At 34.7% G+C, this 72089-nt stretch overlaps 4 protein-coding genes and 1 pseudogene across 4 annotated transcripts in view; 2 read left to right on the forward strand and 3 right to left on the reverse strand.

The window, feature by feature from the left end:
* Positions 1-11416, forward strand: part of LOC115979906 (nicastrin) — a 19959-nt gene extending 8543 nt beyond the window's left edge. The window contains exons 10-15 of the mRNA XM_031101997.1: positions 2842-2961; positions 5303-5374; positions 6944-7084; positions 8099-8183; positions 8303-8741; positions 10860-11416. Of these exons, the coding sequence (XP_030957857.1) occupies positions 2842-2961; positions 5303-5374; positions 6944-7084; positions 8099-8183; positions 8303-8741; positions 10860-11124 (1122 nt within the window). The 3' untranslated portion in view covers positions 11125-11416. The remainder of the gene's footprint in view (positions 1-2841; positions 2962-5302; positions 5375-6943; positions 7085-8098; positions 8184-8302; positions 8742-10859) is intronic.
* A 6092-nt stretch (positions 11417-17508) lies between these two features.
* Positions 17509-21483, forward strand: LOC115982991 (CDT1-like protein b). The gene is made up of 7 exons (XM_031105762.1): positions 17509-17951; positions 18042-18161; positions 18664-18898; positions 19592-20485; positions 20830-21031; positions 21109-21199; positions 21355-21483. Exons 1-7 carry the CDS (start codon positions 17656-17658, stop codon positions 21410-21412), a joined length of 1896 nt encoding a protein of 631 aa, XP_030961622.1. The 5' UTR covers positions 17509-17655; the 3' UTR covers positions 21413-21483.
* A 2619-nt stretch (positions 21484-24102) lies between these two features.
* Positions 24103-25118, reverse strand: LOC115980524 (annotated as a pseudogene).
* An 8610-nt stretch (positions 25119-33728) lies between these two features.
* LOC115981938 lies at positions 33729-36955 on the reverse strand. The gene is made up of 3 exons (XM_031104376.1): positions 36592-36955; positions 35045-35177; positions 33729-33991 (listed from the first exon to the last, which is right to left on the reverse strand). Exons 1-3 carry the CDS (start codon positions 36772-36774, stop codon positions 33744-33746), a joined length of 564 nt encoding a protein of 187 aa, XP_030960236.1. The 5' UTR covers positions 36775-36955; the 3' UTR covers positions 33729-33743.
* Positions 36956-39786: 2831 nt separating this feature from the next.
* Positions 39787-44833, reverse strand: LOC115980525 (probable polygalacturonase At1g80170). Its single transcript, XM_031102758.1, has 9 exons — positions 44720-44833; positions 43341-43472; positions 42222-42398; positions 42085-42108; positions 41615-41822; positions 41127-41208; positions 40685-40793; positions 40181-40297; positions 39787-40023 (listed from the first exon to the last, which is right to left on the reverse strand). The coding sequence occupies exons 1-9, from the start codon at positions 44831-44833 to the stop codon at positions 39787-39789; spliced, it is 1200 nt and encodes a 399-aa protein (XP_030958618.1).
* Positions 44834-72089: the final 27256 nt, after the last annotated feature.

The raw sequence follows: 72089 nt of genomic DNA on the forward strand, positions 1-72089 counted from the left end.
TTTCCCCTTCATATGGAAAATCCTGGATCTGCCTCTGAACATTGGAGCAGCTGATCCATTCCTGCTAAAGTTTTCTTCTTATTCATTTTTAAAATTTTTTTGTGTTTGGTTCCTTATATGTAAAGTTATTTATCCTTTTTCGTTTCGGGGGAGACCTTTATTCTGCTTGTAGATTTTTCTGTTTTTATTCCTATATAGATTATTGTTTGTAATTTAGAATACAATGATTGTCTTCTAATTTGCATATTCCTTATTTTTTGTCTGAAACTTTGGTTTGGGATTTTATTATTGTTATTGGTAAATTTCTTGTAGTATATTTAAGTGATTTATTGACTGGGGCTAAAAATAGAAAATCCAGCTCCTAGATCATCCCTTTTTTTCCTCTCAACTCACCAGCAACATTACCCAATACTGGTCACACCTAAGTGGGGTCTTGGAAGAGGTGGCTTGGATATGGTCCTACCCTTCTGCAGTTTTTGTGTGAATTGGATGTTTTCAAGATTCAAACCTGTGTACTTGGCACTTGGCTGCCTGAGAACGAGTAAGAGCAATATACATAATAATAAGGAGAATGAGATTGTACATATAAATTGAGGCTAGCCATACAGGGCCAAGCACAGGGTTGTGTAGAACCAGCCAAGTTCAGTTTTAGTCAAGCTCCAGTAAAGAAGTGATATTAGGATGTACTCTATATTAGAAGCTGACATTTTTAGAAATTATATCAGCCTTTGAAGAGAACAAAACATGTTCTTGCTTAATTTACCTTTCTAGAAGTTGGTATTATGTTCATCTTTTGCTTGGTTTCATATCGTTTTACATGGCCTTGTGCTGCCCACAATGTGCTCTAGCTCCAATGGTGCCACTTTCCGTTGTAAGAGCAAGGTGATAGGTTCCATGCCCATTGGGTGCATGCGGGACTTATAAAAAAAAAGAGGGAAATAGGTAAGTCTTACTCTATTGGATAGAATTATTCAAAATTTTTATTTTATTTTTTATTTTAAAATTTTGCCAACCACAATTTCAATCTTTCATGCAACTTTTTATTTATTTTTTATTTTTAATTAATTATTTATTTATATATATGCTGAAATTTTTTAATTAATATGCTGAAATTTTTATTGAAGAAAAATGGGAGGATCCCTCCTCATCAGCCCTCTCACAGCATAACACAGAACTGGGAATAAGGGGCATAGGATTAGATCCCTCTAGATCAAAGTTAAAAAACCACTGATCAAGGGAGTGGGCTAGTACATTTAGTACATTGCCTCTCTAAGAACGTGAAGGTGCTCCAAAAAAGAGAGGATAGAAGATCTAAAATTTCCATAGCCATAGTTTCATTGGACCAATGGAGTTGGCGAGTTGGACTTAATATTGATTGTATTGCATTGCAAGCATCACCCTCCAAGAGAAATCTGTCAAAACCAGCTTTGAGTGCTTTAGCTAATGCCTTGAACACATCAGAATCTTCTGGAACTAGTGGATCAACCTCAATTTGTTTTTCAGACCAAATAAAGTGAACTTCAGGCTGATGATTCCTCTAGACAGCTGCTAAACATATTTTACCTTCCTTAATTGTTGCATCAAAAATAATTTTCTCCAGCAGAGGCATGGGGGGGGACAACACTTCTGTCCATAATGACGGAGAGGAAGAGGAATAAAAAGGCCGGGGAGAGGAAGTGAGTGGATGGGTGGTGTATAGGGACGTAGAGCCCAAGAAAGGGGGTGGATTGGAAGGGGAAGTGAGAGGGTGCCTGAGGATGAGGTGAATAGTGTGAGCGGGGATGGGTAGACCCTAAAAACAGGGGTGATTGGCTCTAATGAGATGGGGAAAAAGAGATGCTACAGAGAGTAGATTTGTGGATTTGGGAGATTAGAAGCATATGGGAGGTCACCTTGAAGTTGCAAACTATACAATCTAAAGTTCAAAAGATATATAGATACTTATAAAAAAAAAGTTCAAAAGATATAAAGATAAAATGGTTTATGTAAAGCAGTCTTTTGGTCAAACAAAGATCCTAGGGACACAAGTTTAGGCTTTATCCTGAGCTAGCTCAGCAGCATCAAAAGTCCCAGTCCTTTCCCTCCAAATATCTCTCACCTTGGAGAACTGTCTTAGACATTACCTTTTATGCAGCTGATATTAGCTCTCGGTCTCATAGCGCCAATGATTGTGTCAATGTGGACATGTTTTTGTTCAAATTGGAAACATGTTGTCTTGAATCCATCCATTTACATTAGTTTGAATCTCCTGAAAATGCCTCAAAGGGTCCCTCTGGTGAACCCACTCTGCTTCTGCCCCCCCCCCCCCCCCCCCCTCCCCTCCATCTAATCAATAAAAAAGGAATCTTGTATGCCTAACTGAAGAGTTCTTTGCCTATCAGAGCAGCAATATCATAGTCAGTTGTGGCCTTTTTTGATTATCCATTGCTGGCCTACTCTCTTAGCCCAATGGACCCATAAAATTTTTTATATAGTCCCATTTTAAAAGCAAATGGTGGATTTTTTTTTGGAAATACTTAAAAAGTAAATTTCCTTATGTCAAGTCTGTTGTATAAATAAAGTGACCAACGGTCAAACTCTACTATTTGAGAGGCCGCATTTAATAACTCAAATATAAGAAGATTCAACTAGAAATTGTTTGTTGGAATGCTTGGCTCATGGAACACATTGTGAATGGTGTGGTAACTATAATTTGATTGATTATGTTAAGCATAGGTATATTATAATTTTTGTGGTGATGGTTTATCTTCAGAATGCTTTTCTGTGACTTTCTTTACTGCTGGCGTGCCTAAAAACTAAAAAGCTGCTTCATTTTCTGATAATTGCTTAATGTGGTTGCAGCTTGTTTTTATAGTTTTTACCGGAGAGGCCTGGGGTTACCTTGGTAGCCGGAGATTTTTACATGAGCTTGATCTGCAGTCAGATGCTGTTAGTGGTCTGAATAATTCATTAATTGAGATGGTATTCTTCTTCTCTTAGTAAATTTGGCTTCTTAAAATGTAATCTGGGAATTTTGTTATCTATCACATAGTATTTTTACTTCTTCTCATAGTATTCTAGTCTGCAAAAGTGTTCCCCAAATGATCCTTATGACACTTCTATTCATAGACCCTGCCTTTGTTTTCTAAAGCCTAAAGGTAGATAATATCTGCTTACCAACTCTGTAAAAAATTATGAATTTCAAAACCTTTTTCTTCATTATTCAGTCCACAAACATTCACAAGATAATTTTGTAGCTGCATGATGGTGACAGCAGCTACCGTGCCCTACTATATTCCCTACTATTTACTGTGGCACTCTCCTCCTTTGTCGTAGTTAACTATAAATACAAGATTTTGCAATTCTCTGACTCCCTTAGGTCCACTTCATGGTTTTTTGCTGCTTACATTTGAGTGTGTTCTTGTGTGTTTCCTAATTTGGGAGAACAAACTGATGGTATCTTCACAAAATCATCCATAGTGACTCCATAAACTGGCTGATCCACCTTGTTCTCTGCAAAACCTACTCCAACACTTCCTAGGTTGTCTCCCCTCTCAACCTCATGTCACCCAAATTTGAGGTGGCTTATGGACTAAACTCCTAAGGGTCTTCATAGGGCACGATGACCCATTTATTTACCAGTGGGCTCAATAGATCCTCACCAACCAGCTGGTTGCACCCCATTGGAACAGCCTCAATGGCCCCATGGTCCACCCAGTCTTTGTCACCCTTCCCGCTACAAATTGTAAGAGACTCATTGCTTTTGTCCCAGTGCTGTTCCCCAGATTATGCTTGCTGCCTTGGATGTGGAACCAGGTGGAACCCCACCCCATACTGAGGTCCTTTTGTAATGAACAATAAATAAATAATAAAAAATTATGTTTCATTTGCTTTCATTTACACAAGAAGATTGGAATCGGAAATGCTACAACTCTTATTATTATATTCAGCTTTAAACAAAAAATAAATTTTTATTTTACTATTATATGTTTCCCTCTTTCTTTTAGAAGAAATATTCTCTTATAATCACATTCATCATCAGATCATCTATAAATATAATCATTAATTGATAAAATGAAGACATAAATTGAAATGTTTACATTTTAAAGTGTCATGCTCAAGAAACCCCTCTCCCTAAAGAGAATAAAAAAAGAATAGAAAAAAAGTACAAGACAAAAAAGAACGAGTCTTTTGGCTGAATATTGTAGAAAACCAAGTTTATTTGTGATATGGATATTGTTTAAACTTATTTGGGAAATTGAGGAGAGAAGCGAATTTCGGCAACACCATTGCTGAAATTCTGAGAAAAAAGTAAGAGAGAGGAAAGGGAAATGATGTGATGGAAGTGGGAGAGAGAAAAAAGAAATTCCGGCAATGGTATTGCCGAAATATGTGCCCAAAAAAACCCTTGGGGACTGACCTGACCGAAATTAAAAAAAAAAAAAAAAAAGAATTGTGGCAATTGAATTGTCGATTGTGACAAGAGTAATGCTACCGTCACAAATTATTTTATAATATTTTTACAAATTGTTGTTAGGCCAACTTCTTACTAGTTCTCATCAAGACCCACCAATAACATTATTTTTTTATTTATCAATAATCACTCACTACATCAGCAGTTTGTGAAAGTTTTTGTAAAAAAAAAAAAAAATTATCTCTATCATTTTGCATGATTACAAAAAAAAAAAAAAAAAAAATTGGTAATCATCTACTTTAAGCAAAATGATAGAGATACAATTTTTTTTTACAAAAACTTTTACAAACTGCTGATGTGATGAGTGATTATTGATAAATAAAAAAGTAATGTTATTGGTGGACCCTGATAAGAACTAGTAAGAAGTTGGCCATAACAACAGTTTGTAAAAATATTATAAAATAGTTTGTGGCGGTAGCATTACTCTTGCCACAATCGCAATTCAATTGCCACAATTTTTTTTTTTTTAATTTCACTCAGGTCAGTCCCCAATTTCAAGTAGGTCAGCTAGGTTTTTTTGAGCACATATTTCGGCAATACCATTGCCGAAATTTCTTTTTTCTCTCTCCCACTTCCATCACATCATTTCTCTCTCCTCTCTCTTACTTTCTCTCAGAATTTTGGCAATGGTGTTGTCGAAATTCGTTTCTCTCCTCATTTTCCCAAATAAGTTTAAACAGGACCTATATCACAAATAAACTTGGTTTTCTACAGTATTCAGCCAAAAGACTCAAAAAGAACTGCTGTGTAATGTATATTTTAGTTTTGTATTAAAATAGATAATGGGATGACCAGTGATTCATCTGGATTAGAGGCTGACTTTTGGATCATTGGATTATGTTATCACAGGTCATGGAAATTGGATCTATTGGGAAGGGCTTCAATCAAGGTGTTAACAAGTTTTATGCTCATAAAACAGGGGTAAGAAACTTGAACTCATTTATTTCGTGAGTTTAGAGCCAATTTGGCATCAACTTCAGCTTTTAGCTTTTAGTTTTTAGTTTTTATGTACAGCTTTTTAAAACCTCTATTTTTTCCTCTTTTTCTCACTTTTTCAAATTTTTTCAAGGTACAAGTATACTTTAGCACACTTTAAGCAAAAAGTTTTCAACAAAAAGCTAGATAAGCTGTTCCCAAACGGATACTTAATATAACAAGTTTTATGTGACTTCCCTTATGCATAGTTCATTTGGATACTAGAAGTTCTTATTATGTACATTCACAAATATCAATGCCAACATATCATGCACAGTTGGTCATTTTTATATGGAAGTATGTTGAATAGGTGTAGTTTACGGTAGAGGTAATGGGGGTTGTGGCAGTGGTGGGTATAGTGTTGACTTTTAATTATTCGTCCCAAGGTTAGGTTAGCAGTCGGTTTGCCAGGCATTTTTATGGGGAAGTGGTGATGTTGTGGCAGTGGTGCAGTTGCAGTTCAGTTGGGATGTCAGGACTAAGGTGAAGGTTGTGCACAATAATGTTTTCTAGTTATTTGAGATTACTAATCAGGTCTGTTGATGTCCGCCAATAATGTATCTGTCAATTTACTAATATTGCAGAAGGATGGGAAAATTGTTAATTTTGGTAAAATTGGTAAGAGTACTCTTTGTTAATACATGCTCTAGCCCCAATGCTTTTTTATGGTACAAATGGTAGCATGTGTGTGGGGTTTTTGATATCCATTATGGTAGAATGACATTGGCAAAAACCTTGAAACTAGTCATTGGAGTAACAATTAAGGTTAGGTTTGAAGGTGAATATCAGGTTTGAGATGAATTTGAAACACCACTATTTGGGATGCTAGTCTGCTTTACTAAAAAAAAAAAGTGATGCATATGGCGTGAGAGGAACACCCATATGTTTGTAAAGGTGGAGCTTCCTTCATAGTTGAACTTCTTGTTTCTGTGGTCTTGCTTTGGTTGGATATTGTCTTTGAAATGCTTTTTTTTGGGGGGGGGGGTTCTTGGATGTTGAGAGGAACTCCCACGTGATTGTAAAAGTGGAGCTTCCTTCATGGTTGAACTTCTTGTTTCTGTGGTCATGCTTTGGTTGGATATTGTCTTTGAAATGCTTATTTTGGAGGGTTCTTAGATGTTCTAGATATATGCAAAACTTTCAATAAACAATTCTGATATTTGTAGAAAAAATAATTTCACTCGTTAAACTGGGCATTGGTTTGGAAGCCCACATCTGGGACCATCTTATTGTTTTGCACTTTCATTTTGATGCTCCTAATTTTTCTTGAGAATTTTCATGAATATTTCTATATTTAGGATAACTGAGTCCAAATTACTTGATGGCTCCCTTTGAAATATGGGGGAATAAGGATTTTTCACATTCAGGGGCCTTTAAAATACAATGAAGTTTAGCAACCAAGCAGCAACCAAGCTACAGGGATTCCTTTGCCTGCTCTCCCGCATATTGTACATATTATACATGCAAGTTACATTATTTCTTTGATTCCAAGATCAGCCTTGGTGATTCTTGTAGGCTTCATCTGCCACAAATGAGACATTGGATGCCCTAGAGCAAGCGCAAGATTCACTGAAATCTGAACACATAATCTGCTCAGTAGCAAATGCTTCAAATCCCGGAATACCTCCATCGTCATTGATGACATTCCTGCAAAAGGTTTTGGACAGTACACTTGAAATCCTTGTTTTTCTTTTTCCATCCACAGCTTTACTGTTTTTCTTTTTCTCTCTCTCTCTTTTTGGGTTGTGGGGGTGGGGATACAAGCACATATATGGTATAGAGTCTCTGTTTTGATTTTTTTGGAAACAAAGACCTCACATTATATCAACAAAGAATTTATTTTCAGCGTTGCCATCTGGTTCCTTGATTTTGTCGTTAATGGTTTGTTTAATTAATTTCTATGTTGATGATGATAAGGGTGATGGTGACATTAATAGAAGCGACAATGAAACTTGATCATAGTCACCATTATATCATATTTTATGGGGAAAAAAGGCATGTGAGTTTTGTACAATATTTTGGTTGGACTGTTCTTCCAAAATAATGCATATAATAAATGCTTCAAATACAATGCATCATTCAGTTCATGCACAACACCCCTTAGATTTTAATATGTGGATCAGGTTTTGAAATTGTCTTCATCTGCAGAGAAACTTCTTGTTTTATAAATGGAGATGTAGAATGTCACACATCTCTAAGGGAATTTTCATTTTCTTGAATACAACAAACTCTTTTAACTTAGGAGACTTCAAAAATTAAGGAATTCGATTGGTAGTTTCACCTAAATCAAATTTTCTTTATAATTTATCTTTCTTTTAATGGTTCTGTTCAGAGGTCTCTCCAAAATTTTTCTTCTTTTTGTAAATGGGAAAAAAAAAAAATTCTGGACACAAATTAGGAAGAGTGAAGAATTTATATATAGTAATGAACTAATGATGAGAAAGAGAAAGATCAGTGTATCTGAGGGTTTTTATTTATTTATTTATAAGGAAAGAAATCTTTCTACATGTCTATTGTGCACTTCCCTTGTACTAGGGCTGCGTTCTCTTTTCTTTTCTTTTTTTTAATAGAATTTTATTACTTATGAAAAAAGTTGTAACAAATAGTTAGTTTCATGTAACTCTAATGGTTTGGCTGCTTCCTCCACCCCCTTGCCCTTTTCATTAACAGAATTCTCATACTTCCGGGGTTGTTTTGGAAGATTTTAATAGTGTCTTCAGCAACAAGTTCTACCATAGCCACCTTGATGATACATGTAAGTTGGTTTTTTTTTTTTTTCTTCCCTTGAATGCTTCTGTATTCCATGATTAATTAATCTGTGTTACACTGCTATACCAGATCTCTAGTTATTTCTCGTTTGTGTTTTTGGTGCAGTGAATATAAACTCTTCAGCAGTAGTGGCTGCAGCTTCCCTTGTTGCCCGTACCCTTTACATACTAGCAAGTGACAATAATACTTTAAGCAGTTCAGCTTTAACTGCTATCAATGTAAATGTCTCACTCGTTGAAGAACTTATGGGTTGCCTATTGGGCTGTGATCCGGGTCTTTCTTGCAATCTGGTGAAGAACTATATATCACCCACTAATACCTGTCCAAGCCATTATGTTGGTGTTATCCCTGATGAGCCTTCCTCCACACCTTATCTTGGATATGTAGATGATGTCTCCAGATTCTTGTGGAATTTTTTGGCTGACAGAACATCTATTCCCAGGGAGAATTCTAGCTCTACTTGTTCAAAAGGTTGCAACAATGGTGAGGTTTGTGTGAGAGCTGAAACAGAAGGAAAGGGAGTGTGTGTTATCTCCACAACCAGGTATCTCACTTGCATGTAAATATTAATTTATAATGGATGTTGCAGAGCCTGCATAAGTATGATTGATTAAAATTTAGGTCCATTCTAATAACCTACCAAGGCTCATGACCCTATAGGGATGAGATTCACACATAAATAATGGGAGCATCGAGTGGTTAGTGTAAATACTCAAACAAAGTGACCCAAAGTCAAGACAAGGAAATGACCCTTATATGGGTAGCTGGGTAAGGTAACCCTTCTTCACCAAAATGGTGCTACTAGCATTCGGTAATGCTTGGTAGACAAGAATGTTAATTAACAAGCTTAATATTAATTAGAGATGTGAACTAGTTCGTTTAGCTCATTAACAAGGTTGATATTAAGACACATACACACACAAGATCATCGTTAATGGAATAAACTATTATGGATATTGCCTATAAATTCCTCACTTAGTTTTGGTATATAGTGGTTAGTCTATAAACAATAGAAGAAGACATCTTCTAAATTTTGTTCAAATTGGTGGCTAATATTTATTTCTTTACTTGAATTTTGAAAGGTTGATATGGTTAAGAATTGATTTACTTGTCAGAAAAAAGGTAAAAATTGAGCATCTCTCTTTCTTATAGAAAAAAAAGGTGCTCAATTCATATTTTTCACTTTGTATCTTTTGTATAATAATCCTTTATCTATTGAATATCCTGTTGTTACCAAATAACCTTATATAGTTTTTTTTATTTATAAAATAATAATAATAATAATAATAATAATAATTTACCATGAATTTTGAGAGGAGTTTGTGGTGTGCTTTTGTGTTACAAGTTAAAACCCCATCCCCTCTCCCCTATGTGTGTGTGAGTTTGTTACTTAAAAAAAAAATAAATAAATAAATGTTCTTTTTAACTTTTTTGAGTTCTCATTCTCAGTAGTAGTGTTCTACCTTCTTTTTCTGGTTTGTTTGGTCAAACTTTGGCTTTAAAGAGGCCTTCTGATTTTTCAAAGTTGACATTTAGGCATGCTATGACAGTGGTCTTTGACCTTTTCAGTTATTATGGTGATGCTTTTTTATGTTTAAGTGGTTATCATGCCTGATTTTTAAAAAAATTTGGGTTCGTCAAGTAGCTCATTAGCTCATCAAACCCTATGTTGAACCATGTTCAAGTTTTAAATCTTGAGATGAATTTGAAATGAGCTCATCTATTTTTTAACAAGCCAAGCTTGAACATGACAAATCTTGGATTGGCCCAGCTCATTGGCAGTAGCCTTATTAGAGCATTCACATCATTTCGTGCAAATATTTCTGTTTATTTTAGCATAAGAACCTACTGTTTCTTTTTTACATAACCACTTTTCAAAAACATTTACATCAAAATCATCTATTTTACACTACATTTCATTAAAATATTATTTTATTCTCTCTCTCTCTCTCTCTCTCTCTCTATATATATATATATATATATATGAGTACAGAAAGTATCAAAAAATAGATTTGATGTGAACAGTAACCGTGTATATTTACACGGTTATTGTAACAACAATCTAGATTTACAGAACTCTAGCTTAACTGATGTGGGTGATTTTTGGCGTTGGATTTGCAAAATTTACCCCTTATCCTATTATACATTGACTGATGTGAGTGCCCTTACATTCTTCTCTTTAGCTGATCTGTTTATGTTGAAACAGAAAACCTGATGGTACCTTAAATCAAGACTGTGCTGGACATAACTTTAGTGCAATATGTCAATTCATAGCTGTCTCTATGCCTCCGATTATATTTTCAATCTTATCTAGTGAATTTGGACGATCAATGATAATTGTTACTTTAATTACCTTAAGATGCAAATCATCTGTAGATTTAGCTAATTGGGTCTCCTAGATCAAACTGAAATTTTGTCATCTCTTGATGACATCATAAACACATTCTGCCGGCCTAAAATGCTCTCTGGGCTTTATTGTCCTCATAGCCAGTGTAGTGGGCAGCATGCCTTGATTGAAGCTTTCTGTTTTGTCAATGGCTCAACTTGATGATTTGATAAATGATGTACATTATAGATCCATGTTTAACACAATTATGTGTTGCTAAAGACTCTGGAAGAATTATTTTCTTCAAGTTTTAAGGCATATGGTCTATCGTTACAGGTATGTTCCAGCATATTCAACAAGGTTAAAGTTTGATTCTGAAGCTTGGATTGTCTTGCCCCCAAATTCCTCTGACCCAATGGGAATGGTGGACCCTGTTTGGACGGAGAGCAACTGGAATGCAATTGGGCTCCGGGTCTACACAGTCCAGAATGGTGCCTATGACAATCTTGTTTTGCTTGGTGGTATGGCCATCACAGTCTTGGCATACCTTGCAATAGTAATTACGCGAGCATTCATTACAAAATCCTTGAAGCGAGACTGACAAGGTTTAAATCAACATAAATTTTGAAGCGTACATGTGTGGAAATGTGATGGTAAAATACAGGATTTGATCCATTGATTAACTTGTTATAGTGTTTAGATAGTTGAGGGGATGTTGCATTATTTGAGCTTCATCCTTGTGCCATATGAACTTCACTGAAATTAGATCAAACCTTGTATTGTTATCTTACTAGTGTTAGAAATGTAAATGGGGTTGCCTAATTGGAAATGGAGCACATTTTATCCACTCGGAACAGGTGATAAACTTATGCACCTTTAAACGTAGCAAATTATCTAGACTGGTTCCTATTTCCTTCATGCCAGTTAGTCTGTATGTCTGTTTGGGATTTGTGCTTACTTGGATTAGAAAAAATCTATAGTACATAGGCGCCCTTGGCACAATTGGCTAGGGCATCCCGGATGGCAAGGTTCTTTGCAAAGGGTTTTGATTACTAAAAAAAAATGTGAGAAGTATGTTATTTTATGCTTGCTCTCCACGACACAACACCAGATGATTAAACTCATGAATGCGTGATGCTCATGGGGTCTACACTAGTCCATTGTGACACTTATGATACCATATAGGCAAATTAAGAAATTTCAAACAGCCCATCAGATTCTTCTCTCACTAAGAAACCCAAAGACACCTATATTAAAAAGCCATATTATCATAAATAAAAGATAAAATACAGTAGGTTAAAGGAAAATTCAAACTACACAAAATTAGGACATATTTTTAGTTAAATTGTAACTAAACTCATTCCACACCTTGTGTGGCACCCCAAATCCCCTTAGTTTTTAGTTTGAAAAAAGCAACTTTAACTCACTTGGTGGAACCCACTAGTTAGAGCGGCTACTATCCATTCTCGTAAAAACCCATGTAAAACAAATTGTTGTGTCTTTCTCCCCATTAAAACCAAACCCCACAAGAACCGAAGAAGGTGAGACCTAGTAAACAATCTGTTGTATGTCTTTCTCCCAGTGAAAATGGCCAAATACCAACTTTTCATAAAATTTGTAGCAAAAAAACACTGTTTCGGAACTAAATAGGGATTTACCACTTTTTCTAGTACTCGAGCTCACTAAACTCGAGTTCCCTATTTTCTATTCCACCGTGGCATGTCTGACATGGCATCTGGGTATTTAAAAATTCTACTTGGTACTCGAGTTTCATAGGCTTGAGTACTGTATGTGTGGTACCTGAGTCCACTAAACTCGGGTATCAATCTGTATTGGACCCAATTTTTGAGTGCAAAATGCCTTTTGATACTTGAGTCCATGAAACTCGAGTATTGTGATTAGCAATACCTGAGTCCATTAAACTCGGGTATCAATCTGTATTGACCCCAGGAATTATGCCCATTGATACTCGAGTCCATGAAACTTGAGTACTGTGTTAGCAGTACCCGAGTGCATTAAACTCGAGTATCAATCTGTATGTGCCCTAATTTTTGGAGTGTAAAAATCATGCACTTAAAATCTTTACGTCCATTTGCATGAAGTTGCTTATTGCTGTACTCTTAAAATCTTTATGTCCATTTGATTTTTTAGTGAACATTTTTTTTTTTTTTTTGTTTGATAAGTTGATTTTGGTGAATGAAGCCAGAACTTCATGCAAATGGGTTGAATCTGCTTGATGGACAAGAGTCACAAGACACTGCCAAAACCCATGAAACAATGCACAAGGTTTCCTCCATAACTAAAGATGGCTTATATTGAAACAATCAAAGCGTCCACCATTTTAACAATTGCATATTTGCAACAAACAATTTCAAAGTTGGTACAACTAACTTCAAATTAATACTAAAAGATATAAAAGTCATTTGTAGCAAAATTCTTTAATCCATCGATTGAACTTGGCATGATACAATTATTTGTGAACAACATTATCAATTTGCAGTCAATCCTTACAATCTAGTAGTCAACAATCTAGTAGTCAACAATGTGGAAAATAACTCATCATTGAGCATTAAAAACTAAAAGAAGTAAAGGAAACGAAGCAAATATATTTTCTTTTTCTATTACGCTAATTAAATTTTATTGATGTTTTAAATAAAAATATAATTTCATCTCAATAAATTTCGGGATTTGATCATTTCATTTACTTTTGGGAGGAACGAACAAACATAGGGAAAATGCGAAATAGAATGGGGATTCCATTCCTTCTCACAAAACTCTCAAATGAAATATTCTTTATAAATCCATTTTATTCCATTCCTCCCTACCAAACAAGTTGTAAACATTTCAGGCACGTATCAATCATGGCATTTCAAATTTTATTTATTTATTTATTATTATTTTTTTTACATAAAGGCTGATTTTACATTTTAAACACAGGCTATGCTTCATTCTCCATACAATGATAATGTCGCCAAGCGAAGCGATTGACATTAGCACAAAGAATGTGAATATCTTATGTGAATCAAAGAATGTGATTCTCATTCAAACTTGGATGTGGTGGGGTTGAGTGAAATAGGCATTGTTGTTAGTGATGGCCTTAGGACAAGGTACAACGCCGGACCTAAAAATGGTACCGCTGATAAGGGAAGAAGCCAAGAACCTTTATCAAACCTGTGATTAGCATATGAATGTTATGCTACATAAACTCTTCCAAAAGAGGATTTCAAAGCTTGAAATGAGAAAGAAGCACTAAAGAGTTTCCAAAAGCTCACCATTTCCTGGCAGTCATATCGTTGTAGACCCAAAATGGAGCAAATGCAGATAGTAGAGTGAAGGTCATCTCACTGTGTAGTGTGATGGTCATCTCGTAGCGTGATGGTCATCTCACCATGGGGCAAGTGGAATGAGTGTGTCTCCGGCCGCAATCTCTCCACCAACGCCGTGATTAATGCATGGTCAAGGTCCATATGTGGGACCCGAAGTAGCCCATCTAACCCTGCATCTGTGATATAAGCGGCAATCCGTGGATCTAACTCATCTAACCCACCTTCAACCAGACATTTCTCTCGGTGACGACAAGTTAGTACACCTGACACTTCCTGCAAATAGAGCAGCTTAGTATTAATAATAATCATAGTAGCACGTAATAATTACGCTTCAAACTTAAATGCCAAAAATCTTTCTACTACATATATTGACTACGATTTTGGACAAGTGCATACCTCGCCTTCCAAAGGAGCATCCCAAAGCAAACTTGAACGATGCACAGCCGGCCTCGCCAAGACAGTCTGTATAGAAGGTCCCGCTCAATGTGGGTCCATATCTGGCATTTGGTGACAACAGCATTAGGGGAAAATTCACTTCAAATACATAAACTTTCTTCTTCTTCTTCTTCTTCTTATTTATTTATTTTTAATTATAAACATATTTGACTGAAAATGGCAATAATATATATCTAATGCAGCGTTCACTGATTGCATAAAAAAAATGAATTAAACTTTAGAATGTTAAGTAGATTACAGCATATTCAGCTAATAGAAACAAAATACATCAGCATATAAGATAAAACATTTTCACCCAAATAAATAAATGAGAAAGCCACAAGTTTCAGATGGAAGAAATTTCTAAAATGAAAGTCTCTCTACATTATTAAAATAAACCCTCACTTTAATAGTCCAAGCATCCTACTCATTATTCAACAACATCAATCCCCAAAAAAAATTTAGGCTTGGCTATGGATCCTCTATATATTATAAGCAATCTACTCAGCCTCACAAATCAAATATGGCCTCAATGAGAACGCTAACTGTGTCCTACAATGACTGATTGCTCTAATAATACATGAAAATGTTCATTAAAAAAAAAAAAATTACACCACAAATACCCACAAATACCCAATATTCAAACAAATATTGAGATAAGGAGACATACCTTGTGATTCCAAATTGAAGATGCAAGCCGAGAGTGAGAGTAGAGAGCGTGAGCAAGAGGGAGAGTACAGAGCGAGACCGAGACTGAGAGGGAGATTGAGAATGAGAGTGAGAGCGAGACTGAGAGGGAGATTAAGAGCGTGTAGGAGAGTTAGAGTGAGATGATAGCGAGATTGAGAAAGTGAGAGTGAGTTGATAGCAAGATTGAGAGAGTGAGAGGGAGGTTGAGAAAGTGAGTGATGAGAGAGTAAGCAGAGTGGGATCTAAGTGTGGGTAATAGGGGTTCAGAGAGTTTAAGTGTGGGTAACAGGGGCCATACTCGGGTTTAATGGATGTGGGTAGTAGGCTAGAACAGTACTCGAGTCCAAGAAACTCGAGTACCAAGTGGAATTTTTAAATATCCTAGTGCCATGTCAGATGTGCCATGGTGGAACAGAAAATAGGGAACTTGAGTTTAGTGAGCTCGAGTACTAGAAAAAGTGGTAAATCTCCATTTAGTTCTAAAGCAGTGTTTTTTTGCTACAAATTTTATGAAAGGGTGGTATTTGGCCATTTTCACCTCTTTCTCCCTATAGAAACCAAAACCCCACAAGAACTGAAGAAGTTAAGACCTAGTAAAACCCACATGACGCTCACGTGAGTCTTCTACACCAAACCCACATATCAATTACCGTTTCTTTCTTCCTAGACAACGACCATTTCTCTCTCCCTACGGTGTGGATTTTCTCAAATCAGTACTCTTTCTCTCTCATTTAAGGGTTTGGTGGGTTTCTTGCTTTTGGGTTTTGTGTGTGTTGGGAGAAGATTGCATTGTTGTGGTCTTGTATTTGGAGAAAAGATTTGTGGATTTTGGGAGGATAAAATGGTTGTGGTTTCGATTAGAGTGTATGTGTTTGTAGATTTCTTTTTCTTGCATTTGGTAGTTCTATGCTTACTTAGCTGATGCACACACACCATCTGAAAACTAAGAAATGAAAGTAAGATCGACAAACTTGAGTTAAGATTAATGCGAATTTGCTGGACCAAGAAAGATGATAGACCTAAAGGCTAGGAGGAATGACAAACCGATAGAGATGAAGAATGAGGCAAGTGTGTGTGTGTGTTATTGCTTCTAGACTAGTGTGTTAGTAAATGAGTTCCTAGTGAAGGACTAAAGAGTTGTCGGATCTCATTATTGCTTTTTTGACTTGAGTGAGAGAAGTCTTCTTTGTGAGCCTATTAGTAGGGCTGTAAACGAGCCAAGTTTTGTTGAGTAGTGCATGTTCAAGCTTGGTTCGGTAGGAAAAATTAAAAGCTTGAGCTTGGCTTGAGCTTGTGACAAGCCTAAAAATAGTGTTTGAGCTTGAGCTCGTGGGAAAGCCAAAAATCTTAAGCTTGGCTTGGCTTGGCTTGATTAATTAGTCAAGCCAAACTCAAGCTTAATATCAAGCTCAAACTCGAGCTCTGGGCAAATTTTTGAGCTTGAGATCTAAAAAAATTATATTATTAAATGTTTAAATCTCTAACATTAAGAAAAAAGAAAAAGAAAATAGTATACTCATTGAGCAAGACTTAGGTACTGTACTTAGGTGCTGTTCTTTAGGTTCCCTTTTTAAGATTCTGCCATGTGAATTTTTTCTCATGAGAAGGAACTCAAGGAAGTGTATTTTTTAATTAAGTAGTCACATGACAGAATTTTTAGAGGGGACCTTAAGGAACAATACCTAAGTTACTATACCTAAGTTTTATCCATACTCATTTTTACATGTATCTAGTCTTACTTATAATTAGCCATTATTCAAATTAATAATTTACATAATTAAATTCATTCATTCATCATTCCTTGTCTACAACTTCAGCAATTTTTCAAAATACAATTTTTACATTCACGTTAGATGGTGAAGGACTAGAAAAATAGCTGTTTGTAACTATTATGAATAAGAAAATACAAACGTGTTTATAACTTTACTTTAGATGATTGATAGTGAAAAATCATATGTGGCCTACTTAATTAATTAATTAATTTTAAATGTAACTATAGTCTAAAGTGGTTCTTGATCAGTTTAAAGGGAAGGAAAAAATTAAGGTAATATAGGTAATTGTCTCATGTTGGTCATGTCATTATTAAGATATGTGTAATGAGTATATTTAGCTAGCACATATAAACTTATAAATGAGTCTATACTTGAATTGTTGTGTATCAAGCCTAATATCTCATAAGTTTGTTCGTGAACAAATTTTTTTGCTTGGGCTCGGCTTGTTTATTAAAAGAGCCTAAAACTAAGGTTCAAACTTGGTTTATTTATAATCAAACAAACATGAACAAGTTTTTTATCGAGTCGAGCCTGAGTTGTTCATGATCGGCTTGGTTCATTTTCAGCCCTACCCATTAGGTGTGTTTTATTACAATTTTGCCACTTAACTCATCAACTTAAAACCAAAGAGGTTTCCATTCATTTCCCTGGCAGCGGACAAGACTACTCAAGTTCAACTGCCTGACTCACTAGAGCTACTTCCCAAACAGACCCGAAAGAAATTGCGGGAAGCAACGGGTCATTTAGGCGGGAATCCAACCAAGCACGCCTTGCTCCAGCACAGCTTTCCCTCCAAAGAAAAACCCTACAATACATTCATCCCCCTCTCTCTCTCTCTTTGTCTCTCCTTCAATCCACACTACATTTCCTCTCTCACGAGTCTCTCTCTCTTCTCTCGCTGTGATACCAATGGAGCTTTCATCTTCATCAAAATCTAAATCCAAGAAACCCCATTCAAAACACTTCAACGCACCCGACCAGCTGAGCTCCAAAACTCCAGAAAAACAGCCCACACAGCTCCCCCGCAACCGCTTGCGCAACCGCGGCGTCGCCCTCTCCGTCAACGAAGTCAGAAAAGTCGCCGAAACCCTCCGCCCCAACTCCTCCGCCAGAAGGCAGATCCAATCCTGGCCAACTCCCCCAGAAATCCCCGAGCCCCATAAGTCCAAGAAACCGCTTCCCCAGCCCACTAAGCTACCCGAAAAGTATGAACTTTTTTAGTTTATACGGTGATTTGATTGGTTTATTTGTTTTATCTTTTAATTAATGTTTCCGGGTATTTGTTCTTTGTGCAGGTATGAGATTCTTGCTCAGTTTTTTGATAGCTTGGATAGTTCTATAAGGTTGTTGCGGTTGAAGGGTTCCTCATCCTCTTTTACCAATATTTGCCCCAAAATTGAGTGTTTAACTGATAGGTAAATTTTTAATTTTAATTTTTTTTTTTTTTTTTGGGTTTTGTTTGGTTTCTAAGAAAGTAAAATTTTGGTTGGGAAATGATTGCATTCTGTGTCTTATAGCGATGATGATTGGTATGAAGTTATGAAATTTGTTGGTTTTGGAGGTGAATTTGGAGCCTTGTTATTAATTTTGATGGATAAGATGTTTCAAATTTGTTTTCCCTCTTTTTGGTTGCTTAGAGAATAGAACCTTAAACGTCTGTTTGGATCTGGGAAAAGCGTGTTTTTAAAATGTAATTCCAGCACTTGAAAACAAAATAGAAACCCATTGCCAAAAAAGTTTTAAGAGGGAAAATGTATTCTCAAAACACAGATTTTTCAGTTTTTTTAGATCAGTTTTCAAAAATTGCTACCACACTGCATATTTGATATTTCTTAAGCAACTCACCTGATACATTGACTACACTTAGCTATATGAGATTAATGTTTTGTATGTTTAAAAAAAAAAAAATGTTTTTAGGAGGTTTACACACAGGCACTTGGCTCAATTGAAGTTTATTTTGCGCGATGCAATTGAGATAAAGAGGGTACTTGTGTTCGATGAGCGGACGAGCTGTATGAAGCCGGATCTCCATGTTTCCATCAACGTTGATGCAGTGGAAAATGATGGGAAGTTGAAATCTGAAAGCGGGAATATGCATTTGAGGAAGGTGTTACGATCGCGGCTTGCAGATTTTTCAAAATCCTGTCCTGAGGTACTCGTGTTCTGTACTTTCTGTATATTACATGGGATATATCCTTAAATTGTTGTCAGTTCTGTATTCATGATCACATCTAGAACAACATTAGTTGCCAATCATTTACATTTTTTATACGTATATATAAGTTACTTTGATTCTCTGGTTATAATGCCTTCCTGGCCAATTGAAAAGGGGAGTGTGCTTTGGAATATTCTCTCTTTTCTTAGGACATTCTTGCAGTGAGATGCCTTTGTTTCATCTGTTCCCTCCATTCCTATCTATATATAGTTGTTTTACACTTTATGTATAAACTTTAGTACAAGATTCCATCTGCCACTTGTGGCCACCTAATGAGACTGGGTTAAGATAATACCATAATCTAATATAATTTTGATTAGGGTCATATTCTATGGTTTCCATTATAGAAGTGTTCCTTTTTCATACAATTGAAAATCAACTTTATGCTCTAGCTGCTTTTGACGTCTCTTTCACTACAAATGTTAACCATAAAGGTGGCTGTCAGCGATTCACTACCGCTTAAAATTGTAACTAACAATATTGATTTGAGATGAAAAAAATTGTAATTAACAATATGGATTTGATATGAAAAATTATTGTCAGTTTACTCATATATATTCGATATGAAGATTTCTGGTAGTTTTAAGCAATGCTCTAGACTGCACCTTAAGATTTTTCTTCTGCATGCAGGTGGATGAAATTCCAGAGGAACTGTTGCCTGAACCATTCAATCGTAAAGAGCTAGACGTCCATTCGAACATGAAAACACCCACCTCATCATTTCCTATTAAGACATCAACTGTTGACCTAACAGCTCTGCAATCAGCAGTATCAGAAACCTGCATTCGGGATGATGAAATTGCAGAAGGAACAGAACAAGATCTGAATTCAAACATAAACAATTCTCCCAACATGTCATTTCCCCTCGGGACATCAATCGAAGCACATAGAAAACAGCAACCAGTGGTAGCATCACATCTCTCTCGATCTTTCCACAAGCACTTTTCACAGAAAGTCATCAGCCATGAAGTACAGAACTATCCTCTAAACTTATCAAAGACGGATCTCCAATCTTCAGTTCTTCCAGTTCCAGAGTCACCACTTAACAAAAGTTCCTCCAAAGAGAAAAGTAGTTCTGCTGCTGGTACTCCATCCCTATCAAAACTGTTGTTTGAATCAACCAGCAATGAAAAATGTCTAGCAGTTCATGCTTCCCCTGCTCATTTGCCACAATCTTGCCCACCGGCAACCCCAAGCAAAGAGATAGATGCCATGAAAAATGAGAGTGGTTCTCCTGCAGAAACTGCTAATATCCATTCAACTCCTGCAAAACATGTTCTCACTCCAGCTGGGCTGATGAATGTCACGCCAACATTGTATCCACCAAAGAGATGTTATATGAGCCCAGAGGATGATTCCACTAGCTCACCAAACAAGTTAATAAGGCGTCCACCCCGTTCAAGATCGTTAAAATTTGACACTCCCATAAAGAATGGAAACATTGGTGATGAAATGGATGACACTGGAGGTGTTTCAGTTGATAATGATGTTTTTGATATTCTTCCTGAGAATATTTTGCAATCGGTAAGCCCCATTGTGAATTCCTTATGCTTTCATCCTTACCAAGCATGTTTCTATGTTCTATGTTCTATTTAAAACAATATGCAAGCTATCATTTTTTTTTCTTCTAGTGTTATTTGACTGCAATAACCAACATATAAATTTCATTTTGCTTCAAACGGAAATTAAATCAAGGATAGGATATCAGTGTATAGTCATTATGTTTGTATTTATCCTAGCCTTATTAGTTTACGACATGAACATACCTAAATATTTGTTTGGAGGTGAACATATTGAACCTGGACAGAGACATAAAAGTTTGTTCTGATTGCATCATTAAAATTTATAACTATGTTTTCTTGCTGCAGATAATGGAGAAAGAGAGGAAGGCAGTAGAAGAGAGAAATCCGGCGATCTCACGGGAAAAACGGAGGCGACAAATGATTGCTAGCCTGCCTAAGCTCTTCAACATGATTCACTTCTTATTTCAGTCTATTAAGCGGTCTGTTATCACAAAAGAGGAGCTTATACACAAGATAATTGCAAGCCATTGTGATATTGTTGACAGAAGTAAGCATTTGTACCACACGGATATAATTCCCTTTTCTCTGGGAGCTTTTGGTGATCCTCTTCATTTGTGTTTGCAGGAGAAGTTGAAGAGCAGCTAAACCTCTTAATAGAATTAGTTCCGGAATGGATTTCAGAAAAGTTGGCATCTGGAGGGGATTTGCTCTTCTGGTGAGCCTTGTTAATATGTGATATGGTTGTGGATGGATCCATTTTAATTGTTATAGAGAACAAATGGATATTTGTCTTTAGAAGATCATAAATTATTCTTCAAGCAACAAAACTTATTCAAATTGTTTGATGTCATTATCTGTTCTTTTTTGCAGTATAAATAAAACGTCAAGTCCTGAGTCATTACGCGCACGGCTTGAAGAAGCAAAGTGAGGAGAAGCATGAAATAGATTTTTGGAAATTACTGTAAGAAGCATGTGGAGGAATGGTTTAAAATTGTCTTTGTAAATGTTAATTCTTTGTTGTTAGCTGATGATCGTAGAGTAGATTTTGGAAGTAGACTCAGGAGCTTAAGGTGAAGTCTCTGTGAAATATGTTAATTACATGGCAAGATTATTGGAAAGTGTGCTTTTTGTATGATCAACTTATTGTCTTAAAGTTAATATATAAAAGTTCCTATTTAAGCATCATCAACAAGCATTCTAAAAGTCCTTGGGAAGTTTTCCCTTGCGTCAATGTCTTAGTATTTTGTGTTTTTATTGATTGGGACCAGTGTAAGCTAGATGATTCCCTAAAACCTGAGTAAATGCTTATAAGCTGACAAATGTTGTGTATGGCTATGTGAATTGTGATGTGTCTAGGTATGTTAGGAGACTAGCATTATATATGAAAGGGGCACTATACATTGCTCTCCCACTGAAGTCCCCGCACAATTTGAGCACCAGCTTTTTTTTGGTTAAACGGTTGGATAGATAAATAAAATAAGCAGTCACAACAATTACAATCTGCCCACTGCAGCTAAAGTATTGGCAATAAGCCTATGATAATACAGCCCATTTTTATCTACTTCAATCAGTACATTCAGATCAGCAGAGGGGGAAAAATCAAAAACAACAAAATTTTCTGTCATGGAGCAGCCCCTTTTAGCCAAAAATTGATTCGCCTCTCTAAGCACATGCCCCACCTGGACCTGCACAAGCCTTGCTATGAGAGACCTGCAGTCATTCAACAAAGGAGAGTAGATTCCGTTAGGATTTTCAATACCGTTGAGCATCTCCACAATCACCTTAGCATCAAGTTCCACATCTAAATGAGTTATGCCCAATTGAATGGCCAAGATCAGCCCATCTCACAATGCCCACCACTCTGCCAACACACTAGTGGCATATCCAATTGCTCTTGAGTACCCCTTAACCCAATCTCCATGACAGTCTCTAATTACTCCTCCACCACCCGTCTTGCCAGGATTTTCAATAGAAGCACCATCAGTATTTAATTTGAGCACCAGCTTTGGAATGGCTAGTGTAGTACCATCAATTTATGTCTCAGCAAAGGTTGATTTTTTTTTTTACTCATTTGGTACACTTTTTCATAACATTAAAACTTCATTGAATGAGAATAATCAACTACAAACTCTCCCTCCATCTGATCCATCAAATTGGCAATTTCTCACAAACTCCATTTTCTTTTTCTAATTTTTATTTCATGTGGTAGTGTCTTGTAATTTGATTTGAAGTGGCATAAAAATAATTTTTATATTTGATAGTCAGCCAAATAAGCATTTTCCATTGAACATTTAATTAATGACAAATACCATTTTGATTCAATAACAAAAAGTTAGAGACTAAATTGACACATTTGAAAGGTTGAGTACCAAATCGACACAATGTAAAAGATTAAAAACCAAATATGTAATTTACTCAAGTTTCAAATCATCTCAACATTACTTTTAAAAAAGTCACTAGTGAACAAGCACAAGCAGAACTACTAATTATTTGTCTATTTTGTATCATTTCGGTAAGAAGCATTCACCTTTATGGAATTCATATATACATACGTTATAGAAAACACCCACTCAGTACTCACATTCACCTAGCATTTATTAAGAGAAAATGGAGTATCATCTCATCATTTAGCAAATAGAAGAGTTAAAATAGAGAAAGATTTATGAGGGCCTTATGGAGAGAATAATAGAAAGAGAGGTCGTGCCTCCACATGCGCACACATACATCGAGAGAGAGAGAGAGAGCTTGTTGCTCTACTCAGATCTGGTGACTGGAGCCTAGAACGATATTGTGCAACTTACCTCTAATAGGTCTCACTGCCTAAGTTGGTTATTCAGTCCTCCTCGTAGGCCGCAAGTGTCTCTACTCAATCTCTTGGTTAGTTTTTTTTTTTTTTTTGGGGGGGGGGGGGGGGGTGTGGGGATGAATGTATAATGGAATGGTTTTGGAAATCTGCTAGAAATGTGATTAGATTGTAATGAAAATAAAGATGTCTTTTTTTTTTTTTTTTTGTTAAAGAAAAAGAAGATAATTAAGCTATATATATAAAGTATGAATAGGTATATATCTTTCATTGATCGTATATGTTACATGAAAGTGCCAAACACTACAGTTTAGTGCAATCAGTCGGCTTGAAGGAGACCATCCTTGTTTCCAAGTCAAACCCAATCAACAAGTTTGCTTGAACATAGTTGCCATATAATCCTTGGTCACCCAAATCTGCCAGTGCAGTATTAGTAATTGCAAAGCAGTAAATATGTTATGACCCATGGACACGTGGAGTTGGAAGGAGTTGCTGAGTCAGACAGTGGCTAAGTTATTTGGATCAAGATATTGCCTCACGTAGTAGCTATCATTAATTTAGTTGTGTTAGGATAATGTGTATTTGAATTTGATTGATAATTGAATTAAGTTGTTAGGATGGAGTCTATCTTGTGATAGAACTCTAGCTGATAAGATTAGGAGTTATCTTGTTAATTTGAATTCCAGTTCAGTGTATTTAAGCATCAAGATGAATAAAATGAGGCAAGCAGAATTTAACCCAAATATTCTTTTCTCCCTTTATCTCTAGGAGGGTAGTCGCCTCGAATACGACTAATTCATCTAATCAACTACAGTTCACTGCAAAATATCATATGCATGAACCGGTTGATTGAAAGTTAGTATAGGCGTTAACTCCACATCTGCACCTTCAAAATGGACAGTCAATTTTGGTCCATTGTCATTAGTAATTTCAGTTCTATAGCAAAGCCGTGTCCCTGTTAGAGTTTCATTTTTAATGGGATCAATTGAAATCTGCTTCTTCACTTCCACCTCTAAGCGATTATAAAAATCCGGTGGCAAAGTCAATGGTGGTGATCCTGAATCGATACAAACGTTGCCCTTAGAAACCTTACCTGAAGAGTTAAAGGGCACATATGTGTCTCCAACACTAATTCCTTCAAGTGTCAATAATATTGATCTCCCACAGCTACAAATGGTGTTGAAACCAAACCATCACCCTCAACTTCACTGCCATTGCCAAAACTTATCTTGCCTGTAATACTAGGATCAGTATATTCAGTACCATACGGCAACAAGCAATAACAAAACCTCTTGCTACCAATTTGTGAAGGAAAGGACAAAGGCCCTAATCCTAACGCAATGAGCCCCGTTGTGTGGTCATTGTAATTGATGGTATTGTTGTGTGCACATGAAAAAGCAATATCAAAGGAAACTGCTTGCCCAGAGGTAGAAGTGATGGTGACTTTTTCTTTGGCCAAAACACCTTTGGATAAACCACTTGCATATCCACTGACGTAATTGCAACTATTTTGAGGAGAACAATGGACTTGGTCCCATACTTGACATTTTTTTGAATGACAAGAAATTTCACTGTATGTGCTGGACTTTTTAGGATCGAACTTGGGATGAATCTGATTAAAGCAGACATCACAAGGTACACATTGTGTCCACACAAGGTCACTAGCTGTATCGATAATGCCTACTGGTGGAGTGCCAATTGAGACCTTCATGAGATGTTGACCGTAGTATGGTATTAATTGTGCTTGGGGGACATTATGAGCAGTAACCAAAAGGCCTATAAGATAATATGAGAGAAGGAAGCATTGATGAAATTTGACACTGCTTGCCATTGAATTTAGAGAAATGAAATTGTACTGGTTATACTAAATACTTTTATATTATCGATTAAACTGAACTTTCCATGTTCGGCCTAACGATTACTTGATTGCACCATTATTTGACCTAACAGAATGGGAAGAAAAAAAAAAAAAAAAAAAAAAAAAAAAAAGAAAATTCTCCATCCGTGAATGGCATCGAATGTACTATTAAAAACTGGAAATTTTAGTAAGCACCAAAATTTGCTTCTTTTAACAATATTTAAAACAGAGATTGTAATGAATGCAATAATGCCAATATATCATAACAAATCTCTCATTCATGCCTGAAAATTTCAGTTGAAATTTCTCCCCAATTCTGAAAACCAAACCCTATAACTATTCTCCCCAACTCTGAAAATCAAAAACTCAAAACACATCTCTTCTCTACTTTTTTCCTTCCCCCATATCGCAAAATCTCCTCTCCCCATCCTCCCACTTTGAGACCAGACAAGCTTATATGGTTACCGAACCTCAATGGAAAATTCTCCGTTAAATCTGCCTACCATCTTGCAACCCATCTCATTGATACGCCAACCACAAATTGATGTTAGCTGGAAAAAGCTTTGGGAGCTCAAATACCCTAAAAGGATTAAGAGAATTACCTCCTTAGCTGCTTCGCTTATACCGAAGAGGTATAACTCTGTAAATTTCTACCTCTGTGCGTGAGTTAGAGTTTTGTTTGGTTTGGGTTTTTGAATTTTTTCACCATATTTGTTGAGGTTAGAACTCCGATTTGCTCTTCAATTGAAAATCTATTTGCCCAGTTATTACTTCCTATATACCGTTCTCTCTCTCCCCACTTCAATTGTTCATGGATTTTTTTTTTTTGGTTGTGGGTGATTTGCTTTGGTGTTTTGGGTTGCTGTGGCTAAATGGTTGGCCTTTGGTTTGCTTGCATTAAAAGGGTTTTTTTTTTTCTTTTAGGTTCTGGTGATTTAAGGTGGAAAATTTACTTTTCCATCTCGGTTTTGAACCAAAATTGGGGTTTGAATAGTTTCGGTTGTTGTCTTTGACTCAATTAAAGAAGTAGCTACTGTTGTATGGGAAGTTAGGTATTTAGGTTCCTTTCTACTTTGAAGGCCTTGATTTTGGGATTTTGAATTTGATCTTATTATTGATGATAAATTGATAATGTGTGGTCTGTGATAAAAATACACACACACACACACATTAGTACCTGATGAATGTCAACTTTGGTGTCAGTTTGCATCTTGGTTCTTTTACAAAAAGGCCATCAATTTTGATTTGTTTACTTTTGTTTACTTCCTACTGCTTAGAATGGTCCTCAGCCACATAGTAAGGTTGTTTTTGCTCACTTGGTAGGGACTTAAACCTATTTGCTGCTTTACGTATAGAAGGTGTTTGAGAAAAAGCCAAGCCCAAAGTAGTAGTAGAAGTAGGCGAATTGTTAGTACATCTACTGAAGTACCAATTCCTCCCTTTTATCCAGAACACTACATACAATCCTTCTCTCATGCTTCCCTTTTGTCTTCATTGAATATCAAGTATGCATATGTGATAAAAACTTTTACATCCCTACAGGCTTCCTCATTATGTGATTTAAAAAAAGAAAAAGAAAAAAATTACATAAATGTCTGCTTCAGTACTAATAACTAGTAACTTATGGAAAATGACATAACTTATGGGAGCATCCAATGCAATTATTTTTCTAACTTTTGAGCAGGTAAGATATTAGAGTTATGTTCATGCAAAAAATCAACAAACAAATTGATATGGTTAGGTCAATTGACAATAGAGGAATTTCTTTCTCAACATGACATTCTTCCTAGACTTAAAGTTATATAATTAATTGAAAACCCTTTTGTACATGGTCAAGTTAGCAAGTTTCCCAATTCAAAGAGATACAAACATGCCAAAATGCTCAAGTTTTTTAATGTCAGAGCTCAAGCTCTAGGTATGTAGTTTTACTATGTTTTCATCACCATAGAGTAGCCAAGGTGTGGCAATCCATGTCATTATGTGATGAGGGAGACACAAGAAAATTATTATTTAGTATTATTTATGTTTGCAAGTCAATTGTGTTTTTTTGTTTTAGGTTTTATTAGTTTACTAGTCACAGACCCGCGCGTTGCGCGTGATTATTTTTTATGCTGATCTCATTATTATTATTATTATTTTGTAATTTGAACTAATTTAATGAAAAGTAATGCATTTCATAATCATATTTATCACAAAATAATTTTTTTTATTATTGTAGAATTGTTTTATTTAAAATTTGAAACTTTAATTCTACCATAGTTGGTTGACTAATTTTTACATCTCTAAGTCAATTAAACACGTTTTGCATGCTACATGTAAACCTTCTTTTCCATAAGGGTTGAAATAATGTGCGTAATATTTTTTTTTTCTATGGAAGTTAAAAAGAATAAAATTCACCTTGTCTTGATGTTTTCTAAAAATTAAATTTGGAGATTCTCTTTCAATAATTGTGAAAATTCCAAGCAATAATTCAGAAGGTAATACATGTTACATGTTCATACTTTGATTGTGTAATTTTATGATTGATTTGGGTTGTAATTTATAAGTTGAATATGGTGGTGTATATCCAAAAGAGCCTAACTATGTTGTTTAGGATATTGAATATAGTGTTGTGTGTGATTTATAGAGTAGCGATGGTTGTAGTAATTAAAAATTGGTTTTTCATTATCTTTTAAGTTAATAAAAACCTTACATCTACTTTTTTTTTCAAAAAACCTTTACATATTTTTTTAACGTGAATCTTTACATATACCTTAATAAGTAAACCCAATACATTTCATTTTCTTAGATGCATAAAAAAAAGACATCTATTCCATAATAATAGTGGCTAATTAGTTTTTTCATGTTCTCATTTATAACGTTTCTTACTATTATCATATTTTACTGGCTGTTGATTTTCATAATAGAGGCATTAAATGAGAGTTAATTTGAACCTTTCATTAGATTTTTAAAGTCATGGTGTGTGAAGAATATAAGCATTTAAGGACTTTTTTATATATTTTATTATTTATAAATAATGTTAAATGAAATGTCAAAAAAAAGATTTTGAAAATTTTCATCTTTATTTCTTATATATTTCTATTATTACTAAAGAACGTTATCCTTTTAGTTTTGATAATAAATATGATTTTCTAGATTAGAGTTTGATTAGTTTCAAGTTTAAATTTTGTATGATTTTATTTAATTGTTGATTATATGATTTAATTAAGTGAATTTAACGATTTATTTATTTGCCTTGTAAAGTTTATAATAACATTCATAGGGTCATCTTTAATTAATTTTTTACTCCTTTAGCCGTCAGTCTCTTTGTTTTCCAATTAACGGTTACTAATTAATTTATTTAATTGACGTTTGATTTCTTTTACTAATCTCTTTCTCTCCCTCTTTGTTAACATCCTATTGTTTTCCCAAATTTGATGATAATTCTAATGTACTAAATATGCATATTGCAACGTTTATTTTTATTTTTATTTTACTCCATTTTGCTGCCATGAAGTTAGTACATCCATAACTATTAGTTTATTATTTTATGATATGTTTGGTTTGATATTATTATTATTATTATTATTATTATAAATTTAGTGTTTCTAAAATAGCATGTGTTTTGTATTCTCTTTTTCTATTAATGCATTGTAACTTTTTATGGGAATACTTTATAAGAAAATTGTTTATTCTTTTTTTTTTTTTTAAATTGAGTGTTTCTAAATTGATATTTGTTTTGTATTTCATTTTTCCATTGATGCATTGTAACATTTCATGGGAAGACTTTATAAGAACAATTTTTTATTTATTGAATAAAATATTATACGTTTAATTTTTAAAAAAATGAGACAAAATATAAATAATTATGATATGGAGGATGTTGCTAAATTTAAATGTTGAATAAAATAAGATGAGAATAAAATAATAAAAATGAAATGTATAGCAATAAACACCATTTATATATAATATTATATTTTTATATACTATCTTTATAATGCAATAATATAACATTTAACAACCAATGTGAATAAAAAAGATAACAACATAAAATATAAAACTAAATCGTATCAAGCTGGATTACCTGTCAATTCCAATTTTAGCAAACTAACTGACTTCTAGTAGTCTAAAACTGATTTATGCGATGTATTTGGTAGAGCTTTCAATACTGCATCAGTATGTTTTGATGGTCAACCTGTTACACTAAAATTTTTTAAACTATATATATATATATATAGAGAGAGAGAGAGAGAGAGAGGCTTTTGTGTGTGGAAAAATAGAAATTATGCATGGAATAAGAGGGAGAATGACAATTTTATAGCATGAGGATAAGAATAAGAAGAGTCCAAAATAAAGGAAGATAAAAAGATAGAATAATATTAATATTGAGAGTAGTGGGGATATGAAAAGTTGAAATTGAATGAGAAAGGTTGAAGAAAGTTAAAGTAAAGAATAGTGGGGATATGAAGTAGTGGGGATATGAAAAGTTAAAATGGAATTGAAAATTTAATAATAAATAAGAATAATTAAAAATAAGATAAATTAAATATGATATTTTGATTGTAATATAATAGAGTTTTTAATTCACTTTAAATGTTAAAAAATTGTATAAAAAAATTGGAAAAAAATTGATAATGACATGGTTGTTGACGTGGCTCAATGGAAGCGTAGTAACAATAAATGCTACGCTTCAGCTTTTAGTAATATATTGATTGGGCTATTAGTATTTTAATTTGGGAAGCAAAGTTATTTTTGTAATAAGGCAATTAGGGTTTCCTAGCCAATTAGAACTAGGGTTTAGCAATCCTTTATAAGCAACCTATTGTACTCCTTGAGGAGATAGATGATATTTTGATGAATGAAAAACATGGCCATTTAGTCCTTCTTTGGTCTGGTGCTGACTCCAAGCAAGGCCTAGGTGCTGACTCCTAGGTCATATCTTTTATTTTTCTGTTATTTCAGTTTTGTTCTAGTTGTCCTGCGTTAGTTTTGGTATCAGAGCAAACATCGATTTGTTGAAGCATCACTGCAGGAAAGAGCCAGAAAATATCACCCAAAAAAAAAAAAAAAATCCCTCACCATTGTGTTTTTCTCCACCAGAGGGTTGTCTCTGTCATTTTTTCTACTTGGTGCAAGAAAGTTGTCATACAGTTGTTTTTCCCATTTAAAAAAAAAAAAAAAAAAAAAACCTAGATTTTGAAGCCAACCATAAATCTATAGTCCAAAACCCACAATCAAGTCTCCAAGTCCCTTGCAACTACAAAGAGAGAAGAGAGATACGAGCCCATCGCTACCGTCGCACCACACCACCACCAACAAACACCCACAGTTAGATTTGGTTGAATCCTTTCACGACAGTTGCTACGCATGCCACCACCACCACCACCGTGAGCCGCCACTTCGACTGATCCTTACCATCACCTTTGTTCCACGCCGCCATGATTTCAGTTTTGCCCATTGTCACGCCGCCGTAATCTCATCAGTCTCCATCGATCCGATCTCATGAGGTAACCCACTAGCCTGGTCTAAACCCATTCTTAAAAAAAAAAAAAAAAAAACCATCAAGCTTGCCCGACCCACCTTTTATAACCCAGACCATTTCCAAATTGAAACCCATTAAACTACCTAGTCAAAACAACAAACTCCTTGTACACAGTCACTCAAGCCCTTGCCCGACCCATTTGTTAACAAGCCCAAAGCCCACATTTTACAACACCAGTTTTCTTTTAAAAAAAAAAAAAAAAAGATCCAGCCCACGAAATCCAAACCTGTCAACCAGCCCAGCCCAACAGACTATTTGAGATAATAGTTCTTTAGAAGCCCATTCCAACAATCCTGTCCAGAGAACATCACAGCAACCCAGGTTCTTGTTCCAACTGCCAACTATTTGTTGAAGCACTATCTTAGGGAATCATGGTAATATTAGAAGCACCTTATTTTGATGGTTATGAAACTTATCCACGAGATTTTATCAACTGGATGAATGGAATGGAGCAATTCTTTAAGCAAGCAAATTTTGCAAATAACAAAAAGGTTAGGTATGCCAATTTGAAGTTAAGAGGTAAAGTACAAAGGTTTTGGGAGAATCTTGAATATTTCCGCTATATGAATTATGAACTTGCCATTAGTGTGTGGGAAGATATGAAAGAAAAGTTTTGTGATAAGTATTTGTCACCATACTATCGAGCTAAGTATCTACCCCAATCTCAGTGTGGTACTTTTCAAGTTGAAGCAAATACGATAAATCCTCATCCTCATCCCATTTCATGTCCTCAGCGCACTTTTGAACAATCTACCAAGGAATTGTCTACCAAGGAATTAAAGGAATTATCTGTAAAGCTCATGAAAAATGTTCAAGACAGGATTGCTCAGATGAAGTAAAAGAAGACTCAACCCGATTCAATTGGGAAACCAAAGATACTAGATCACAATGAACTTATTGCTGCCCCAATAGAAGACAACATTGATGATGATATCTTGGTCGTGGAGAATTCTCTAGCTACACCAAAGCCTAATGTTGACACAGACATACATGCCTCAACAAGTGTTGCTTTAACATGTGTGCAAGGAAATGAATCTATTGAAGAGCAGCAAGGTGAAGAGATGGTGCCTAAAGAGAGTATTATGTTAGAGGGTGCACATGATGTGAAAGTTGAAGTTGTTGAACGTGCTTTTGATCAACCCTCCACAGTCCTTGAAGATCTACATCTTGGTGAAGTCGAAGAGGTTAAAACCACAGTTCTTCCTATGGTTCATAAGGTTCAAGAAGAGATTATACTAATTCCACACATTGATTTTGTTATTCCAAATGAGTTTGATGTGGTGGAATTTAAGGCTTTTCTTTTCCCTATGCTCCCTATGGTGATTTCAGACTTGAAGCAAGTGTTATTTCTCAGCATCTTAATCCTTCAATGCTTTAAAACTCGAGGTCTAGTTTTCTCCAACCAGAGAAGAATGATGTGGGAGATGCAAGAAAATTATTATTTAATATTATTTATGTTTGCAAGTCAATTGTATTTTTATGTTTTAGGTCCTAGTAGTTTATTGAGCTATTAGTATTTTAATTTGAGAAGCAAGGTTATTTTCGTAATAAGGGAATTAGGGTTTCTTAACTAATTAGAACTAGGGTTTAGTAATCCTTTATAAGCAACCTATTGTACTTCTTGAGGAGATAGTTGATATTTTGATGAATGAAAAAAATGGTCGTTTGGTCTTTCTTTGGTCTAGTGTTGACTCCAGGTCTATCATAGGTGCTGACTTCTAGTGGTTTTCCCGCTTTGTGCTAACTCCAAGCAAGGCTTAGGTGTTGACTCCTAGATCATATCCATTTATTTTATTATTGTTTCAGTTTTGTTCTGGTTGTCCTATGTCAAGAATTTATACGCTTAGGTTTAGAATTATTGAAGAACGGGTTATGGGGTTGTGATAAGCTTGCTCTTGGGTTGTAAGGAAGAAGGAAAAGAGATAATTTTGTGGTGTTTGGGGGATATATGAATAGTACTTGTGAACAATACCACAAAGAAGAGAATAAGAAGAGAAGAGACAGGAAGAATGCAATATGAGAAAGCCAACATACCTCAATACTTAAAACACTCAATATCTTTATTACTCAACTCCTTTTAGTAGAATAGCAAAATAAATATACAAGGACTCTTTTTTGTTCTAGTAGTATTAGGATTCCTAATTTTGACCAACAAACTAATAAAGATATCCTTTTTTTTTTTTTTTGGATAGGTGATAAAGGAATCTTAGACCCAAAGTAAAGAAAACCTAAAATACTTAAGATTCCTTGAAAATTCTAAAATTGACACCAAAATCCTCAATTTGTAGGAATTGCAAAGATTAGAATTTTGCCCCTATATTCAAAATTTACCATAACTTAATGATAAAGAACTGTTTTAACACATAACTAGACCTTTAAAACTACGACTTTTACTTCAATTTGAAATTCAAATGTGGACCCCATAAAATAAGTCTTAAATAGGTGAATTTGCATAGCAGTAACAAATTAATCTTCCAAAGTTGCATCAAATTTCTTCTTATACCCTTTTGTAAGGGTCAATTCACCTAAAGGCAGGACCTTAGTTGGTTCATACTAGATGCACCAAATCCAAGTTCTGCTTGCCACATCATAATTTTGGAACTATTTTAAAATATAATGTTGGGTAAAATGAATGCCACTGTATGGCACACATTTCCCAACATTTTCTATGCATGCTTCACACTAACACATGGCTTTTGATGTGAATAGGAGTTTTGTTGAAAAATCATCACAACAAAGAGCTTCTATCCACATTAAACACCATTAATTACGTTAATATCATGGTTAAAAAGGTTTCAACTATAATATAATAAATAATTTTGCAAATTTCATCATATTATTTTTTTTATAGAAAATGAATCCTACTACTACTGATTCTAGAGTTTCCCAGAATAAAAAAACAAGGGACATATGGCTCAAATCATTAGTCCGGTATTGGAAGTAGCTTTTCCCCCGAGAAAATTTTTAATATTTACAACACTCCAGTAGTTAAGGGTGTCCTATGTAAAAGTTTCTTCTTGACACTGGCACGACCGATTGCTACCATCATATATTGCTAATATCATATATATAAAAAATTAACTTTGACACAAAATTATACATACCTTGTGGACATTTTGTGTTGCCTCGGCACAAGCACGTGAGCTGATGGACCTCTCTAAAATTTCTAGCAATCTTGTAGCACGTGCTTTGGCATCGTCCATACTAGAAGCACACGTCATTTCCCTTACAAATAAGTCGATCCATTCCACACCTTCCATGGGAAGGTTGTTTGGCACTGACGAATTATCAGGGGCAACAAAATTATCATCATCCGGCAATCTACCTGTTAATTTTGCAAGCAACTATCAAATTCTTTCCTACCAAGGTCCAAGTCACCAATCTCCATAAATAATGCAAGTTAAAGCAAACAACTCATAGACAACACTATCTAATACAAAATCATATAATTATAAACAATGAAGTTCTTGTCGAAGACAAGTTACAATTGGAGAGCTAAGAGTTCAGATGACAATGAAAAATTCTTCAAAAGAAAACCATGAATGAAATTGATTATTTACGCAATAGGACATTTAAGGCAATGATTGGGAATATCACCAAACATGATTTTTTTAACATGTAAGCTTTGGCCCCAAGAGGAGGGGAAAGGGGAGATTCAAACTAGTGACCCCTACTTCATGCGAGGTTGTCCCCACTCCCCAACCTATTGATCTACCCCTTAGAGTTAACATCAAACATGATATTAAGATGAGAGAAATTTTTTTTTGAAGTGTAATGCCTAATGGCTAGCAAGAGACTTCTTAAGGCATTCAAGGTAAATGGGTATAGTTAGAGAGCATGTGAAGAGGCTGGCATATCACTATTTTTAGACAGTCTCACCAACTAGGGCCTCCCCTTATTCTAATTCTTTTGCCTTCACAAGCCCCATCCCCCTAAATCTGCGCTTTGATAAGCAAACTCCCTTGACACAACATAGAAATGAAAAGAACCATACCATCCCATTTAGCTTGCCTTGTATCTATATATATTATTGGAAAAATGTTTTTCATGTCCACTTTTGTGTACTTCAATATCTAATTGAAAATGATTTAATAATAAGACAAACTAAGAATATAAAGGTAAATTTGAGAGATTTGAAATTCAAATTCCTTAAAAATAGCACACATTATATACTTAACTATAACTATTTGCGGTTACAATTTAATATATATATATATATTTATGTTTGTTGATACAAATTCAGATCTCAAAACCACACCGAATGGCTAATAGGTAGAATGGTTACTGACAAGACTAGTGGCAATTAGCAAAAACTCACCATCTACTTGAAGGTGTTAATTTTAATGAAAGACTATGTAGATGGTAGCGAATTACATACCCTTCTCCACATTTACATCTGATACTTCAGCAGAAACTGAATTTCCCTCTGCAGATCTTAAGCAAAGCTCATGCAGGCTCTTGATGGCAGCATCCAAATCATTACCACATTCTTGCAGAGCTCTCTCAAGAATCTGAACAGTAAAATCATCATATAATTAGAAATATGGAAAAACAATATTGCCTGACAATGGATCAACAACCATGTGGGAACACTTTTTTCCAATATAACAAATTAAACATGGAAACAGAATATAGTTTCGACAAAATTATTAGATGAGCAAATATACGCCACATAACGACAACCAACTTAACAAGGATGCAGCCTTTAATGGATAGAAAAACCATAACAGGATCTTTCCAGCCCAAAGCAACTATTTTCAATAAGCACTACATCTTATGCCCTCTAAGTAGGGAGTTCATCTTGCAATAATAATGTCATACGGGAAAAGAAAAGGAAAGACTATGTCTCTACCATTATACACACAAATGACTTGGTGACCATGATAGATCAGAGACCAATCAACTTGAACATATAATGCAATCATCACTTCAGGCTTTTTGCTCAAAATACTTCAAAACCTATCCCACAAACTCTAATTTAATATCTATACAACCCTTGATAAGAAAAATATTTAACAATATTCTCAGAGAAGAGCCTAAGCATACAAGAAGCATACTACAGAGTATCATTAGGAAAAAAAATTTACAATAGTCAATGACATCTAAAAAAGAATGAGAAGCAATAATGCTAAATGCAACAGACTACTCGGTACTCATACAAAGTTCTTAGAAATAAAAAGTACATGACTCCACACCATTGAAAGTGTGATTATTTCCATCTCTGCAAACCATTTATATAAGACCAAGGGCTGCGTTCCAGATCACACCGCTTCTTTGCCTTCGAAACATATTCCTTGACAACAAAACATGTTAGACACCTTTTGGGCCATTATTTGGATAGAGACTAATTTTTTAACGGTGATTTATGAGTATGATGCATTACGCATGTATTAATTGTTTGTCACAAACATAGGCTCTATTGAGGTTCGAACCCAAAAACTGGTTTTATAGACCAGCTCCTATCCATCAGGAACAGAGTCAGAGATTTGTCTATAATATTCTTAAACATCAAATAGATTAGATTGGAACTCTATATGCAAAATAACTATATTTAGAATTTGGCACCTCGCTTCACTCAAGGCGCCTCATCACCTTGGGCGATAAAAGTCCTTGGCGCCTTAAGGGCGCCTTTCACCTTTGACTACACCCATCTAACTACAAAATACTGTGAATACAAAAGACCAAAGGTCTTAAGCAACGATTAATTGAAGTATCAAGTGATCAATCAATTTGACATTTTAACCTTTTAACATCAAAACAAACTAAAAAATCTATAGACTTCCAATCAATACAATGTTAAAAGTTGAAACTTTTTTTTTCTATCAAAAACCAACAAAATAAAAATAAAAATCTAAGAATTTACAATAAATTAGTAAAAGATTAATAATAATAATTGAAGAGAATAAATGAGATGAGAAACAGTACGTAGAAATCCATGTGAGGAAAGACAGAGCGAAGTTGATCAATAAGAGAAGGCGGAGTGAACCGAGTTGGGGATGAAGATGAAGGTGAAGATGAAGAGGCACAGCGTAGCCTCTTGGATACAGGAGGCGATCCTGGAAGCTCTTCGAAGAACGATCTCTTGCTTCCACACACAATAGCAGACATATTATCGTCTTCGTCTTCTACAATCTACAGTCTACGATTGCAACAAACAACAATCCCAATTACTCTGATTCCACAGATTTTTTTTTTTTTTTTTTTTCAAAGAGTTTAGGGTTTTGGGTTTGAATCTGAATGAAGGTAATGCTAAAAACTTTTTTGAATTTGTATTTAACTTGGGGCTTCGGTTAAGTATTTGGCTTTTTTTATTTTATTTTATTTATAATTTATAATGATTGAAGCCATAGAGAGAAACACGTCACGACTCATGACTCATGAGACACAAACACAGCATTTAAAAATTCCACGTCACCTTTACTTTCCTTTTTAAAGAAACTATAAAAATAAATATAGAAAATCTTAGTTGTTCCTCAAAAATAAAAAATAAAAAATCTTAGTTTCCATATTTGGGATAAAAATTACTCGTATAATTATATTTTAATGTATGACTTGTGTAATTCTTCTCAAATACATGGGTTAAACAAAAAAAAAAATAATTCTTAAATGTTAGAGCATTTGACTAGCCTCATATTAAAATTTTAGCTAAAAAACTCACAGAAAACCCATGTATCAGTCTCAACAAACTACTAAAAAATTTAACATTGATCATTACCTTGCCACAGCTAGCAAGTCAAAGACCTCGCTACTACTAATAAAAATATTTTTTTTACTCTCTCTCTCATCCACAAATCTGTTCAGTAATGGTGGTAGATGGGTTCTAACGGTAGGCAATAATTTGTGGGTTTGGTGGTGCGATTGGGTTTGGTGCTTGAAGGTGGGTTTTGCCAATGATTGGGTTTGGTGCATGAAGCTGAAGTTGGGTTTGGGGTGGATCAGTGATGGTGGAGTTTCTGGCAAAGCTCGATAGCAGGGGTTTGGAGGTGTTGCTGATGAAGGGCCCACTGGATAGCTGTAGAGTTCACTCTAGGTTGCTGGGAAAGAGAAAAAATGCCCTTAGCCTTATATTTTCTTTACAAGTGTCATAATAGTTACATCAATTATTGAACTGCTAGGTCATAACTTTTATATGCAACTTTTTGTATCATTTTTGTGTACAAAATAAAGTTTTGTCAATGAAAATAAACCATCAATCAAAAGTACTAATATTTTAAAATTTTTTTTTCTTCTCAAAGACAACGTATCTTGAACTGTAGAAGCTGTAGCAACTGCTAGAGCTTTATAATTGGAAGTTGATGTCGTTTTAACAATGTTGGAAGGAGATTCAAAGATCGTCATTAATTCTCAAAAGACGAGACTAGCTTGACTACCTCCTTTGGTCATTTGATACAAGATGCAAAGTTCATCGTAGAGGCCTTTAGGAAAATTAGTTATTCTCATGTTCATTGTGAAGGTAACATTGTAGTTTATAACATTGCTAAACGTGCAATATAATGAATATATGACATAGGTTTATTAGTGTGGATAGAAGATATTTCGATCATCACAATTTCAACTATAATTCAAGCCAATTCCAATCTTATTGTGTGTGCAAGCAAAGAAATCCTAATTCTAAACGTATATTTTTTTATTTAAAAAAAACCGAGAATCAATCCTAATTCTACTTGTTTTGCTAAGTCTTGTAACCCTAGTAAGTCTAAGATTTAGACTGCCATAAATATATTTTTATGGGTTCATTTTAATACACAATTTATATAGCAAATATGTAATCATTAAGGATTAATTTTCGGTATATACATAGGCCTTTAGGCCAAATTACATAAATTCATTGCATTTACCTATTTTTCTCTTGCTTCCACTTTGAAAAGCTCTCTAGCTAGCGGGAAAAAAAGCCTCACTTTAAGCTTTTTCTTTGTTTGTTTTGTTTTTTTTTTTTTTTTTTTTTTTTTTTGTTTTGTTTTTGTTTTTGTTTTGTTTGTTTGTTTTTTTTGTTTGTTTTTTTGTTTGTTTTTTTGTTTTTTGTTTTTTTTTTTTTTTGTTTTGTTGTTTGTTTTGTTTTTTTATTTTCTGTTATATAAGTTCGGAAAGAGTTATGCAATTGGGTTATTGTTTGGTCATTCGTGGTACAATCTACTATACTTAAATTTATGCTGCCTTTCAAAGTTCAATTATATATGAAAAAAAAAAAAAATATAGATGCACATGGAAATGGTGTAGTATAGTATAGGTCAATGAGTCTAAAATTTTTTAAGACAATAAATGTTCGAATTTTTTTAATTTTTTAGAATTGAAGGAGTTTTTAAGACGGTGTTATTTTTGGGGGAGAAGTGCATTACAATCAAAGTATTTAACCTAGTTTTCTATGGGATTTTTAATATAAGGAAAAACATACAATTTATTTCTCTGTGATTTGGCTCAATTACAATTTTTTGCTCAAAATTTTCAATTGTTAAATTTTGGATTAAAATGAAATTGTTAGGATTCCATCCAAAGTATTCCAAACAATTTCATTTTAACTTAAAGAGATCAAAATTGAATACTTAAAAAATTTGTTAACATGAGGTGAATTATAATTTACCCAAAAATAATAATAATAATAAAACAATAACAAAACAAAATGTAGCGTTGAAATTGTCTCTTGCGTGAATTTTAATGCAGCCATTGGGCAATCAAATGTGGTCAAATATATTCATTCTCAACATCCCCAATCTAGGATTCTGTCTGGTCGACCGCATCAATCTAGTGAAGCTTTTTGTGAGTGATTTGATGCATATCTTATGAGATTAATGAATCTATGAGAATAGGAACTGGGTTATACGTAACTTGTGTTTAGGCGTAATAACATCTAAAAGTAGTAATGGAGAGGTGGTGAGTGAGATACTCATATTAGTTTCCAGGCTTTTTTCTGTTTGTGCTAAGTATTAGGAATGAATCACTTGACATTAAAATTAAGAAAATTAAATTGAATACATAACATAAGATTAAACAACAATTAGAAACTAACTTGAATTTTTATTCTGCTTCATTTTTAATATAATATATATGACTACAGCAAGATAATCATAATATCCAACAACATTATTCAATGTTAATGAAAAGAAAGGGCAACATTGGCTACTTTCAAGTTTTCGAATTTAGACAGGACTTGGGTTCAATCGTTCCTTTTGCCTCTCCATAAGCATTGTTGCAACTAGAAGTGACTTGCTTCCCAATTGTTGAAGATGTCAAGTTGATATTTTCCAATTTGATGTCGGTGCAAGCAACATTTCCACTGCAATTAAAATTGACTGCTACATCGGCCTTTGATGTCCCATACATGTCTGTGTAGCTCACATTGCTTATTTGAACTCCAACATTCTATTAGTACACAACAAATACCACAATTCTTTCTAGTGTTAAGATTCTGTAGCTCAAATATTTGTTCTATATTCAGTCAAACATGCATATTTCTCTAAACTTAGTAGTACTAATAGGTAAGGGAAAATATGATGCAACAAGAGCTAGATTGACTTACTGTTGGTGGGCAGCCATTAGGGTTGCCACAATAGTATTGGTCGATGATTATTGGATTTCCAGCGTCTATGAATTTTATATCTGAAAACTCAACATCCCGAACTTCACCTCTCCCAGTCTAACAAAAGATTGAATTAATATTATCAATCTGGTCTAAAAGAAAATAAAATAAAAACATCAAAATAATTTATATAAATAAATATATATATATATATATATATTTTTTTTTATGCCAAAGTTTATATACTTCGAAGGTGTCATTGGTAAAACCTCTATCTGCCATGGGTAATGCTCCTACCATCGGGAATGTTCATGTTAATATGATAATATCGTTTTCTCACATTAAGATTAGAGTAGTATCAGTTGTTTTGGTGTTAAAAAAAAAATCATATATAGTTGCAATATCTATGTTTATTTTATAGTATGCTAACTGAGCACATTATTAATCATCTTTATTGCAAATAACTGGTCCATATATAGACTATAAGTTGCTCTCCAATCATACCTGATATGTCTTGATTCGTGCTCCATTTTGTGTCCCATTGAAGATAGCATGCCTCACATGGATGTTTGATACATTTACCACATTTCCACTTCCGCCTAAACTTCCAATGCTATCACCAATGAAGAACCAAACGAAAGATCTTAAATTTATGAAGTACAAATTAAAGCCTCTTGTAAATAGAAATCTTGCAAATTAAATTTTAACAAAAGGAAAATAATATAAAAGAAAATTTTCATTTTTCATTTTTGAAAAGCAAGCAATAACAATAAAGACAAGTAATAACGAACACAAAATTTACATAGTTTTGCAAATACTACACTGCCAAAGAATAAGAAATATTTAAGCCTAAGGTGTAAATTTGAAGATAACTAACAAATTATCATAGAAATTATATATATATATATATATATATATTAATATAGTGTGCTTGCCCTTCTCTTACCTTATTCCATGACCCGGCCCGCACGTGACATAAGTGATGTTTACATTTGAAATTCCATCTCCAATAGAGACACAATCATCACCTGCTTGTCAATATTAACAACATCAAGTTATTATTTTTATATCTAAAATATCAACTAATAAAATAGTGGACACTAGCAGCCCTATGGTTCCATATCATTGCTTGATTCTCCCATAAAACAAAACACAGGTTCAAATTCCTCTTCATGTAGGCCTCATTTGTTTTGGTTTAAAACATTTTCTAAAAATATTTTTTCTCATTTTTATAGCAGTAGAAAAACATTACATTGTTTCCAAAATCTTTAAAATGAACAAAATAACCCCATAAAATCTCTAAAATAACAAATATCCTCATTTAGTTGCTACGACTTTATTTTGATGCAAGCAGTGAAATTAATGCAATCTCACGTATATACAATAAAATAAAATGAAGAAGTTTTTGAAGAAGCCAAGAGGAAAGACAATTACCAGAGCCAATAAAGGAACTGTTGATGAATACATTATTTGTAGCTTGAATATGAATTCCATCAGTGTTTGGGCTTCCATCTGGTGATTTTATGAATAGGCCTTCGAATTCAACATCATTGCATCCCAGTAAAAGAATATGGGTTTGGGGACTGTCAATTATTCTAATCTGGCTCATGTGGATATCATTACTCTTATGAAATCTGAGTGCCTGCAAAAAGAGAATATAGACGCCACACAATTTTGGTATAAAAACAAAAATCATAGATGCAAATTAAGTAATAATGTTAGGGTTGTGATTCGAAGTTTATTATAATCATTTTCAAACTAATGTGTTAGTAAAACTTGTAATATTTATAACAATTTTCATACTTTACGATCAAAAAACTTTTTTAATAATAATAATAATAATAATAATAATAATAATAAGAATGAAGAAGAAAAAGAAGAAGAAGAAGAAGTTTGAATCGTACCGTGGGTGCACCTTTGCCACATTCCTGTTGAAAAATTAACCTTGTTAAAGTGTGAAAAATATATTTAGATAACATTTTGAATTTACCAAAAGTATATAGTAGAGAAAAGCAAATATACCAAAAGTGTAGTGATATACCTTAAGGTCAGGATGATATCTGCATGAGATATCCCACCAACCCTTTCCACGACCATTTATTAGGCCAACCCCATGTATATAGAGCCCATTCACATACTCAAATTCTATAAATTTCACAGTATCATTCAACTCCTTCCATTCCTTTGGACCAGAAGGTGCAAATAAAACTCCCAAAAACTGCAAAAGAATCCCATCTCTATGTCATCCATTGTCATGTACGTGAAATTTTCTCTACATGTTTTTATTTTTACTTATAAAAAGTTTTCTAAAATAATTTTAATACATCTATTTCCATTGTTACTGCATATGTATGGATGCTATTAAAAAAAAAACAATTAGATACATTTAGTAAGTCAAATTAATGTTAAAAATATTCGTTTTTGAACTTTTTGTCAACACTTCCAAAAACCTTGTAATGCTATCATTTCATTGAAATTTATACCTAAATTAATAATAAATTTTAATAAGAAAATTTGAATTAATTTAAAAAAGGGGAAGCGAGTAGTTTTAAACGAGCTTTAAGAACAATAAGTTAGAAGTAGTTTTAAATAGACTATAAATAGTTTTAAATTTGGCAAGATGTTTGGCATAAATTTTAAAAAATGCAATTAGAATCTATTTTAGATTATTTACAAATCTTAATTTTTTTAATATTTTATATGAATTTGTAATTTTAAATCAAGGGTAATGAACTTATGGTATATGGTAATGCTCACTCTTGTAGGAAGTCATTATGTTGAACTTTCTTTTGATAATGGCAGAAATATAGAAAAATTTAAAAAGAAATTAGGTTTTGCATATATACAACCATTGGCTACCCATGACAAAAAAAAGTGACAGTCTATGAAGGATGCAAAGAGTTAATAATTTGCTATTTTGACAACTGTAAAATATTTTGTAAAATTTTTTATGACTCCAATTAGCTTATTGCTAAGCAACATAATATTTTGTTCTAATGGGAAGCCTTTTTGAGACACAAGAAACCTATTTTAAAAATATAATGGAAAAGCCCCTCATTAAACTAGATCATAGAATCGTTTTCAAAAAAAAAAAAAAAAAAAAAAAAAAAAAAGATCATAGAATCCAAGTATGCAAATTTTATATTTCGTTTTGACTTACAGCAAAATGAACTTTAGACTTGCAAGGACCACGAAAGGTTGTGGGTCGCAAGAAAAATTGCCTTCTTGGAATAACCATAGTAGGTTCATCGGTCTCGGAATTACATGTATCATTCCATGCCTTTAAAAATGCCTACACATACAAAAGTATCATTGTATTAATATACTAGAAATACTTGAAATGTAAAAAAAAAAAAATAAAATAAAAAAGAAGGAATTTTCGTAAATATCATGCGTGCACCCTCAAGTTTTTATGTGAGTGTCAATTTGGTTCTTCGGCTTTTAATTTAAACTATTAACTCCTTAGATATAAAAGGTTTGTGACAAATAAAATCTTCTATTTATATTTTTTATTAAATGTATTTAATTCCGTGCATGGCTGGTGTATATATGATTTTTTTTTTTTTTTAATTATCAATAATTTTTAAATGCCATAAGATGTTGGAGTATGTGTGTTTCAAACTCTTAAACTGTGTTTATGTCCCACATTAGTTAGAGATAAGTTCTCATGTATGTTTATAAACCATAGCACCACTTAAGTGATAGATTGAAAGATAATGGGCTAAGAGTTAAAGTTAGGCTTGGGTTGGACTTAAGCTTGTTTCTATCTCTCTTGAGCCTCATTCATTTTCCTTTTCTTTTCCTTTTAGCCCAATTTGGTTCTGCTCGTTGGGCATTAAACAAGCAGCCCATTGGGGCATTTAATATGATGCTCATTGGCATGCATAGTGACCATCGCAGCCCATAAGCCCTCACATTGGTTGGTTTATAAAACCCTTTATTCTTTATTCTCTTCAGGGTTTTTTTTTTTTTTTTTTTTTTTTTTTTTTTAGCTACACGGCCGCCTCTTCCCCTTTGTTTTGCTCTGTTTTTTTTTTTTGCTCATCTCCACTAAAAATTATAGCGTCAATTTTTAGTTTTAAGGAAAGACAAATTAATGTTGTTCTTAGTTCTTCTTGCTTGAGTGTGTGATTAACTTGAAAAAAACACTATAGTCTAATCTTGGGAGGTTGTTCAGTTAAGAGAGTCATTTACACAGAGTTCTACTCCAGGTGGCACGAATCAACCTTTAAAGATAACACATTTTGTATGATTTTATAGTTTTTGAGATCTTTCTAACTTTATCTATTTATTTTTGTCATTGCAATTTTTTAGGGTTTGTATTATTGAATCAAACTTGTTCATTTAGCCTTATTTTCCTACGTAAGATACCAAGAAAAATTACACTAATGCTTAGGGGGTTAATTATTTAAAAAAAAAAAAAAAGGAATCAAATAGACACTGAATTGAAAGTTCAAAGGTGATAATTAATTGAAGAAACCTAATATAAAGGGGGTTCAAAATTAATTTCTCATGGACCAAAGAATATGAAAGCATTACCACAGAATCGTCTGTAATGACATCTCCTTTGGCTCCATAATCCATAACATTAAAATATTCAACTTGAGCCGCTTCACCAATACCACAAATTATTGTCACTAAAACCAAGATCATGATACGTACAATAGCAAAGGACTCCTACATGGGCAAGTATATATTATCAGCTTTTTCTAAAAAAGGGAGTTTAGATTAAACTTGAGCTAACCATATCATAAAACAAAAAACAAAAAAGATTACCATCGCAAATGTCAGTTGTTGAGTTTCCTTAACTTTGTGGGATACAACTACATGGCTGAACGGAGCTATTTATAGAGTCATTTTCATTCATGTGGTAAGGATATGAATCTTCCCACAAACATTTGTCATATTTTTATCTGCAAAATTAGATTGTCTGATGACCCAAAAACAAAGCTCTTAGATGCCACTTTTCTATTCTTTAGATAGGATAAGATATGAAATATCTATAGGTTCTATTATGTACCCTAATAGATGGTAGTAAAACTTTACCATTAAGTCAAGACAGCTATGAATTTTTTCTTGGTGTAGGTTGGAATTTAACCTATATTCTTAATTTGAGGATAAGAAACTTTATCTATTAAGCTAATTGAAACTCACTTAAAATGCCATTTGACAAAGAAATCTATGTAATACAATATGCAAATTTCATGCTATAAGGCTTACAAACTAATATTAGAGAGATATTATAAATTTTATTATATAAAACTTACAAACTGATGTGTCATTAATAATATAAATATTATTTTACTTATCGGTTGTTGATTGAACTAACATCATTAATATTTATTACCACGTTAATTTAAAAATCAATCTTCTGTAATAACTTTATCATTTTTATTTCGTGTTGTCGAGATCCAGTCATGAGCTCATGATAAGAACGACAACAACAGTCCCACGAGACTCATCTTTGCCGCCATAACCACCCATGTGATCATATCCAACGATCACCACCTTCAAATTTAGCAATGTGGGAAGATAGCCACATCTTCCACACTTTGCAAAGATCGCAGTCTGTAAAGTGTTTATACGTGTAGATCCATATGTCTAAGTTAGTCATATGACGTAGGTCCGTTGCATTCAAGGTTTCCTTTGCTAGATAGCTCGTGTGTGCATCATTACATAAATTTTGGACATGTATTATTATATCTTGGATCTCAAAAAATCATAAAATTGAATAAAAGTAAAAAATCTGATCCATGCAAGATAAGAATTTCATCATTTTTCACTTCATTTAGGATAGATCCATGCTTTTTGTTTCTTGGCATTAGAGTGATGTTGATTGAATTCAAATGAAATCATGTAAAGATAAATTAGATTGATAAATTTCCATTTGTAATTCAAATTTTCATGATTGTATGTGAAGTATGTTCGATTTATCATGTAGAAAAAGCATATGGGGATTGGATATTCATAATTTCATATACCCACGTGTTCATGCATTCTTAGGTATTTTCATTAATGTCAAAACGAGTTTTATTTAACGCTTTCACCTTCGCTAAATAGAATGAGTGTGCATCATTAGATCAATTTTCAACATGTGTTAGTATATCTTGCATCTTATAAAAATGAAAAAAATAAAATAAAGTATAAATCTAATCCATTTTAGATAAGAATGTTCACATGCATGTCATTTAGGATAGATCTACGAATTCTTTTGCATAAGAATGATGTTGACTGAATTCACATGAAATTTATATAAAGATAAGTTAGATGTGTTTTAACCTAAATTTTCCTGATTGTATATGAAATGTGCTCATTTATCCTATAGAAAAAGCATCTAGGATTTGCATATTCATATTCTCACGTGTTCATGCATTCTCAGATATTTTTATCAATGTCAAAACGAGTTGTGTTGCATACTCTTACCTTTTTTGACTGTTTTCGTTCATCATCTTATCATGTGTTTTGTAAAATAACTAAATTGTTTGTATCTTGATTATTTAGCTATTTCTATAATGTAAACACTAAACAACGTGTGCATAGAATTATTTTCAATTTGTTTATCAGAAGATTGTATGAAAAGTAAACTGTTTATATTGGTCACAGTACCTTAGGAGACCAACTTAGGTCGATTGCTTTTGTGTTAAGTTGTGATTTTTCTTGTATTATGTTGGATTTATTTCGTGTCAAATATTTAATAATTTCCTGCTTAATTTCTATGTATTTTGTAAGCTTTTAATGTATTTGGGTTGGGCTTAGAAATCCATGAAGAGCAGCTGGACAGTGCAACTCGCAAGGTGACTTGCAAGACCAAGCAATCCGCAACTGGACTGCACGTGAGAGTTCAAAATTCAGTTATATAGAACAAAGTAACCCACGACACTCACGAGATAGGCCAACTAGCAATTGACTCATGAGTTGTTCGATATTGGAGAGAATATATATTTTGGATCACCTGCTGTACCTTCTATCTCTTTTATTGAATGTAATTGAAATTTTTAAGATCCTTTTGCGAGAAAATATTAGATCTATGAAAAATGCATATGAAATTGTCCTAATACTGTCCACTACAACAAATAAATTAAGGAGCGGTTGGTTCATATGATGTGACATATCATTGCAATATTATATTATTGTAAACTTATATATATTAATTGAATCGCATTACAGCAATATTACATTACTACTCTTCAAAAAAAAAAAAAAAAAATTACATTACCATGTTTGGTGCATTAGTTACATTCCTAATATATATACCATTGCTTTGATATTACAATTTTTACAATGGATTTCCAAAAATGTCCATTTAAAAGTAAGTACATAAAATTTTATTTAAAAAAAAAAAATGATAGCATATTGAAGAAAAATTTATTTCACTTTCTTCTCCCATCTCATTAACCAAAAAACACAGTTCTCATTAAACAAAAAACACAGTTCTAAAAGAATAAAAAAATTTTCTTCCCCTTTCTCATTAACCAAACTACACAACCATACAACAAATCAAAATGTTTCAAGAAGAAAATCATAAAATCTCATTAGTGAACTTGGTGCCATTGCCGGTGGTGCAAAGCTCTTCAGAACTCAAATATCGATGGACAAGATCGCATAAACCAATAGGACAACGACGAATCCAATGACTTGTTGTCATTGTCATCATTAGTGGTCTCGATTATGTTGTGCAGTATCGTCGGACCTAGTGCGACTTGAGTATTTCATGAGAGAATAGTGTGTTGAGGAGTAAGATTGGGCTCACGAAGCATTAGAGAAAAGTTCTCAATGGTGCGGTGAACAAATTGAAAGGTGGAATTGGCCGCAGAGATTTGTTGAAGAAAACCCTAAGGTTTGAGGATTCCATTGGAGTAGAGATTTAGAGTTAGATTAGGGTTTGAATTGTAAGAGAGGGAGAGAAGGAAGTGGGGGGGGGGGGGTTGATTTAAGTTTGATAAGAGAGAGGCTAGGGTTTGAAAATATATTAGGGCAATTTTGTAAATAAAATTTTATTATCATGGGCAATTTTGTCAATTGGATAGATTATTATAACAATAAGTAATATAAGATTATCCCAATTTAGTACGGTAATGAGATTATGGTGATGTGATATATTTTGTAATCTTAGCTTATTGTAATCCTAGAAACAATGAAGTGAACCAAACACATGGTAATGTTCACATTACGGTAATGTGACATTGATGTGATGTACATCACGCTAAACCAAACGCTCCTTTGAAGTAATTTACCTTGTAAAAATTATGAACTAATATAGGCCACAAGAAGCTTAGCACCAATAGCAAACGATCTATAGATATTATAAAGGAACATAGGGTCAATGTGTCTTGCACTTTAAGAGTGAAGGAAAATGTCAAAATGCAAAAGATAACACCAAAAACCCAGTCCATATTACCCCAAGAAGCTTGTGCAAGTTAGTTATGAGCCAAAGATTCAACAAAAGAGAAAAAAAAAAAAAGAAAAAAAAAAGAAAAAAAGAAAGAAAGAAAGAAGACACTTGACTAACAAGAAGAAAAAAGAGAATGGCCTCTTGCCTAAAGAGACACTCAGGCCTTGTTTGGTTTGTGGCAAGTGTGGATTCATTTTCTATTTTCATTTTCTATACTTAAATCTTATTCTCATTTATTGTTCCTAACTCATTTTTTTGTTTGACATCAACTTTCAGTTTTAGTCTTCCCTAACCTTTTTTTTTACAAACCTAATAGATACATACACAAAGGAAGCTTTTTGCAGTTATCCCATCCACTAGAAAACACTTCCCTCCTACAAACTAGTACAAGTCAGAGCAAATATGCCTAAAAATAAACACCACACAACCATGGATCCACCATTAGATTTTAGCAGACTCACCCCTAAACTCCTCAAATCCACCTTTAGATAGAAATACAGAGAGTATAGAAGAGCATACTCCCACCTCCATCACTACCACAACTAATCAAAACCCACAACATCACCACTACCAAATCTGAAAACCATATACACACAGCCACCCAACAACCACCCAGAGAGAGTGGAGAAGAGAGAGAAAGAAATGGCCATAGCCATACCCAAACCAAATCAAAACCCAAACTAATCACCACACCTACACCCACACCCACTACCAAACCTACTATCACAACTACAACTTGGATTCATCATCACCAAACTCAAAAGAAAAACTCAAACCAATGTTAATCTAGCTAAAGAGAGAGAGAGAAAACAACGCTACAACTTGGATTTACCACCGCCAAATTAACCCAATTGGTTTAGTGCCAAAAAAAAAAAAAAAAACCCAAATTGACCTAGCCAGAGAGAGAGAGAGAGAGAGAGAGAGAGAGAGAGAGAGAGAGAGAGAGAGAGAGAGAGAGAGAGAGAAAGAGACATTGGTGGAGTGAAATACAGCTAAGTGTGGGGGCCACATATTCTGGTTTATTACAAAAATGCCACTGTTCATTTTTGTTGAAAATGAAAACGCCCAAAAGTTGTTTTCATTTTTTGTATTCAAATACACTTTTTTTTTTGGGTTTTGAAAAGGAAAACTAATACAAATTTGCAAGCCAAACAAATTTTTTATAGTGAGTCCCACAAAAAACTGAAAATGAATATAGAAAATAACACTTTTTTCTTCAAACCAAATAGGGCCTCAAAAATGGACCCATGACTAGATAAGGAGGCTATGGCCCCTTGCAAATTTTCTAAAGTGTTTGTTCAAAAATATTTTTACTTTGGCCCTCCAAAATTTAAAATCAACCCTAAAATTTAAAGTTGGCCCCAAAAAACTCAAAAATTAAAGTGATCACCTAGTCCATATCTATAGATTTTTTTTTTTTTTTTTTCCTTCGTTGAGAAGAAGTCCATATCTATAGCTGGTATTCCCTTTCCAAAACAAAATAAAAATAAAATTATACGTTTTCAAATGAAAAAAACCTCTTATAAAAAATCTTTGCTAGAAAATCTCTAGTTAGTAAGTACACGTAAGTTTCGTGTATGTCAATAAAATTCAATAAAACTCTCGTCTTGTGTCTCCTTTCCAATCATATTAAATGTGTTTGTCTCAGACCAAAAGTACATACACATGTTATTAGTAATGCTTATTATTTAGCCAGATAAAAAATATGAAGGATAAATATTAAGAGCAATTACATTAGCTAGTGGAAAGTTTTGCAAATAGAAAAAGATAGTCCTTTTACATATTTTGGCCCAAAAAAACACCCACATCAGTGGGTGTAAAATTGTGCATTTATGCACAATTGCTACAGTAACTATGCATATATGCACGGTTACTGTAGCGCTTTCATTTATTATTTTAATGTTATCTTCGTATGGTATAAAAACACCTTTTTCACACTTTTTTTCTCCCTCCTCTCACTGAGCAACACCAACGCCTCTCAGCTTGTCTCTCCCTGTTTCATTCTTGAGCTCTTCCTCTCATCTTCTCTCTTCATCTGCTTCTTATCAGCTTTTGCTCATTGTTATCACCAGGGGAAATTATGTGATCGGTTTGGGGTTTTTGCAACCCCATGAGGAGGGTGGATCAACTTGGAGGTATCTCTATGATGTGAACCCCGTCAAGAATAACAAGACCCAACAACGAAAGGGAACCCAAGATCGTTCTATGTACAGATTCAAATAAGAGACTTCGACCCGTTGTTTATGACAAACAAGAACCTCGGTATAAGGAAGACGCCACAAACGGTGGTGGAAACTCCGTTTGATAAGTCGAGATGAACGCCACGGGAATTCCCGATAAGTTCGAGTAGTTCTTCAAAGAACCAAAGAGAATAAACCTCACAAGTTTTATCAATAATATCTCAAAAACGTTTAAAGACTTAGATGACTATTTAAGGGCTCCTTAAAACTTGACAAACAAGAAAATATATTCTAAAATAACTCCTAATTGATACCTAACCATATTAGGAATAAAGTTTGACCTAAAAAGCATTAAATGCACCTAAAAACAAGGAAATAAATCATCTAAACCTAGAATAACGTTTTTTACATAGACCCAAAATATTTCATGCCAATTCTTAACCTTGACTGGATCCTTCTAGAACTTGAATCAAGGTGACGATTTTTTGTTGCCCACGTGGATCATGCTCAATGGGCCTCCACGAATTTGCTTGAGCCCATAACTCTTGGATGAGTCCGTTGAGTACATCCTTGAACTTCTTTGCTCGTGCTCTTGTAACCGGCCCAATTGGTACTTGAACGAGATCCTTCGAAACGGTGCCTTGATCTCCATCATTCCCCTCCTCTTGAAAAGGATTTGCCCTCAAATCATCACCTACATCAAAAGGACTCAAATCAGTAACATTAAAAGTGACACTTACATCGTACTTACTAGGTAAATCTAGCTTGTAAGCATTGTCATTGATACGCTCGAGGACTTGGAAGGGACCATCTCCTCTTGGGAGCAATTTGGAACATCTTTTCGCCGGGAATATTTCTTTTCTCATATGCAGCCAAACCCAATCTCCGGGTTCAAAAACCAGTTTGCGACGTCCCTTGTTGGCTTGTGTGGCATATTGCTCTGCTCTTTGCTCAATGTTGAGTCTTGCTTTCTCATAAATCTGCTTCACAAAGTCAGCTTTCTTTTTGCCATCTAAATTAACGTGCTCTGTCAAAGGTAAAAGAGATAAATCCAATGGAGTTAAAAGGAATAAACCCATACACAATTTCAAATGGCGAAAATTTGGTAGCAGAATGAACAGCTCTATTATATGCAAACTCAACATGTGGTAAACATTCTTCCCATGTTTTGATGTTCTTTCTAATGATTGCCCTCAATAGAGTAAACAAGTCCTATTTACTATTTCAGTTTGACCATCAGTTTATGGATGACAAGTAGTGGAAAACAATAGCTTAGTACCTAGCTTACACCACAAAGTCTTCCAAAAATAGCTCAAGAACTTAGCATCTCTATCCGAAACAACTGTCCTAGGCATGCCATGTAATCTCACAATCTCTCTAAAGAACAAATCAGCAACATGTGAAGCGTTATCTGTTTTGTGACATGGAATAAAATGTGCCATTTTAGAAAATCTATCCACGACCACAAAAATTGAATCTCTTCCACATTTAGTTCTAGGCAATCCTAACACAAAATCCATTGAAATATCAATCCAAGGCTCACTAGGAATTGATAAAGGAGTATACAAACTGTTGGGCTGCACTTTGGATTTAGCTTGCCTATATGTGACACATCTACCACAAATCCGTTCGACATCTCGTTTCATGTGAGGCCAATAGAAGTGTTCCTACAAAATAGCTAAAGTCTTTGCAACTCCAAAATGTCCCATTAATCCCCCACCATGTGATTCTTGCACTAATAACTCCCTCATAGAACAATTAGGCACGCATAGCTTATTTTCTCGAAATAGGAATCCATCAAGCTTAAAGAACTTACCAGAGGCGATTTTCTCACAAGCTCGATATTCCTCACAAAATTCGTGGTCTTCAGCACATAATTTTTTAATGTGTTCAAAACCAAGCAATTTTGCATCAAGTGTGGAGAGTAAGGCATACCTGCGAGAAAGTGCATCAGCGACTACATTCTCCTTACCTTGCTTGTACTGAATGACGTATGGAAACGTCTCTATGAACTCCACCAATCGCGCATGCCTTTTGTTTAGCTTGTGTTGGCCCTTCAAGTGTTTCAAGGACTCATGATCGGTGTGAATCACGAACTCCTTAGGCCATAGGTAGTGCTGCCACATCTCTAAAGCCCGAACCAATGCATACAACTCCTTGTCATAAGTTGGGTAGTTTAAGGCTGCCCCGCTGAGTTTCTCGCTGAAGTAAGCAATTGGTCGTCCTTCTTGCATAAGAACGGCTCCTATACCAATACCTGAAGCATCACATTCAATTTCAAATGTTTTAGAAAAGTTGGGCAAAGACAACAAAGGTGCGTTAGTCAGCTTCTCTTTGATTAATTGAAATACCTTCTTTTGTTCTTCTCCCCACCGAAATCCAACGTTCTTCTTGATCACTTCGGTAAGCGGTGCGGCTAAGCTACTGAAGTCCTTCACGAACCGCCAGTAGAAACTAGCAAGTCCATGAAAACTACGAACATTACCTACACTTGTGGGGCTCGGCCAATCTTGGATTGCATGTACCTTCTCTTCATCAACCTGTATACCTTGTGCACTAACAACAAATCCCAAAAATACAAGCTTATCGGTGAAAAAAGTGCACTTCTTTAAATTAGCAAACAACCTTTCTTTCCTTAGCACATCTAAAACGGATTTCAAATGTACTACATGATCGTCTATGTTTTTGCTATAAATGAGTATATCATCAAAATAGACAATAACAAATCTGCCTATAAATACATGCAAAACATGGTTCATAAGTCTCATAAAGGTGCTCGGAGCATTAATCAAACCAAAAGGCATAACTAACCATTCATACAAATCATATTTTGTTTTAAAGGCAGTTTTCCATTCATCTCCTTCTTTTATCCTAATTTGATGATAACCACTTTTTAAATCAATCTTAGAAAATATGCAAGAACCATGTAGCTCATCTAACATATCATCTAAGCGTGGGATAGGATGATGATACTTTACCGTTATGTTGTTGATGTCTCGGCAATCAACGCACATTCTCCACGTCCCATCCTTCTTAGGTACAAGTAAGACCGGAACTATACATGGGCTCATGCTCTCCCTCACGTGCCCTTTCTCCAACAATTCATTTACCTGCCGTTGAAGCTCCTTTGTCTCATCGGGATTGCTCCTATAAGCTGGTCGGTTTGGAATGGTTGCACCAGGAACAAAATCAATTTGATGTTCAATCCCTCGGATTGGAGGTAACCCATGTGGTGTTTCCTCGGGGAAGACATCCTCGTACTCCTGCAAAAGAGAAACAATAGAATTAGGCAAAGCAAGGTCAAGTTCATTAGTGTTTAAAAGTGCCTCTTTGTACAAAAGTACAATCATCGGCTTATTTGAAAACATTGCTCGCTTGATCTCGCTCACTTTTGCATAGAAATTCTTTTGTTTTCTCTTTGATTTTCTCTCAAGGGCCGAACTTTGATTTTCTTTTTCTCCCTCATTTTTCTTGGCCTCTCTCTGATTTTCACTCTTTTTCTTTTGCTCACTCTCTTTCTTTTGATCACTCTCCTTTTGTAATCTTACTTGATCCTCGTATACTTGCTGCGGTGTCAATGGTACAAGAGTGATTGATCATTGATTAAGTACAAAAGAGTACTTGTTCGTAAAGCCATCATGCTTCACTTACCTATCGAACTGCCATGGACGCCCTAGCAATAAGTGTCCCGTTTGCATCGGTACTACATCACACAACACTTCATCTTCGTATTTACCGATTCGAAATGCAACTAACACTTGCTTGTTCACCCTAATCTTACCACTATCATTTAGCCATTGCAACTTGTACGGTCTAGGGTGCTTTACCATGGGCAATCCCAATTTCTCCACCATAATTGCGCTTGTAACATTAGTACAACTACCACCATCAATAATCACACTACATACCTTGTCTTTAACGTAGCACCTAGTGTGAAAGATGTTCTCCCGTTGTATTTCATAAACTCCTTTTGCTTTCAAGCTCAATGCTCTCCTCGCCACCAATGTCAATGCGCCAGGGGCTAAATACTCCTCCTCGGAAACATCCTTTAATGGCGGCATGTCGTTGGTGTTGGAATCTTCATCATCGGTCACAATTTCACCATTGGCTTGCAACACCATGACTTGCTTGTTTGGACATTGACTTGCTATGTGGCCCCTACCTTGACATCTAAAACATTTAATATCACGATTCCTAGAGGTAAAGGCTTCGGTTTTACCTTGAGGAATGTGGCTGGTGGTCATGGACTTGGGCTCGAGTTTGGGCGTTTGTGACTTGTCCAGCGGCTTAGCATGACTCGATTTCCAAGAGGTAGAACTAGAGTTATGGCCTACATGTGTCCCATTCCCTCTCTTGAGTTGTTGTTCCACTTTGATAGCCATATGTACCATATCTTCCAATTCCACATAATGCTGCATCTTTACCTTATCATGGATCTCTCGGTTTAAGCCAAACAAAAATCTAGCCATTGTAGCCTCCTGAGCCTCCTCTACATTAGCGCGGATCATAGCAATCTCCATCTCCTTGTAGTTGTCCTCTACGCTTTGACTCCCTTGTCTAAGACCTTGTAGCTTTTTGTACAACTCTCGGTAGTAGTAACTTGGAACAAATCGCTTTCTCATCACTACTTTCATCTCCTCCCATGTGTCTATTTGGTGTTCTCTATTCCGCCTCCTGTTTATCACAAGTTGATCCCACCAAGTAATAGCATATTCAGAAAATTCAATCACGGCTAATTTTACCTTCTTTGTCTCGGAGTAATTGTGGCAATCAAACACGAACTCCATCTTTTTCTCCCACTTAAGATATGCCTCAGGATCAGACCTACATTGAAAGGACGAAATCTTCATCTTAATACCAACCAAGTTGTTATCTTCGCGATTCCTAACTTCTCTAAATCTTCCTCCAGGTCTCCTATTACTAACAATGGAATCCCGATCTTCTTCTTCATCAAAACCAGACCCATAACGCTCTTCATCCTCCTCCCTTGGTGGAACTCTTTCCTTTCTACGCAAATTACGACCATTTTGTGGTTGCTCCTCACGTCTATTCTCCATTTGATCTATCCATTCGTGAACCTGTGTCATCTCCATCTTCATCACACGCCTCATCTCACTCATCATGGCCTCCAAAAACGCTTTCGGATCAGCCAATTTTGTATCATCTTCGGCAATGCTCTTACCACTATCATGAGACATGATTGCTGCAAAACAAAGGTTAGAAGAAAAAGAAAAAAAAAAGGAACCTCACGAATCACTCCCTTACGTGTTTACACTCAAGAATGTGGATCACTCTCCACTCGTGTTTCACTCAAAATAATATGGCTTTTACCCTCTGATGTTCTCACCACTCTTGCCTTTTTCCACTCAATAATTCTCTTTCAGTTCTTTTGAAACTAAGCAAACAACTCAAAATTTCCAGCAACAATTCACCAGGAACTAATCAAGGAATCTCAGATTTGAACGTAAGGAATATGGAAATTTTCAGATTAGAATTAGAAGGAATATGGTAGTTTTGGAATTTTGGAAGCACAGAATAGTAATTTTTTTTTTTTTTTTTTTTGTTCGGACTCCTTTCTGTCTTCTTCTTCGAGTCTCTCTCTCTCTTTTTTTTTTTTTTAATTTTTTTTAATTTTTTTAATTTTTATGATCAACAACTAGCTTTTGAGAATAATGAAATAAGATTTCGAAATAACTAAGAGATGTGAGACCAGACCAATAGTTTAGACATCAACAAGACAAACAAAGATTGAACAGATAGGGTAAAGGAAATTCGGCTAAGAAGAGATAAATATGTTAAAGGATAGGCAAACCTGAACCAGAAACCTCGCTCTGATACCAAATGATGTGAACCCCGTCAAGAATAACGAGACCCAACAACGAAAGGGAACCCAAGATCGTTCTATGGACAAATTCAAATGGGAGACCTCGACTCGTTGTTTATGACAAACAAGAACCTCGGTATAAGGAAGACGCCACAAACGGTGGTGGAAACTCCGTTTGATAAGTCGAGATGAACGCCATGGGAATTCTCGATAAGTTTAAGTAGTTCTTCAAAGAACCAAAGAGAATAAACCTCACAAGTTTTATCAATAATATCTCAAAAACGTTTACAGATTTAGATGACTATTTAAGGGCTCCTTAAAATTTGATAGACAAGAAAATATATTCTAAAATAACTTTTAATTGATACCTAACCATATTAGGAATAAAGTTTGACCTAAAAAGCATTAAATGCACTTAAAAACAAGGAAATAAATCACCTAAACCTAGAATAACGTTTTTTACATAGACCTAAAATATTTCATGCCAATTCTTAGCTTTGACCGGATTCTTCTAGAACTTGAATCAAGGTGACGATTTTTTGTTGCCCACGTGGATCATGCTCAATGGGCCTCCACGAATTTGCTTGAGCCCATAACTCTTGGATGAGTCCGTTGAGTATATCCTTGAACTTCTTTGCTCATGCTCTTGTAATCGGCCCAATTGGTACTTGAACGAGATCCTTCGAAGGGGTGCCTTGATCTCCATCACTCTATCAGGCTTTGGGGTAATTTTCTCTAAAAAAGTATGAGTTTTTCTCATTGAGATTTTAGGGTTTTATTTGTTTTTTGGTTTCAAGCAAGATTCTTGGGAGTTTCTCTAAACTAAATTTTTTTTTAGGGTTTCATGTTTCAAATTTTTTCTGGTTTGGGGTTTTTTTTTAGGGATTCTTCGAAACACACCCGAATTTCTATTTCTCCCTTGTTTTCGGATTGCTTGAACAGGGTATATACGTTCTTGAGGAAACTTAGGAGTGGATATAATTTTTTTATGCATTATTTCATGGTGCGTTTGTGCATTGAGGAATTTTTTTTCTATGACAGATCGTTGTTGGTTTTCAGTTTTTCAAAGTTAATATGCAACGTTGCAGTTCTTCCAATTTTCATGAACATTGCCAACAGGTTTGGTTTTTTTTTTTTTTTTTTTTTTTGGTTTTATTAATAAATTGCTAATTAAATTTGCAAGAATTTTTTTTTTTAATCAGTAGCTTGTCCTTGGAACTTACGCATTATGTATGAGTTTATGTCCAATTATATATAGGAATCTTTTCTCATTTGTTTACTAAAAGCTTTAATTTTGTTGTATTGAAGTTTTTTTTTTATACTAATGCTTTTGCTAGCTTATTGGCCAATTTTAGGATCTATATAGGTAATCCTAAGTAATCTGTTTCTTAATGTTGTTGCCAGGTACTAGTATTAACTATTAAAATTTGTTCAATGTTAATTTGGGATCATAAGAATCATTACTTGTTAGTCAGAACAGGGTTTGCAATTTAGATTTTAGTTTCTTATGGAAATTCTTGATCTCATTCAAATTGGTCATATTGTATACATGTTGTTGATCTGGAACAACATCTCTGATCATGAATTATAAAATGCTTAGAGATCATATTAGTTACTGCCAATATAGGTTGTACTTGAACTTAAAAAAGTGTGATAATTAGATTAGCTAGTGACATATACTTTTTGCACATGTGGATTTTTTGGTGCCTGATAATTACTTTGGTGTTGCTTATTAGGTTGCTTTTGAATTACTTTGGTGTTTGTTAGGTGATGGACTCACAAAATCCCTTCTTTCTTGACATTTTACAAGACAAGGAACAAGGTTTTGAGTCTTTTGACAGTAGTATTTTGATGTCCATTATGCATTTAGACATGAATGTCCATCAATCTCCACCCGAAGTTGAAATGGGACAATCTACACCCCCCATTGCAAAAAAAATCAACTACTAAGAGAAGTCAACGGGGAAACAACTTCACTGTAGATGAAGACATTAAGCTAGTGTCGGCGTGGCTCAATGTTAGCTTAGATGTCGTGACATCGACGGACCAAAAACACACAATATTTTGGGATAGAATTTGGTCCACCTTCCACAACGACAAGAAATTTAACCTCTCCAAGGATTCTTTATGTAGTCGATGGTCAAAAATTCAAAGGGAGACCAACAAGTTTTGTGGATACTTGGCCCTAATTGAGAACCAGAATGAAAGTGGTAAAATTGAGCATGACAAGGTATTTCGATTCAACATCTAATATGTATTGTACATCAATGCACTTTTAGTTTTATGATTCTCATTATTTTCAATTTTTTACTTTTGTAGATTGAAGATGCAAAACTATGTATAAAAGTAAAAGCAAAAATGCATTTCAATTGGAACATTGTTGGAGAATTTTGAGGAATGAAGCTAAGTGATTGATTCAAAGGGATAATTTGAAGGTCCGCACTAGACAACCAGCCATACAATCTTGTCATACTTTTGCAAGATGAAGATAATGATGAGATGAACTCTGGTGAAACCTTGGAACGACCTATAGGCAAGAAGGCCGAAGAGGAGAAATTAAAGAAAAAAAAGAATTGTGATGATGTGGTCCGAATACTTTCCTCCTAATTGGATGAAATCAAGGAAGAAAAGAGGAGAATGCATGAGGAGAAAAAGGAAAGTATGCGCATTGCATTTAAAGAATGAAGAGATTTCATGCGCGTTGTATCCAAAGAACGAAGAGAGTTGATTCGTATCAAGGAAGACATGAATGAAGTAGAAAAGAGGAAAGTGGAAGATGAAATTATAATGAAAGATGCAAGAACCATGGATCCTGAGCAAAAAGAATATATTCGTCTACGTCGTTTAGAAATCTTGGAGAGGTTAAGGTCTAATTTTCCATCATAATTTGAATATTATTATTGACAATATCTAATCAAGTAATTTTTTGTATAGTGCAAAGATACTAGCACATGGTTGACATGGATGATTTGATGTTAGACATTTCTTTTGTAGTATTTACTTGTGCAAGGAACATGATTATTCAATCTCTAATCATGTTAGATATATTTTTGTAGTCTTCACTTGTGCAAGGAAATAGATGCAATGTTGTAAATTTTGTATTGTACACGGACAATAGCACTTGATTAATCAATTTAATTTGTGATTCTATTCTTGTCATTCTGTTTTGGGTGAAGCAATGTCTCTATTTTGGGAGTGTAAACAAAGAGCTGTTTGAAAGCTTATTTGCAGATACCACTGTGATTTGTAGAATTGATTAGCAGTGGCCATTTTGTAGAACTGATTAGCATTCTGTGATTTGTTCATCTTTTGTTGCTTGCAAATATTTCAATGACATAAGGTAACCTATAACATAGTTATGACGCACTAATTCAAAAGGATAAGTGGTTTCTTTTCTTGATATCTCTTTAACTTTTTTCCCCCCTCTCATTGTTAGCATATATATAGCATGTTTTATGTTGTACAAGTTTTTAGCATAGCCCTTGATTGTGACCTGAATCAAGGCATCTCAAGCATCTTTGATTCAAGCATAATTAAGGGCTTCATAGGGTAGCGGTCATCTTCTGAAGGGAAAACAACCCGAGTGTGTTAGCGGTATTTCTTTTTTGAACAAAGTATGGTTCAGTAGCTTCAACTCTTGAATGAATATGTAGAAAAAGAGAACGACTCATTTGAAACTCCTTCGAAATACATTGGGAGGATACACTGCTGTTTCAGCAAAATAATCTTGGAAAAGCCTATCATGATCTTGCAAAGGATTATGCCAGATAAACCTGTGAGGTTGAACAGAATGACAACGTGATGTTGATGTTCTTTCATTGTTTAGTTCTTCTATGGCAATAGCTAGAGTAAGTTCCAACTCATCATCATTAGAAGATGAGTCAAATGGAGGCTCATCATTTGGAAAAACAAAATCAATGTCATAATGGGAATCCAATAAGAGAGAATAAAAACCGAATGGAAGAGATAATTTTGTAGAAGTGGATGGAAATTTGAGAGAAAATGGTCATATTTATAGAGCAAGAATGTGACTTGAGTTTGAATTTCAAAAATTTGAGCTTTAGGTTTGAATTTACCATTGGGTTTAAAGTTAAAAAATATGACATTTAGGTTTGAATTTACCATTGGGTTTAAAGTTTGAAAAATATGACCTTTAGGTTTGAATTTACCATTGGGTTTAAAGTTAAAAAATATGACCTTTAAGTTTGAATTTACCAATGGGGTTAAATTTCAAAAATTTGACCATTAGGTTTGAATTTACCATTGGGTATAAAGTTAAAAAATATGACCTTTAGGTTTGAATTTCTCAATTATGATCGGTGGATATAAATTTCAAAATTATAATCGTTGGGTCAAAAAAAAAAAAAATGACAGTTAGGTTTGAATTTACTGTTTGAATTTCAAAATTATGACTGGTGGATATAAATTTAAAAATTATGACCGTTGGGTTAAAAAAAATATATATATATGGCCATTGGGTTACTTGACACCAACCAAATGACGGTCATCAGAGCCACTATTCCAACGGTTCGGTCACTGATTCTAGTAATATGGTGGTTGGAGACATCGATTTGGCAGTGGTTGTTAGAGCCACTATTACAACAGTCGGCCCACCAATGATGGCAGTACAATGGTCGGAGACACCAATCTGTCGGTTGTCACTAAAGCCACTATTTTGGTAGTTTGGGCACCGGCGGTGTTCGTTGACGCCAATATTTTAACAATCCACCCACCAATGGGTCACTATTCAGCGGTATGGTGGGCTGCGAGACCAATCCGACGGCGTTCGTTGGAGCCACTATTTCGGCGGTTTGGCTATTGGACCTCCACCACAAGCGGCTCCATTGGCCAAACCACCGGTATTGGTTGTTTACTTAAAATATAAGTTTAAATTAAAAATGTATGACCATTAGGGAAAATAATAAAAAATTGATGAAAAATGAATATTTTATTGAAATATCTTGTAAAATAGATAAACTGATGTGGGTGTTTTGTAAAAGTAATGGTGTAAAATAGAAAAAGTAGGTTTTTTGTGTAAAATAGACGGAATCTTTTGCACAGATTGATGCAATTGTTGAGTCCAAGTAAATATAGAGACTCAAAATTAATCTTCTGCTATCCTTTTCCTGTTTTAAGAGTATCAGCATTGGTGGTGTCAAAATTTTAGCTTTTAGCACTACAAAAAGTTACTTTATCTATTTTAACTTACTATTTCACACTCACTTTACATCAATGCTCTTATTTTCACATCACAGTTAAATCCTATTCGTTTATGGGTGCTATACAGCACCCGTTAATGTGATAAAATTTAAAATAAACTATTCATGTTTTTTTTTAAGGGATTTGAAAAAAACTGAATATGTATTAAATGTGTGTCAGTTTAGATGGAGAAAGTCAAATCATTTTGTAAAATCACAACTGAAAAGTAAAACTTTGCCAATTCCCTATGCAGGTGGGATTTGTGATAGATCATAAATGAACCACAGCTGGTTCATTAACAGATGCTGGCCGGCACTTGTTAACAAAGTCCTTCATTTATTTACTATTTTTTTCTCTCTCTTCATCTCTATCTCTCTATCTTCTCCCTCTCTTCAAACCCAACCCACTCACGACACCACTACCACCGATCTGCCACCAGCCACGATCCATAATCACAAACTTGGCAGCAACAACAAAGGGTGAAGAGAGATGCATCGGAGAAAGATGGAGAGATAGAGCAGAGGAGAAATGAGAGAGGAGAAAGAAGAAAAGGAAAAAATGTGCGTGTTAGGCATGAGACACAAAGAAATGAATAAAACATTAATAGCAACTTGCTACAGTAGACTAGTACTAGTACCAGTTTATTGTAGCAACAAGCTAATTTTTTTTTTCTTTGGCTCCATTGATGTTGGGCTCTTTTTGGTGTTTTGAGGTGGTAAAATAGCTATTTTACAACCACCAATATTAATGCTCTTATTCTTTGAAAATTGAAATCAATGAAACAAACCTCACACTTTTCAAAGCCGCAAAACTCATTGTTTAATGTACTTTTCTTCTTCTTTATTTATTATTATAACTCTATCTTATATGAATACTTCCCTTATTGAATAGAACCGATTATTCAATTAATTGAGTATTTTCTATCAAAATTTTTATTTAATTGAGTATTTTTTTAATATATAATATTTATTCTATAGTTTTTATACTTCCTCAAGGATTGATATTATGGTAAAAAATTTCATAAACGAATTTTGAGTATATTTTATTCTATTGAATATTTCATAATTGATACTGAAATAGTTTTAGTAAGAATTATTCTATTGAATATCTTTGTTGATATAATCAGGATTATTTCTAATTAAAAATTTAAGAATATTTCCTATTTAATACAAACATGATTGTATTTATCTTTTAAAAAAGTATATAAATATTACCATATATTTGATCACAAAGTTTTTAAAAATAAATGTACTATACCTGTATTATACACATATCATTAATTTCCGTTTGCATATTTTTGTGATAAATTTTTTAAACGAACTTTTCATAAAGATACCGAATAATACCCGTCCATACACTTATCATATTATATACATACAATATTTTACTAACTATAGAAACAATGACTTATGTTTTTTGACTATATGTGTTTTATATAACACTTTTGTTTTTGTTTTTTAAGGACAGAAAATTAAAAATATAAAAATTTGGCATTTGATGGTGCCACACTATCTAGCTACACCTAAAGGATTTTTAGGATGTCACCATTAGCAAGATGACTTCACAGATTAGTATCATTATCGACTAAATATTTTAGCTAAAAAATATATTTTCTACGATGTTATAAATTATCATTTACAATAATTGAATCATTAGTTTATTGAGTACGTAGTGGAAGCTACTTATTATAAACTCATTTTTGGATCCTCATAGGCTGGCACATGGATCTTTTTATAATTGATGATATTTGTTTGATGCTAAACACGTATAATTAATAGATTTCATAAATTATGAAAAATTACTTTTAAAAAATAAAAATTCACCATTATGAGAATAATGTAGTTTGACATCAAGACTTCTTTTTTTCATTATATGGCTAGCAAGGGCTAGAAAAAAATAGCCTACAATTTTTATTTTTATTTTTTATAAGGTGATTGTACTTATACTAACTCTTCTGAATTTACTATTATTATGGAATGAGTATTTTTAATAATGAATATTGTCTTTTGCAACAAAATGTAAGATAATATTCTAGTAAAATCTTTGATTTTTCATATTAAAAAGAAAGCTACCATAAAGTTTAAGACAAAATCAACATAGTAGAATTTTGGTATTTAAAAATTTTTGAGTTCTATTTTGATGGATCATATATAATTTAGTTGAAATGTGTTAAGAAAAGATATTTTGCATTTTTTTAAGAGTTGATTATACTTTACCAACTTGTGATTTGGGTCATTTTAATGTTGCATACTCTTAATTTAAAATGTATCACCTTATTCATCCGAGATTGGCTTCGTATATAGCTGTTACGCACCTCATCACTTTCACCATTAAAAGTATAAAAAATATATTAGAAAAATAAAGTACGAACGCTATTTGTAATTGTGAAAGTTTCTTATACTTTTAGGTCAAGAGCACTGAAAGAAACCAGACCAAGCAGTACGAACTAGTTTGGTTTAATTTCTAAACAATAGACCTAGGCGAGTGGGTTTTCCTATGATACCCAAATGTGGAGCTACACCTTCTTTATAATGTTTAAAAAATGGGCAACATATGAGTGATATTCAATTTATAACATGCAAATATAACCCTGCAATCATCTGTGTAACAAATGTTTTTTTTCAAAATAAAGATCTCTATTTTATCTTCTTTTAAATCAATAACATTAACAAAACTGGACTATTTAATCCCATCCAATTACGTCCTCCTCTCTCACACAAACGAAACTACCATGCAAACACATCCTCCTCCTTCCACTTTTCTCTCTATTAGATCTAAATCTCTCTCTCTGTTCAACGATTCTTTCTAAAGTTAACTGACCTCTTGTTCATCTCAGCAGCCTCCTTCTCAAACTAATTGTATTTCTCAGAGTTTTGTCTTGGAGAAATGGGGTTGTGTTGTGGACCTTGTGGTGAGTTCCAACTCCTGTGTGACTCAGCGAGTCTAATCTGATTTTGTTAAGGAAAGAGTTCACGTTGGCGTACGAAATCTTGGGTTGTGTATGCGTCACTGCCGAGCAGAATTATTACACCGTTCCCACATGAGACTGTGATCTTTGTGAAGTGAGGAAGATGTGGCTATCTTCCCACATTGCTAAATTTGAAGGCGGTGGTCGTTTGGATATATCATGGGTGGTTATATACACTACTAAAAATGCAGGCTATAACCACGTTTTTTTAGCTATATTTACAAAAAAGTGACTATAGTTAACCTATAGTCGTATTTTTAAGAAACGTAGTTTAAACTACTGATTTATAGCTGTGTTTTTAAAACGCAACTATAAATTAAGTCTACAGTCGAGTTTTTAAGTGTTTTTAGCTGTGATTTTTTGAATATGGCATATTGCAGCGTTCAAGAAGCATGGCTATAGGTCTAACCCAATATTTGTGTTTTTTTTTTTTTTTTTTTTAAGATCACCTATACCTGCCTTTTAAAAACACAGCCATAACTAACCTAAAGTCGCGTTTTTAACAAACATGGCTTAAAATTCTGAACTATAACGGCGTTTAAAAAGCACTGCATTAGGGTGAGCTCTCTAATAGCGCCACAACAATCCCATGCGACTGATCTTTGAAGATCAGTTGTGTGGTACTGTTGCTGTCATTCTTATCATGAGCTCATGATTGGATTCTGACATCACGAAGACATATTTCATGCAAGGAATTGGTTAAGTTATTACTGATAGATTGATTTTTAAATTATCGTGGTAATGAATGTGAATGATGTTAGTTCAACAACTAATAAATCAATATTTAAATAATATTTACAATATTAGTGACACATTAATTCATAAGCTTTATATAGTAAAATTTATAATATCTCTTTAATATTAGTTTGTAAGTCTTATAGCATGGAATTTGAATATTGTATTTGTAAGGTTGAATTTATTCAACCATCTAATTGGCTTTATTCCGTGCCAAATTTGCTTGTATTTCAGCATTTAGTAACCCTGTATTTAGGTGGGTTTGTTGTAAGGGTAGTGAGTGAGATAGAGTGAAGTTTACTTAAGAGTGTGCAAGAAAATAGAGACTCGCGGCTTGGCCTCGCGGGTGACTCGCGGCTGCAAGCCGCCAAACGCAGCACACGTGCCAAGCATGCCGGAAGGTGAACAGTCATGCTAGCTGGAGCACTACAGGACAAAACAGGACAACTGGCCATACGGTTATCTCGTGACTGGATCTCGCGACTTAGTCAAGTCACGAGCCACCCCTGTTTTGTAAATCCTGACGTTTCACATTCCTCTCCCACTCCAGTATAAATACCCTTTTTACCCACAAATGTAAGAGAGCTTTCAGAGAGAATTTTGAGAGAGAAACCCTAAAGAAAAACAAGATTGATTCACCCACAATCTATACATTAGAGTCTCTTCAAATTCCTCAACTCTCTTCCTCTCCATTGTCAAATCCTTGAGAGGCATTTTACCAAACCTTGTTCTCACCATATTCATCACTGTGAGAGAGCTGTTTGGATTTCTGGGAAGCAGTTAGGAAGGAACCAATTTTCATTGGTTGATGCTACGGTCTAGTAGCGGAATCTGGGAAGTTAGAAAAGAAAAAGGTTCGGCGCAACCTCGTTGGAGTAAGAAGCTTGGAGGGCTTAGGTGCACTGGGTAGATTAGGCTTGGAGGGTCTATTGCTGTCCATGTATCCCAACTATATTTTCTAATGGATTGTTTACCGCTTGGAGGGCGGTGGAGAGGTTTTTCGCCGAGGTCTTCGGTTTCCTTTTCGATAACACATCGCGTGTTGTCTTTGTGTTTGCATCTTCCTTCCCTTTTATCTTTGCCTTTTATTATCTGCTGTGGGTTGAGATTTTAATTTGGCTTAGATAGTTTTTCCAATTCCATATTATAGCTTATGTTAATTTTCCGCACACTAGTTGTTTGACATAATGCTTGAATTGGTTAAGTTGTAATTTGGGGGTCTAAACGTTCAAGGGTATTTATACACATATTTGAACTTTCATTTGGTATCAGAGCGGGTACACTTCTAGTGGTTTCATTACCATTGTGTGATCCTTGACTCCCTTTTGAGATGGATCGGTCTCAATCCCTAAATGCACCTCCATATTTTGATGGTAGTAATTATGCTTTTTGGAAGGTTCGCATGAGAGCTTTTCTATGTTCTATTGATGAATCTGTTTGGGATACTGTTGAGATAGGTTGGACTAGGCCTGAGGAAGCCAAATCCACATGGGATAAGGCAGCACTTGCTGCATCTAATGCTAAAAGTAAAGCACTCAATGCTATTTTCTGTGGTGTGTCTCCAGATGAATTTCACAGGATTTCTCACATTACCGTTGCCAAAGAAGTATGAGAGATATTGGAAACCACCTACGAAGGCACGAAGAAAGTGAAAGACACCAAGTTGCAAATGCTGACCACTCGGTTTGAGGAGCTCAAAATGAGTGAGGATGAGTCCTTTGACTCTTTCTATGGGAAGCTAAATGAGGTGGTTGTCAGCAAGTACAATTTGGGGGAGAAAACGGAGGATTCTAAAATTGTAAGGAAGATCCTTCGATCATTGCCGGAAAGTTTTCGTGCTAAAGTGACAGCGATTGAAGAGAGCAAGGACCTTGATGATATCAAAGTCCAGGAGCTGGTTGGTTCTCTTCAGACTTATGAGATGTCGCTACCCAATCAACGGAAGAGTAAATCTCTTGCTCTTAAGACCATAAATGAGAAGGTGGAAGATCAAGACTCTTCGGGAGAAGATGGGGTTGACAAAGATGTTGCATACCTTGTTAAAAATTTCAGAAAGTTCTTGAAATTCAAAAATAATGGCAAATTTGATGATAAAAGAAAATTCCAAAGTTCTGGAAGGGAGAAAAGGGAATTCATAAAGAAAGATGGAAATGAATCCCAACCTACACAAGGTGTCACTTGTTTCGAATGCAACGGGCATGGATACTTTAAGAAGGAATGTTCGAATTATTTGAAATCGAAAGGCAAAGTGTATGCCACGACATTGAGTGACTCGGATTCATCTGACTCAGAATTTGAAGAAAGCTGTGATGGAGAGGGGAACTATTCAGCTTTTATGACTATTGCTCATGTTGAGTCTTCAGACGAGTTGAATCTACTTGTACGAGACATTGAAGAACATAGTGATGAAGAATCGCTGGGAATTGTTGAAGAATCAGATGCTGAAGAAGATGAAAGTACAGTCAATCTTCAAGAGAATTATAACTCACTCCTGGAGAAGTCGGGTGAGTACACAAGGGTGGCCAAAGCTGTTGTGAGAAAAATGAAGAAGGCAGAGGAGGACTACAAAAGTCTCCTAATCCGATATAGGGGGGCCAAATGTGAGATAGAAACACTGAATTGTGAGCTGTCCGAAACTTACACAAAAGTGAGATTTCTTGAGCAAGAGGTTGTGCAAGCAAATGCTAAAATTGAGAGAGTCACCACCAAGAAGCTAGATGATGTTATTTCATCTCAAAAGAGTTTTTCAGACAAATCCGGATTGGGATATACCGGAGGAAGTAGCTCATCTGGAACTGTCACTAAAGAAGTGAAGTTTGTAAAGGCTAAAGATCTTGTTGTAGCTGACCTTATTGCTGAGAAGCTCAAGATGGAGGAGAAGAAGAATGTGGAGAACCAACGGTTGTTGAATCCCCGCAATCAGTATGTGGGCAGGTCTGAACCTCGTGCCAAGTCTCGTCCACGACCACAAAGAGGTCCTAGATCAACTTATATGTGTCATCATTGCGGATTTCAAGGGCATACTCGACCAAATTGCCAAAAGCTGAGAACAAAGAATAATGCAACTCCTCAAAGGTTAGGAGGACCTAGAAATGATAGAAGAAATTGGACAGGTGAACAATCTAGAGATCAAAATGGTGATCCCGGAATGATGAACGTGATGAAGATGATTGGTGCATTCACCAACTGCTTGGAAAGTTTCTCACGAAAGTTTGAAAGCCCTAACTCCCGTATCCAATCCTATAAGGAAATCACCCCAAACGCAAGTGATGTGTGGGTGAAAAAGGGTACTCATGCATAAGCATTACAACATGTCCATGCATTAATACTTCCTATGCTTTGCGACGATATTTGTTTGTTTGCTTGTTGTTTTTGCTGTTGGTTGTTTGCTTGTCTTCTTGTGCATACTTTTAATTTTTTTTTGTTTTTGATCAATCTTTTTCTTCTAGTGTCAAAAATCCAAAAATCACATAAAAAATTAGAAAATCAAAAAGTTTGATTGACATTGTTGAGTTTTTGTCTCAAAACTTGTTTTGCCTTGTACCTTTGTGCTAATGGCTTTGTGCATTATCGAGTATTGCTTGTTTCTTTGCACTCATATCAATGTGGGAGAAATCTTGAAATCTATGTGATTGTTGTAAATAGATCTTCAAACTTGTCATGAATGATTAGTGAATGGTTATGATGATCTTGAGACATGCATAGACTTGTGTCTATATATCTTCCCATTCTTTATTTTTGTTTTTGCTAAAAAGAGCTCACCAAATGTAAATCTCCAAATGAAAAGAGATATTGAGCTGCAAAAACCTGTCACACATTCTAGTATTCGACTAGGAAAAAGGGTAAGCGACCTTATATTAAAATGAATGTTTATTCAAAAAGCCAAAGGCTAGTTCTTTAAAGTGAAATATTATATATCACTCTCACAATGAGAGGTGATTGTCTCAAAAGATCAAAATGATCAAATGTTATGGTTGAAAGTGGAGTCAAATGTAAAGCTCCAAGATATGTTATCAAATTTTGTGGGAGGTCATATATACATATTTCTATAATTGAGATGGTTCACATGATCTAGTGCTAATTGTGTATGCCTTGGTTGAATTGATCATTGAAACTTCACATTAGACTAAGGACTATCTCATTATTGATATCCACACACAACACATAAGTTTATGTTCAATAAATGTCATAATCATTTGTGTGATTGTACTTGATGAAATGTGTTTTCACATGCTCAATCTTTGTTAATTCAAGCACAAAAAGTTTTTTGAGTGTTTTTGGTGTTTTTGGAAAGTATTTTGTTAGAAAAATCTGAAAATTTCAAAAAACCAGTTTTGCCCTGTTTTGGCGACTCAGTCGCGGGTAAGTCAAGTCGCGAGCCTCAGTCGCGTCTTCACGGGTCATTTTTGGCGACTTGTTCGTGAGTGGAAGGTCCAGTCGCGAGGGTTATTTAGAGATTTTCACGGCTCAGCTCGCGACTCTCTCGCAGGTAGACCTTCCAGTCGCGAAAAACACTTAGAAAAATTTTTCAAACTTTTGTCCTTGAGTGTTTTGGCGGCTTGAACTGGCGACTTGTTGGCGACTCTCTTCAGTCGCGAAAAACGCGTGTTGTCAAAAATAGGGGCAGTTTTTAAATCTTTTTCAGTTTTCCCTCGAACTTCTGTGACTGTTCATCTTCTCTCTCAACTATCTCCTTCCCAAACACTCCGTGCTCCCATTTCCAAACTCCATTGTTACGTATTTTTTGCTCAAAATCTTCAAGTAACAGGTATGGGGTTTCATTCTTGAACTCCTTTCTACTTGATTTTGTGTTTTTCCCCTTTGATTTTTCGTATTTGTTTATGTTTTTGAGATGGGTTTGTGTTTCGGCTATTGCTCTATGTTCATGCTTAGCTTGTGGATGCTGTTGCTTGAGTTTGAAACTATTTTAGTTGTTTCCTTTTTGGTCTTCATCATGTACTTAGCTAAGTGTGTCTTTTTAGTTTATCTGAACTTGTGCTGATGAGTTGATTCAAAATGTTCCTATCGTGGATGTGAAGTTTACTATGCTGAATGTGCATGTTCTATTGTGTGAATCTATTGAGAGCATCTGTGTGTTTTACTATGCTATTTATGAGTCATGTATTTCTCATCACATTGTCTTTAGGATATTTTCTATATCTGTTGCTTTAATTCTCCCCTGCATTCTCCCTGTTCTTCTTATGTGTTCACTTTTTAAGCCTGTTCATCTGTGTGGTTGATTTCAGTAGCATGAGGTTTAATTGTTTTAGTTCATCTGAGTGGAGGCATTTTTGTCCTTGTCACCAACAAAGTTCTGTTTTGTCCTACACATGTTTTGTACTATGTTGTTGTGGCCTCTTCTGATTGTTCACAAATGGCTCCCTTACCTCCGAAGAAGAAAACTCCTGCAAAGAAGGCTGACAAACGATTGAAAATGGATTCTAATCTGTTTAGGTCAGTTCAACACTTTGAGAGATACAAGGACTTCTTCTTGAAAGCAGGAATTATACAAGAAAGATTTGTAGATTTGGAGGATTTAAGAAACTCCTTTATCCCCAGCTGTTTTGAAGGGAGAGGATGGGAAAAACTTCTGAGTGATCTCCCTGTAGTGTGTGAACCCCTGATTAGGGAGTTTTACTCAAATGCTGTGATAAGGGAGAATGATTTAAGTTGCTGGGTTAGAGGTAAAGAATTCATTTTGGATGCACATGTCATTGATGATGTGTTAGGGCTTGAAGGATTAGAAGATCAGGAGTTTGTCAATTACAAAGATAGGATTGTATCTATTGAAACTGTTCAACAAAGGATAGGTGGACAGAGAGAAGGGAAATGTCTGAATACCACAACTTTTCCAGTGGACATGAGGTGTCTAACAATAATCATAATGTTTAACCTCTATCCCATAAAGAAGTTGACTACAATCAACTGTGCAAGAGCAATCTTTCTGATGGATCTCAAAGAAAAGACATTCATTGACATCAGTTCTCACATATATGACATTATTGTGGATGACACTAGAACAACTTCTAGGCCAAAATTGATCTTTCCTAGTTTGCTAATGAGGATCTTTAGAAAGAAGGGTGTTCCAATCCCATAAGACATCAGTCCCATGTCCACACCCTCTGCAATTAACAAGCTTACCTGCAAAAGGATAAGTGTTAGGCTTCCAAGAGAAGAAGATGAAGGTGATGAAGGAGAGGGTGTCCCAATGGAGACTGAGGCAAAAGCAGCAGGGCATACATCAACCTCAACACCCAAGAGGAGTGGCAAAAGGACTAGAGCATCAACTTCTTCAGATACACCTCCAGATGCTTTCCAAATCATTCTGGAACGACTTGATGGGATCAGAGGGGTCCAGACTGAGCACTCTGAGAGGATGAGAGCTATGCAGGACCAGATTGATATTTTGTCTGCAAAACTTGACAGCTTCACCACCCAGCATGGACAGTGACCCTTTGGCCATTCCGGTCAAAAAGGGGGAGATGTTTCTTTCTGTTGTTGATGACATTGTTGATGAGAAGCAGAAAAGTAGCTCTTAAGGGGGAGTAATGTGTTGAGGGGAAGTTGTCAAAATCAGAGACTTTGTTTATATATGCTTATGTTTTGGGTAT

The sequence above is a fragment of the Quercus lobata genome, chromosome 3 (assembly GCF_001633185.2).
Source record: "Quercus lobata isolate SW786 chromosome 3, ValleyOak3.0 Primary Assembly, whole genome shotgun sequence".
NCBI lineage: Eukaryota > Viridiplantae > Streptophyta > Magnoliopsida > Fagales > Fagaceae > Quercus > Quercus lobata.

What these genes read in the sequence shown, in the direction of transcription:
- LOC115980525 (XM_031102758.1), bottom strand. Translation starts at nt 44,833, where the DNA reads ATGATCTTGGTTTTAGTGACAATAATTTGTGGTATTGGTGAAGCGGCT. An exon ending in GATATCATCCTGACCTTAAG is followed by an intron (nt 42,109 to 42,221) that starts GTATATCACTAC and finishes ATTTTTCAACAG; the next exon opens with GAATGTGGCAAAGGTGCACC. An exon ending in GGGCCGGGTCATGGAATAAG is followed by an intron (nt 40,794 to 41,126) that starts GTAAGAGAAGGG and finishes CATTGGTGATAG; the next exon opens with CATTGGAAGTTTAGGCGGAA.
- LOC115981938 (XM_031104376.1), bottom strand. Translation starts at nt 36,774, where the DNA reads ATGTCTGCTATTGTGTGTGGAAGCAAGAGATCGTTCTTCGAAGAGCTT. An exon ending in TTCCTCACATGGATTTCTAC is followed by an intron (nt 35,178 to 36,591) that starts GTACTGTTTCTC and finishes TTTACTGTTCAG; the next exon opens with ATTCTTGAGAGAGCTCTGCA. An exon ending in AGATGTAAATGTGGAGAAGG is followed by an intron (nt 33,992 to 35,044) that starts GTATGTAATTCG and finishes CAAAATTAACAG; the next exon opens with GTAGATTGCCGGATGATGAT.
- LOC115982991 (XM_031105762.1), top strand. Translation starts at nt 17,656, where the DNA reads ATGGAGCTTTCATCTTCATCAAAATCTAAATCCAAGAAACCCCATTCA. An exon ending in CCCACTAAGCTACCCGAAAA is followed by an intron (nt 17,952 to 18,041) that starts GTATGAACTTTT and finishes TTCTTTGTGCAG; the next exon opens with GTATGAGATTCTTGCTCAGT. An exon ending in TTTCAAAATCCTGTCCTGAG is followed by an intron (nt 18,899 to 19,591) that starts GTACTCGTGTTC and finishes TTCTGCATGCAG; the next exon opens with GTGGATGAAATTCCAGAGGA.